Genomic DNA, 71,448 nt, shown 5'->3' on the forward strand with positions numbered 1-71,448 from the left:
CTACAAAAGGAGTGTTTCCAAACTGCTCTATCGAAGGGAATATTCAAGTCTGTGAGTTGAATGCACTCATCACACAGAAGTTTCTGAGAATGCTTCTCTCTTGCTTTTAGGTGAAGATATTTCATTTCCCAGCATAGGCCTCAAAGCGCTCCAAATATCTACTTGCAGATTCTACAAAAAGAGTGTTTGAAAACTGGTCTTTCAAAAGGAAGGTTGAAGTCTGTGAGTTGAATGCACTCATCACCAAGAAGTATCTCAGAATGCTTCTGTGTAGTTTGTATGTGAAGATATTTCCTTTTCCAGCATAGGCCTCAAAGCACTCCAAATAAACACTTGCAGATTCTACAAAAGGAGTGTTTCCAAACTGCTCTATCGAAAGGAATGTTCAAGTCTGTGAGTTGAATGCACTCATCACACAGAAGTTTCTGAGAATGCTTCTCTCCTGTTTTTAGGTGAAGATATTTCATTTGCCAGCATAGGCCTCAAAGCGCTCCAAATGTCTACTTGCAGATTCTACAAAAAGAGTGTTTCAAAACTGCTCTTTCCAAAGGAAGGTTCAAGTCTGTGAGTTGAATGCCCTCATCACAAAGAAGTTTCTGAGAATGCCTCTCTCTTGTTTTTAGGTGAAGATATTTCATTTCCCAGCATAGGCCTCAAAGCGCTCCAAATATCTACTTGCAGATTCTACAAAAAGAGTGTTTCAAAACTGCTCTTTCAAAAGGAAAGTTCAGGTCTGTGAGTTGAATGCACTCATCACCAAGAAGTATCTCAGAATGCTTCTGTGTAGTTTTAATGTGAAGATATTTCCTTTTCCAGCATAGGCCTCAAAGCACTCCAAATAAACACTTGCAGATTCTACAAAAAGAGTGTTTCAAAACTGCTCTTTCAAAAGGAAGGTTCAAGTCTGTGAGTTGAATGCACTCATCGCAAACAAGTTTCTGAGAATGCTTCTTTGTAGTTTTTATTTGAAGACATTTCCTTTTCCATCATTGGCCTCAAAGGGCTCGAAATAAACAGTTGCAGATTCTACTAAAGGAGTGTTTCAAAACTGTCCTATCAAAAGGAACGTTCAAGTCTGTGAGTTGAATGAACTCATCACACCGAAGTTTCTGAGAATGCTTCTGTCCAGTTTTTATGGGAAGATATTCCCTTTTCCAGCATAGGCCTCAGAGGGCTTCAAATAAACACTTGGAGATTCCACAAAAGGAGTGTTTTCAAACTGCTCTATCAAAAGGAAAGTTCAAGTCTGTGAGTTGAATGCACTCATCACACAGAAGTTTCTGAGAATGCTTCTCTCTTGTTTTTAGTTGAAGATATTTCATTTCCCAGCATAGGCCTCAAAGCGCTCCAAATATCTACTTGCAGATTCTACAAAAAGAGTGTTTCAAAACTGCTCTTTCAAAAGGAAGGTTGAAGTATGTGAGTTGAATGCACTCATCAAACAGAAGTTTCTGAGAATGCTTCTCTCTTGCTTTTAGGTGAAGATATTTCATTTCCCAGCATAGGCCTCAAAGCGCTCCAAATATCTACATGCAGAGTCTACAAAAAGAGTGTTTCAAAACTGCTCTTTCAAAAGGAAGGTTGAAGTCTGTGAGTTGAATGCACTCATCACCAAGAAGTATCTCAGAATGCTTCTGTGTAGTTTGTATGTGAAGATATTTCCTTTTCCAGCATAGGCCTCAAAGCACTCCAAATAAACACTTGCAGATTCAACAAAAGGAGTGTTTCCAAACTGCTCTATCGAAAGGAATGTTCAAGTCTGTGAGTTGAATGCACTTATCACACAGAAGTTTCTGAGAATGCTTCTCTCCTGTTTTTAGGTGAAGATATTTCGTTTGCCAGCATAGGCCTCAAAGCGCTCCAAATGTCTACTTGCAGATTCTACAAAAAGAGTGTTTCAAAACTGCTCTTTCCAAAGGAAGGTTCAAGTCTGTGAGTTGAATGCCCTCATCACAAAGAAGTTTCTGAGAATGCCTCTCTCTTGTTTTTAGGTGAAGATATTTCATTTCCCAGCGTAGGCCTCAAAGCGCTCCAAATATCTACTTGCAGATTCTACAAAAAGAGTGTTTCAAAACTGCTCTTTCAAAAGGAAAGTTCAGGTCTGTGAGTTGAATGCACTCATCACCAAGAAGTATCTCAGAATGCTTCTGTGTAGTTTTAATGTGAAGATATTTCCTTTTCCAGCATAGGCCTCAAAGCACTCCAAATAAACACTTGCAGATTCTACAAAAGGAGTGTTTCCAAACTGCTCTATCGAAAGGAATGTTCAAGTCTGTGAGTTGAATGCACCCATCATCCAGAAGTTTCTGAGAATGTTTCTCTCTTGTTTTTAGGTGAAGATATTTCATTTGCAAGCATAGGCCTCAAAGCGCTCCAAATGTCTACTTGCAGATTCAACAAAAAGGGTGTTTCAAAACTGCTCTTTCAAAAGGAAGGTTCAAGTCTGTGAGTTGAATGCACTCATCGCAAAGAAGTTTCTGAGAATGCTTCTTTGTAGTTTTTATTTGAAGACATTTCCTTTTCCATCATTGGCCTCAAAGGGCTCGAAATAAACAGTTGCAGATTCTACTAAAGGAGTGTTTCAAAACTGTCCTATCAAAAGGAACGTTCAAGTCTGTGAGTTGAATGAACTCATCACACCGAAGTTTCTGAGAATGCTTCTGTCTAGTTTTTATGGGAAGATATTTCCTTTTCCAGCATAGGCCTCAGAGGGCTCCAAATAAACACTTGGAGATTCCACAAAAGGAGTGTTTTCAAATTGCTCTATCAAAAGGAATGTTCAAGTCTGTGAGTTGAATGCACTCATCACACAGAAGTTTCTGAGAATGCTTCTCTCTTGTTTTTAGGTGAAGATATTTCATTTCCCAGCATAGGCCTCAAAGCGCTCCAAATATCTACTTGCAGATTCTACAAAAAGACTGTTTCAAAACTGGTCTTTCAAAAGGAAGGTTGAAGTCTGTGAGTTGAATGCACTCATCACACAGAAGTTTCTGAGAATGCTTCTCTCTTGTTTTTAGGTGAAGATATTTCATTTCCCAGCATAGGCCTCAAAGCGCTCCAAATATCTACTTGCAGAGTCTACAAAAAGAGTGTTTCAAAACTGCTCTTTCAAAAGGAAGGTTGAAGTCTGTGAGTTGAATGCACTCAACACCAAGAAGTATCTCAGAATGCTTCTGTGTAGTTTGTATGTGAAGATATTTCCTTTTCCAGCATAGGCCTCAAAGCACTCCAAATAAACACTTGCAGATTCTACAAAAGGAGTGTTTCCAAACTGCTCTATCGAAAGGAATGTTCAAGTCTGTGAGTTGAATGCACTCATCACACAGAAGTTTCTGAGAATGTTTCTCTCTTGTTTTTAGGTGAAGATATTTCATTTCCCAGCATAGGCCTCAAAGCGCTCGAAATGTCTACTTGCAGATTCTACAAAAAGAGTGTTTCAAAACTGCTCTTTCAAAAGGAAGGTTCAAGTCTCTGAGTTGAATGCACTCATCACAAAGAAGTTTCTGAGAATGCTTCTGTCTAGTTGTTATTTGAAGACATTTCCTTTTCAATCTTTGGCCTCAAAGGGCTCGAAATAAACACTTGCAGATTCTACTAAAGGAGTGTTTCAAAAGTGTCCTATAGAAAGGAACGTTCAACTTTGTGACTTGAATGAACTCATCAGGCAGAAGTTTCTGAGAATGCTTCTGTCTAATTTTTAGGTGAAGATATTTCCTTTTCCAGCATAGGCCTCAGAGCGCTCCAAATAAACACTTGCAGATTCTACAAAAGGAGTGTTTCCAAACTGCTCTATCAAAGGGAATATTCAAGTCTGTGAGTTGAATGCACTCATCACACAGAAGTTTCTGAGAATGCTTCTCTCTTGCTTTTAGGTGAAGATATTTCATTTCCCAGCATAGGCCTCAAAGCGCTCCAAATATCTACTTGCAGATTCTACAAAAAGAGTGTTTGAAAACTGGTCTTTCAAAAGGAAGGTTGAAGTCTGTGAGTTGAATGCACTCATCACCAAGAAGTATCTCAGAATGCTTCTGTGTAGTTTGTATGTGAAGATATTTCCTTTTCCAGCATAGGCCTCAAAGCACTCCAAATAAACACTTGCAGATTCTACAAAAGGAGTGTTTCCAAACTGCTCTATCGAAAGGAATGTTCAAGTCTGTGAGTTGAATGCACTCATCACACAGAAGTTTCTGAGAATGCTTCTCTCCTGTTTTTAGGTGAAGATATTTCATTTGCCAGCATAGGCCTCAAAGCGCTCCAAATGTCTACTTGCAGATTCTACAAAAAGAGTGTTTCAAAACTGCTCTTTCCAAAGGAAGGTTCAAGTCTGTGAGTTGAATGCCCTCATCACAAAGAAGTTTCTGAGAATGCCTCTCTCTTGTTTTTAGGTGAAGATATTTCATTTCCCAGCATAGGCCTCAAAGCGCTCCAAATATCTACTTGCAGATTCTACAAAAAGAGTGTTTCAAAACTGCTCTTCCAAAAGGAAAGTTCAGGTCTGTGAGTTGAATGCACTCATCACGAAGAAGTATCTCAGAATGCTTCTGTGTAGTTTTAATGTGAAGATATTTCCTTTTCCAGCATAGGCCTCAAAGCACTCCAAATAAACACTTGCAGATTCTACAAAAAGAGTGTTTCAAAACTGCTCTTTCAAAAGGAAGGTTCAAGTCTGTGAGTTGAATGCACTCATCGCAAAGAAGTTTCTGAGAATGCTTCTTTGTAGTTTTTATTTGAAGACATTTCCTTTTCCATCATTGGCCTCAAAGGGCTCGAAATAAACAGTTGCAGATTCTACTAAAGGAGTGTTTCAAAACTGTCCTATCAAAAGGAACGTTCAAGTCTGTGAGTTGAATGAACTCATCACACCGAAGTTTCTGAGAATGCTTCTGTCTAGTTTTTATGGGAAGATATTTCCTTTTCCAGCATAGGCCTCAGAGGGCTCCAAATAAACACTTGGAGATTCCACAAAAGGAGTGTTTTCAAACTGCTCTATCAAAAGGAATGTTCAAGTCTGTGAGTTGAATGCACTCATCACACAGAAGTTTCTGAGAATGCTTCTCTCTTGTTTGTAGTTGAAGATATTTCATTTCCCAGCATAGGCCTCAAAGCGCTCCAAATATCTACTTGCAGATTCTACAAAAAGAGTGTTTCAAAACTGGTCTTTCAAAAGGAAGGTTGAAGTATGTGAGTTGAATGCACTCATCACATAGAAGTTTCTGAGAATGCTTCCCTCTTGTTTTTAGGTGAAGATATTTCATTTCCCAGCATAGGCCTCAAAGCGCTCCAAATGTCTACTTGCAGATTCTACAAAAAGAGTGTTTCAAAACTGCTCTTTCAAAAGGAAGGTTCAAGTCTGTGAGTTGAATGCACTCATCACAAAGAAGTTTCTGAGAATGCTTCTGTCTAGTTGTTATTTGAAGACATTTCCTTTTCAATCTTTGGCCTCAAAGGGCTCGAAATAAACACTTGCAGATTCTACTAAAGGAGTGTTTCAAAAGTGTCCTATAGAAAGGAACGTTCAACTTTGTGAGTTGAATGAACTCATCATGCAGAAGTTTCTGAGAATGCTTCTGTCTAGTTTTTATGTGAAGATATTTCCTTTTCCAGCATAGGCCTCAGAGCGCTCCAAATAAACACTTGCAGATTCTACAAAAGGAGTGTTTCCAAACTGCTCTATCGAAGGGAATATTCAAGTCTGTGAGTTGAATGCACTCATCACACAGAAGTTTCTGAGAATGCTTCTCTCTTGTTTTTAGGTGAAGATATTTCATTTCCCAGCCTAGGCCTCAAAGCGCTCCAAATATCTACTTGCAGATTCTACAAAAAGAGTGTTTCAAAACTGCTCTTTCAAAAGGAAGGTTGAAGTCTGTGAGTTGAATGCACTCATCACCAAGAAGTATCTCAGAATGCTTCTGTGTAGTTTGTATGTGAAGATATTTCCTTTTCCAGCATAGGCCTCAAAGCACTCCAAATAAACACTTGCAGATTCTACAAAAGGAGTGTTTCCAAACTGCTCTATCGAAAGGAATGTTCAAGTCTGTGAGTTGAATGCACTCATCACACAGAAGTTTCTGAGAATGCTTCTCTCCTGTTTTTAGGTGAAGATATTTCGTTTGCCAGCATAGGCCTCAAAGCGCTCCAAATGTCTACATGCAGATTCTACAAAAAGAGTGTTTCAAAACTGCTCTTTCCAAAGGAACGTTCAAGTCTGTGAGTTGAATGCCCTCATCACAAAGAAGTTTCTGAGAATGCCTCTCTCTTGTTTTTAGGTGAAGATATTTCATTTCCCAGCATAGGCCTCAAAGCGCTCCAAATATCTACTTGCAGAGTCTACAAAAAGAGTGTTTCAAAACTGCTCTTTCAAAAGGAAGGTTGAAGTCTGTGAGTTGAATGCACTCAACACCAAGAAGTATCTCAGAATGCTTCTGTGTAGTTTGTATGTGAAGATATTTCCTTTTCCAGCATAGGCCTCAAAGCACTCCAAATAAACACTTGCAGATTCTACAAAAGGAGTGTTTCCAAACTGCTCTATTGAAAGGAATGTTCAAGTCTGTGAGTTGAATGCACTCATCACACAGAAGTTTCTGAGAATGTTTCTCTCTTGTTTTTAGGTGAAGATATTTCATTTCCCAGCATAGGCCTCAAAGCGCTCCAAATGTCTACTTGCAGATTCTACAAAAAGAGTGTTTCAAAACTGCTCTTTCAAAAGGAAGGTTCAAGTCTGTGAGTTGAATGCACTCATCACAAAGAAGTTTAGAGAATGCTTCTGTCTAGTTGTTATTTGAAGACATTTCCTTTTCTATCTTTGGCCTCAAAGGGCTCGAAATAAACACTTGCAGATTCTACTAAAGGAGTGTTTCAAATGTGTCCTATAGAAAGGAACGTTCAACTTTGTGAGTTGAATGAACTCATCATGCAGAAGTTTCTGAGAATGCTTCTGTCTAGTTTTTATGTGAAGATATTTCCTTTTCCAGCATAGGCCTCAGAGCGCTCCAAATAAACACTTGCAGATTCTACAAAAGGAGTGTTTCCAAACTGCTCTATCGAAGGGAATATTCAAGTCTGTGAGTTGAATGCACTCATCACACAGAAGTTTCTGAGAATGCTTCTCTCTTGCTTTTAGGTGAAGATATTTCATTTCCCAGCATAGGCCTCAAAGCGCTCCAAATATCTACTTGTAGATTCTACAAAAAGAGTGTTTGAAAACTGCTCTTTCAAAAGGAAGGTTGAAGTCTGTGAGTTGAATGCACTCATCACCAAGAAGTATCTCAGAATGCTTCTGTGTAGTTTGTATGTGAAGATATTTCCTTTTCCAGCATAGGCCTCAAAGCACTCCAAATAAACACTTGCAGATTCTACAAAAGGAGTGTTTCCAAACTGCTCTATCGAAAGGAATGTTCAAGTCTGTGAGTTGAATGCACTCATCACACAGAAGTTTCTGAGAATGCTTCTCTCCTGTTTTTAGGTGAAGATATTTCGTTTGCCAGCATAGGCCTCAAAGCGCTCCAAATGTCTACATGCAGATTCTACAAAAAGAGTGTTTCAAAACTGCTCTTTCCAAAGGAACGTTCAAGTCTGTGAGTTGAATGCCCTCATCACAAAGAAGTTTCTGAGAATGCCTCTCTCTTGTTTTTAGGTGAAGATATTTCATTTCCCAGCATAGGCCTCAAAGCGCTCCAAATATCTACTTGCAGAGTCTACAAAAAGAGTGTTTCAAAACTGCTCTTTCAAAAGGAAGGTTGAAGTCTGTGAGTTGAATGCACTCAACACCAAGAAGTATCTCAGAATGCTTCTGTGTAGTTTGTATGTGAAGATATTTCCTTTTCCAGCATAGGCCTCAAAGCACTCCAAATAAACACTTGCAGATTCTACAAAAGGAGTGTTTCCAAACTGCTCTATTGAAAGGAATGTTCAAGTCTGTGAGTTGAATGCACTCATCACACAGAAGTTTCTGAGAATGTTTCTCTCTTGTTTTTAGGTGAAGATATTTCATTTCCCAGCATAGGCCTCAAAGCGCTCCAAATGTCTACTTGCAGATTCTACAAAAAGAGTGTTTCAAAACTGCTCTTTCAAAAGGAAGGTTCAAGTCTGTGAGTTGAATGCACTCATCACAAAGAAGTTTAGAGAATGCTTCTGTCTAGTTGTTATTTGAAGACATTTCCTTTTCTATCTTTGGCCTCAAAGGGCTCGAAATAAACACTTGCAGATTCTACTAAAGGAGTGTTTCAAATGTGTCCTATAGAAAGGAACGTTCAACTTTGTGAGTTGAATGAACTCATCATGCAGAAGTTTCTGAGAATGCTTCTGTCTAGTTTTTATGTGAAGATATTTCCTTTTCCAGCATAGGCCTCAGAGCGCTCCAAATAAACACTTGCAGATTCTACAAAAGGAGTGTTTCCAAACTGCTCTATCGAAGGGAATATTCAAGTCTGTGAGTTGAATGCACTCATCACACAGAAGTTTCTGAGAATGCTTCTCTCTTGCTTTTAGGTGAAGATATTTCATTTCCCAGCATAGGCCTCAAAGCGCTCCAAATATCTACTTGTAGATTCTACAAAAAGAGTGTTTGAAAACTGCTCTTTCAAAAGGAAGGTTGAAGTCTGTGAGTTGAATGCACTCATCGCAAGAAGTATCTCAGAATGCTTCTGTGTAGTTTGTATGTGAAGATATTTCCTTTTCCAGCATAGGCCTCAAAGCACTCCAAATAAACACTTGCAGATTCTACAAAAGGAGTGTTTCCAAACTGCTCTATTGAAAGGAATGTTCAAGTCTGTGAGTTGAATGCACTCATCACACAGAAGTTTCTGAGAATGCTTCTCTCCTGTTTTTAGGTGAAGATATTTCGTTTGCCAGCATAGGCCTCAAAGCGCTCCAAATGTCTACTTGCAGATTCTACAAAAAGAGTGTTTCAGAACTGCTCTTTCCAAAGGAAGGTTCAAGTCTGTGAGTTGAATGCCCTCATCACAAAGAAGTTTCTGAGAATGCCTCTCTCTTGTTTTTAGGTGAAGATATTTCATTTCCCAGCATAGGCCTCAAAGCGCTCCAAATATCCACTTGCAGATTCTACAAAAAGAGTGTTTCAAAACTGCTCTTTCAAAAGGAAAGTTCAGGTCTGTGAGTTGAATGCACTCATCACCAAGAAGTATCTCAGAATGCTTCTGTGTAGTTTTAATGTGAAGATATTTCCTTTTCCAGCATAGGCCTCAAAGCACTCCAAATAAACACATGAAGATTCTACAAAAAGAGTGTTTCAAAACTGCTCTTTCAAAAGGAAGGTTCAAGTCTGTGAGTTGAATGCACTCATCGCAAAGAAGTTTCTGAGAATGCTTCTTTGTAGTTTTTATTTGAAGACATTTCCTTTTCCATCATTGGCCTCAAAGGGCTCGAAATAAACAGTTGCAGATTCTACTAAAGGAGTGTTTCAAAACTGTCCTATCAAAAGGAACGTTCAAGTCTGTGAGTTGAATGAACTCATCACACCGAAGTTTCTGAGAATGCTTCTGTCTAGTTTTTATGTGAAGATATTTCCTTTTCCAGCATAGGCCTCAGAGGGCTCCAAATAAACACTTGGAGATTCCACAAAAGGAGTGTTTTCAAACTGCTCTATCAAAAGGAATGTTCAAGTCTGTGAGTTGAATGCACTCATCACACAGAAGTTTCTGAGAATGCTTCTCTCTTGTTTTTAGGTGAAGATATTTCATTTCCCAGCATAGGCCTCAAAGCGCTCCAAATATCTACTTGCAGATTCCACAAAAAGAGTGTTTCAAAACTGGTCTTTCAAAAGGAAGGTTGAAGTGTGTGAGTTGAATGCACTCATCACACAGAAGTTTCTGAGAATGCTTCTCTCTTGTTTTTAGATGAAGATATTTCATTTCCCAGCATAGGCCTCAAAGCGCTCCAAATATCTACTTGCAGAGTCTACAAAAAGAGTGTTTCAAAACTGCTCTTTCAAAAGGAAGGTTGAAGTCTGTGAGTTGAATGCACTCATCACCAAGAAGTATCTCAGAATGCTTCTGTGTAGTTTGTATGTGAAGATATTTCCTTTTCCAGCATAGGCCTCAAAGCACTACAAATAAACACTTGCAGATTCTACAAAAGGAGTGTTTCCAAACTGCTCTATCGAAAGGAATGTTCAAGTCTGTGAGTTGAATGCACTCATCACACAGAAGTTTCTGAGAATGTTTCTCTCTTGTTTTTAGGTGAAGATATTTCATTTCCCAGCATAGGCCTCAAAGCGCTCCAAATGTCTACTTGCAGATTCTACAAAAAGAGTGTTTCAAAACTGCTCTTTCAAAAGGAAGGTTCAAGTCTGTGAGTTGAATGCACTCATCACAAAGAAGTTTCTGAGAATGCTTCTGTCTAGTTGTTATTTGAAGACATTTCCTTTTCAATCTTTGGCCTCAAAGGGCTCGAAATAAACACTTGCAGATTCTACTAAAGGAGTGTTTCAAAAGTGTCCTATAGAAAGGAACGTTCAACTTTGTGAGTTGAATGAACTCATCATGCAGAAGTTTCTGAGAATGCTTCTGTCTAATTTTTATGTGAAGATATTTCCTTTTCCATCATAGGCCTCAGAGCGCTCCAAATAAACACTTGCAGATTCTACAAAAGGAGTGTTTCCAAACTGCTCTATCGAAGGGAATATTCAAGTCTTTGAGTTGAATGCACTCATCACACAGAAGTTTCTGAGAATGCTTCTCTCTTGCTTTTAGGTGAAGATATTTCATTTCCCAGCATAGGCCTCAAAGAGCTCCAAATATCTACTTGCAGATTCTACAAAAAGAGTGTTTGAAAACTGGTCTTTCAAAAGGAAGGTTGAAGTCTGTGAGTTGAATGCACTCATCACCAAGAAGTATCTCAGAATGCTTCTGTGTAGTTTGTATGTGAAGATATTTCCTTTTCCAGCATAGGCCTCAAAGCACTCCAAATAAACACTTGCAGATTCTACAAAAGGAGTGTTTCCAAACTGCTCTATCGAAAGGAATGTTCAAGTCTGTGAGTTGAATGCACTCATCACACAGAAGTTTCTGAGAATGCTTCTCTCCTGTTTTTAGGTGAAGATATTTCATTTGCCAGCATAGGCCTCAAAGCGCTCCAAATGTCTACTTGCAGATTCTACAAAAAGAGTGTTTCAAAACTGCTCTTTCCAAAGGAAGGTTCAAGTCTGTGAGTTGAATGCCCTCATCACAAAGAAGTTTCTGAGAATGCCTCTCTCTTGTTTTTAGGTGAAGATATTTCATTTCCCAGCATAGGCCTCAAAGCGCTCCAAATATCTACTTGCAGATTCTACAAAAAGAGTGTTTCAAAACTGCTCTTTCAAAAGGAAAGTTCAGGTCTGTGAGTTGAATGCACTCATCACCAAGAAGTATCTCAGAATGCTTCTGTGTAGTTTTAATGTGAAGATATTTCCTTTTCCAGCATAGGCCTCAAAGCACTCCAAATAAACACTTGCAGATTCTACAAAAAGAGTGTTTCAAAACTGCTCTTTCAAAAGGAAGGTTCAAGTCTGTGAGTTGAATGCACTCATCGCAAACAAGTTTCTGAGAATGCTTCTTTGTAGTTTTTATTTGAAGACATTTCCTTTTCCATCATTGGCCTCAAAGGGCTCGAAATAAACAGTTGCAGATTCTACTAAAGGAGTGTTTCAAAACTGTCCTATCAAAAGGAACGTTCAAGTCTGTGAGTTGAATGAACTCATCACACCGAAGTTTCTGAGAATGCTTCTGTCCAGTTTTTATGGGAAGATATTTCCTTTTCCAGCATAGGCCTCAGAGGGCTTCAAATAAACACTTGGAGATTCCACAAAAGGAGTGTTTTCAAACTGCTCTATCAAAAGGAAAGTTCAAGTCTGTGTGTTGAATGCACTCATCACACAGAAGTTTCTGAGAATGCTTCTCTCTTGTTTTTAGTTGAAGATATTTCATTTCCCAGCATAGGCCTCAAAGCGCTCCAAATATCTACTTGCAGATTCTACAAAAAGAGTGTTTCAAAACTGCTCTTTCAAAAGGAAGGTTGAAGTATGTGAGTTGAATGCACTCATCAAACAGAAGTTTCTGAGAATGCTTCTCTCTTGCTTTTAGGTGAAGATATTTCATTTCCCAGCATAGGCCTCAAAGCGCTCCAAATATCTACATGCAGAGTCTACAAAAAGAGTGTTTCAAAACTGCTCTTTCAAAAGGAAGGTTGAAGTCTGTGAGTTGAATGCACTCATCACCAAGAAGTATCTCAGAATGCTTCTGTGTAGTTTGTATGTGAAGATATTTCCTTTTCCAGCATAGGCCTCAAAGCACTCCAAATAAACACTTGCAGATTCAACAAAAGGAGTGTTTCCAAACTGCTCTATCGAAAGGAATGTTCAAGTCTGTGAGTTGAATGCACTTATCACACAGAAGTTTCTGAGAATGCTTCTCTCCAGTTTTTAGGTGAAGATATTTCGTTTGCCAGCATAGGCCTCAAAGCGCTCCAAATGTCTACTTGCAGATTCTACAAAAAGAGTGTTTCAAAACTGCTCTTTCCAAAGGAAGGTTCAAGTCTGTGAGTTGAATGCCCTCATCACAAAGAAGTTTCTGAGAATGCCTCTCTCTTGTTTTTAGGTGAAGATATTTCATTTCCCAGCGTAGGCCTCAAAGCGCTCCAAATATCTACTTGCAGATTCTACAAAAAGAGTGTTTCAAAACTGCTCTTTCAAAAGGAAAGTTCAGGTCTGTGAGTTGAATGCACTCATCACCAAGAAGTATCTCAGAATGCTTCTGTGTAGTTTTAATGTGAAGATATTTCCTTTTCCAGCATAGGCCTCAAAGCACTCCAAATAAACACTTGCAGATTCTACAAAGAGTGTTTCAAAACTCCTCTTTCAAAAGGAAGGTTCAAGTCTCTGAGTTGAATGCCCTCATCACAAAGAAGTTTCTGAGAATGCCTCTCTCTTGTTTTTAGGTGAAGATATTTCATTTCCCAGCATAGGCCTCAAAGCGCTCGAAATATCTACTTGCAGATTCTACAAAAAGAGAGTTTCAAAACTGCTCTTTCAAAAGGAAAGTTCAGGTCTGTGAGTTGAATGCACTCATCACCAAGAAGTATCTCAGAATGCTTCTGTGTAGTTTGTATGTGAAGATATTTCCTTTCTAGCATAAGCCTCAAAGCACTCCAAATAAACACTTGCAGATTCTACAAAAGGAGTGTTTCCAAACTGCTCTATCGAAAGGAATGTTCAAGTCTGTGAGTTGAATGCACCCATCATCCAGAAGTTTCTGAGAATGTTTCTCTCTTGTTTTTAGGTGAAGATATTTCATTTGCCAGCATAGGCCTCAAAGCGCTCCAAATGTCTACTTGCAGATTCAACAAAAAGAGTGTTTCAAAACTGCTCTTTCAAAAGGAAGGTTCAAGTCTGTGAGTTGAATACACTCATCGCAAAGAAGTTTCTGAGAATGCTTCTTTGTAGTTTTTATTTGAAGACATTTCCTTTTCCATCATTGGCCTCAAAGGGCTCGAAATAAACAGTTGCAGATTCTACTAAAGGAGTGTTTCAAAACTGTCCTATCAAAAGGAACGTTCAAGTCTGTGAGTTGAATGAACTCATCACACCGAAGTTTCTGAGAATGCTTCTGTCTAGTTTTTATGGGAAGATATTTCCTTTTCCAGCATAGGCCTCAGAGGGCTCCAAATAAACACTTGGAGATTCCACAAAAGGAGGGTTTTCAAATCGCTCTATCAAAAGGAATGTTCAAGTCTGTGAGTTGAATGCACTCATCACACAGAAGTTTCTGAGAATGCTTCTCTCTTGTTTTTAGGTGAAGATATTTCATTTCCCAGCATAGGCCTCAAAGCGCTCCAAATATCTACTTGCAGATTCTACAAAAAGACTGTTTCAAAACTGGTCTTTCAAAAGGAAGGTTGAAGTCTGTGAGTTGAATGCACTCATCACACAGAAGTTTCTGAGAATGCTTCTCTCTTGTTTTTAGGTGAAGATATTTCATTTCCCAGCATAGGCCTCAAAGCGCTCCAAATATCTACTTGCAGAGTCTACAAAAAGAGTGTTTCAAAACTGCTCTTTCAAAAGGAAGGTTGAAGTCTGTGAGTTGAATGCACTCAACACCAAGAAGTATCTCAGAATTCTTCTGTGTAGTTTGTATGTGAAGATATTTCCTTTTCCAGCATAGGCCTCAAAGCACTCCAAATAAACACTTGCAGATTCTACAAAAGGAGTGTTTCCAAACTGCTCTATCGAAAGGAATGTTCAAGTCTGTGAGTTGAATGCACTCATCACACAGAAGTTTCTGAGAATGCTTCTCTCCTGTTTTTAGGTGAAGATATTTCATTTGCCAGCATAGGCCTCAAAGCGCTCCAAATGTCTACTTGCAGATTCTACAAAAAGAGTGTTTCAAAACTGCTCTTTCCAAAGGAAGGTTCAAGTCTGTGAGTTGAATGCCCTCATCACAAAGAAGTTTCTGAGAATGCCTCTCTCTTGTTTTTAGGTGAAGATATTTCATTTCCCAGCATAGGCCTCAAAGCGCTCCAAATATCTACTTGCAGATTCTACAAAAAGAGTGTTTCAAAACTGCTCTTTCAAAAGGAAAGTTCAGGTCTGTGAGTTGAATGCACTCATCACCAAGAAGTATCTCAGAATGCTTCTGTGTAGCTTTAATGTGAAGATATTTCCTTTTCCAGCATAGGCCTCAAAGCACTCCAAATAAACACTTGCAGATTCTACAAAAAGAGTGTTTCAAAACTGCTCTTTCAAAAGGAAGGTTCAAGTCTGTGAGTTGAATGCACTCATCGCAAACAAGTTTCTGAGAATGCTTCTTTGTAGTTTTTATTTGAAGACATTTCCTTTTCCATCATTGGCCTCAAAGGGCTCGAAATAAACAGTTGCAGATTCTACTAAAGGAGTGTTTCAAAACTGTCCTATCAAAAGGAACGTTCAAGTCTGTGAGTTGAATGAACTCATCACACCGAAGTTTCTGAGAATGCTTCTGTCCAGTTTTTATGGGAAGATATTTCCTTTTCCAGCATAGGCCTCAGAGGGCTTCAAATAAACACTTGGAGATTCCACAAAAGGAGTGTTTTCAAACTGCTCTATCAAAAGGAAAGTTCAAGTCTGTGAGTTGAATGCACTCATCACACAGAAGTTTCTGAGAATGCTTCTCTCTTGTTTTTAGTTGAAGATATTTCATTTCCCAGCATAGGCCTCAAAGCGCTCCAAATATCTACTTGCAGATTCTACAAAAAGAGTGTTTCAAAACTGCTCTTTCAAAAGGAAGGTTGAAGTATGTGAGTTGAATGCACTCATCAAACAGAAGTTTCTGAGAATGCTTCTCTCTTGCTTTTAGGTGAAGATATTTCATTTCCCAGCATAGGCCTCAAAGCGCTCCAAATATCTACATGCAGAGTCTACAAAAAGAGTGTTTCAAAACTGCTCTTTCAAAAGGAAGGTTGAAGTCTGTGAGTTGAATGCACTCATCACCAAGAAGTATCTCAGAATGCTTCTGTGTAGTTTGTATGTGAAGATATTTCCTTTTCCAACATAGGCCTCAAAGCACTCCAAATAAACACTTGCAGATTCAACAAAAGGAGTGTTTCCAAACTGCTCTATCGAAAGGAATGTTCAAGTCTGTGAGTTGAATGCACTTATCACACAGAAGTTTCTGAGAATGCTTCTCTCCTGTTTTTAGGTGAAGATATTTCGTTTGCCAGCATAGGCCTCAAAGCGCTCCAAATGTCTACTTGCAGATTCTACAAAAAGAGTGTTTCAAAACTGCTCTTTCCAAAGGAAGGTTCAAGTCTGTGAGTTGAATGCCCTCATCACAAAGAAGTTTCTGAGAATGCCTCTCTCTTGTTTTTAGGTGAAGATATTTCATTTCCCAGCGTAGGCCTCAAAGCGCTCCAAATATCTACTTGCAGATTCTACAAAAAGAGAGTTTCAAAACTGCTCTTTCAAAAGGAAAGTTCAGGTCTGTGAGTTGAATGCACTCATCACCAAGAAGTATCTCAGAATGCTTCTGTGTAGTTTTTATGTGAAGATATTTCCTTTCCAGCATAAGCCTCAAAGCACTCCAAATAAACACTTGCAGATTCTACAAAAGGAGTGTTTCCAAACTGCTCTATCGAAAGGAATGTTCAAGTCTGTGAGTTGAATGCACCCATCATCCAGAAGTTTCTGAGAATGTTTCTCTCTTGTTTTTAGGTGAAGATATTTCATTTGCCAGCATAGGCCTCAAAGCGCTCCAAATGTCTACTTGCAGATTCAACAAAAAGAGTGTTTCAAAACTGCTCTTTCAAAAGGAAGGTTCAAGTCTGTGAGTTGAATACACTCATCGCAAAGAAGTTTCTGAGAATGCTTCTTTGTAGTTTTTATTTGAAGACATTTCCTTTTCCATCATTGGCCTCAAAGGGCTCGAAATAAACAGTTGCAGATTCTACTAAAGGAGTGTTTCAAAACTGTCCTATCAAAAGGAACATTCAAGTCTGTGAGTTGAATGAACTCATCACACCGAAGTTTCTGAGAATGCTTCTGTCTAGTTTTTATGGGAAGATATTTCCTTTTCCAGCATAGGCCTCAGAGGGCTCCAAATAAACACTTGGAGATTCCACAAAAGGAGTGTTTTCAAATAGCTCTATCAAAAGGAATGTTCAAGTCTGTGAGTTGAATGCACTCATCACACAGAAGTTTCTGAGAATGCTTCTCTCTTGTTTTTAGGTGAAGATATTTCATTTCCCAGCATAGGCCTCAAAGCGCTCCAAATATCTACTTGCAGATTCTACAAAAAGACTGTTTCAAAACTGGTCTTTCAAAAGGAAGGTTGAGGTCTGTGAGTTGAATGCACTCATCACACAGAAGTTTCTGAGAATGCTTCTCTCTTGTTTTTAGGTGAAGATATTTCATTTCCCAGCATAGGCCTCAAAGCGCTCCAAATATCTACTTGCAGAGTCTACAAAAAGAGTGTTTCAAAACTGCTCTTTCAAAAGGAAGGTTGAAGTCTGTGAGTTGAATGCACTCAACACCAAGAAGTATCTCAGAATGCTTCTGTGTAGTTTGTATGTGAAGATATTTCCTTTTCCAGCATAGGCCTCAAAGCACTCCAAATAAACACTTGCAGATTCTACAAAAGGAGTGTTTCCAAACTGCTCTATCGAAAGGAATGTTCAAGTCTGTGAGTTGAATGCACTCATCACACAGAAGTTTCTGAGAATGCTTCTCTCCTGTTTTTAGGTGAAGATATTTCATTTGAAAGCATAGGCCTCAAAGCGCTCCAAATGTCTACTTGCAGATTCTACAAAAAGAGTGTTTCAAAACTGCTCTTTCCAAAGGAAGGTTCAAGTCTGTGAGTTGAATGCCCTCATCACAAAGAAGTTTCTGAGAATGCCTCTCTCTTGTTTTTAGGTGAAGATATTTCATTTCCCAGCATAGGCCTCAAAGCGCTCCAAATATCTACTTGCAGATTCTACAAAAAGAGTGTTTCAAAACTGCTCTTTCAAAAGGAAAGTTCAGGTCTGTGAGTTGAATGCACTCATCACCAAGAAGTATCTCAGAATGCTTCTGTGTAGTTTTAATGTGAAGATATTTCCTTTTCCAGCATAGGCCTCAAAGCACTCCAAATAAACACTTGCAGATTCTACAAAAAGAGTGTTTCAAAACTGCTCTTTCAAAAGGAAGGTTCAAGTCTGTGAGTTGAATGCACTCATCGCAAACAAGTTTCTGAGAATGCTTCTTTGTAGTTTTTATTTGAAGACATTTCCTTTTCCATCATTGGCCTCAAAGGGCTCGAAATAAACAGTTGCAGATTCTACTAAAGGAGTGTTTCAAAACTGTCCTATCAAAAGGAACGTTCAAGTCTGTGAGTTGAATGAACTCATCACACCGAAGTTTCTGAGAATGCTTCTGTCCAGTTTTTATGGGAAGATATTTCCTTTTCCAGCATAGGCCTCAGAGGGCTTCAAATAAACACTTGGAGATTCCACAAAAGGAGTGTTTTCAAACTGCTCTATCAAAAGGAAAGTTCAAGTCTGTGAGTTGAATGCACTCATCACACAGAAGTTTCTGAGAATGCTTCTCTCTTGTTTTTAGTTGAAGATATTTCATTTCCCAGCATAGGCCTCAAAGCGCTCCAAATATCTACTTGCAGATTCTACAAAAAGAGTGTTTCAAAACTGCTCTTTCAAAAGGAAGGTTGAAGTATGTGAGTTGAATGCACTCATCAAACAGAAGTTTCTGAGAATGCTTCTCTCTTGCTTTTAGGTGAAGATATTTCATTTCCCAGCATAGGCCTCAAAGCGCTCCAAATATCTACATGCAGAGTCTACAAAAAGAGTGTTTCAAAACTGCTCTTTCAAAAGGAAGGTTGAATTCTGTGAGTTGAATGCACTCATCACCAAGAAGTATCTCAGAATGCTTCTGTGTAGTTTGTATGTGAAGATATTTCCTTTTCCAGCATAGGCCTCAAAGCACTCCAAATAAACACTTGCAGATTCTACAAAAGGAGTGTTTCCAAACTGCTCTATCGAAAGGAATGTTCAATTCTCTGAGTTGAATGCACTTATCACACAGAAGTTTCTGAGAATGCTTCTCTCCTGTTTTTAGGTGAAGATATTTCGTTTGCCAGCATAGGCCTCAAAGCGCTCCAAATGTCTACTTGCAGATTCTACAAAAAGAGTGTTTCAAAACTGCTCTTTCCAAAGGAAGGTTCAAGTCTGTGAGTTCAATGCCCTCATCACAAAGAAGTTTCTGAGAATGCCTCTCTCTTGTTTTTAGGTGAAGATATTTCATTTCCCAGCGTAGGCCTCAAAGCGCTCCAAATATCTACTTGCAGATTCTACAAAAAGAGTGTTTCAAAACTGCTCTTTCAAAAGGAAAGTTCAGGTCTGTGAGTTGAATGCACTCATCACCAAGAAGTATCTCAGAATGCTTCTGTGTAGTTTTAATGTGAAGATATTTCCTTTTCCAGCATAGGCCTCAAAGCACTCCAAATAAACACTTGCAGATTCTACAAAGAGTGTTTCAAAACTCCTCTTTCAAAAGGAAGGTTCAAGTCTCTGAGTTGAATGCCCTCATCACAAAGAAGTTTCTGAGAATGCCTCTCTCTTGTTTTTAGGTGAAGATATTTCATTTCCCAGCATAGGCCTCAAAGCGCTCGAAATATCTACTTGCAGATTCTAGAAAAAGAGAGTTTCAAAACTGCTCTTTCAAAAGGAAAGTTCAGGTCTGTGAGTTGAATGCACTCATCACCAAGAAGTATCTCAGAATGCTTCTGTGTAGTTTTTATGTGAAGATATTTCCTTTCCAGCATAAGCCTCAAAGCACTCCAAATAAACACTTGCAGATTCTACAAAAGGAGTGTTTCCAAACTGCTCTATCGAAAGGAATGTTCAAGTCTGTGAGTTGAATGCACCCATCATCCAGAAGTTTCTGAGAATGTTTCTCTCTTGTTTTTAGGTGAAGATATTTCATTTGCCAGCATAGGCCTCAAAGCGCTCCAAATGTCTACTTGCAGATTCAACAAAAAGAGTGTTTCAAAACTGCTCTTTCAAAAGGAAGGTTCAAGTCTGTGAGTTGAATGCACTCATCACAAAGAAGTTTCTGAGAATGCTTCTTTGTAGTTTTTATTTGAAGACATTTCCTTTTCCATCATTGGCCTCAAAGGGCTCGAAATAAACAGTTGCAGATTCTACTAAAGGAGTGTTTCAAAACTGTCCTATCAAAAGGAACGTTCAAGTCTGTGAGTTGAATGAACTCATCACACCGAAGTTTCTGAGAATGCTTCTGTCTAGTTTTTATGGGAAGATATTTCCTTTTCCAGCATAGGCCTCAGAGGGCTCCAAATAAACACTTGGAGATTCCACAAAAGGAGTGTTTTCAAATTGCTCTATCAAAAGGAATGTTCAAGTCTGTGAGTTGAATGCACTCATCACACAGAAGTTTCTGAGAATGCTTCTCTCTTGTTTTTAGGTGAAGATATTTCATTTCCCAGCATAGGCCTCAAAGCGCTCCAAATATCTACTTGCAGATTCTACAAAAAGACTGTTTCAAAACTGGTCTTTCAAAAGGAAGGTTGAAGTCTGTGAGTTGAATGCACTCATCACACAGAAGTTTCTGAGAATGCTTCTCTCTTGTTTTTAGGTGAAGATATTTCATTTCCCAGCATAGGCCTCAAAGCGCTCCAAATATCTACTTGCAGAGTCTACAAAAAGAGTGTTTCAAAACTGCTCTTTCAAAAGGAAGGTTGAAGTCTGTGAGTTGAATGCACTCAACACCAAGAAGTATCTCAGAATGCTTCTGTGTAGTTTGTATGTGAAGATATTTCCTTTTCCAGCATAGGCCTCAAAGCACTCCAAATAAACACTTGCAGATTCTACAAAAGGAGTGTTTCGAAACTGCTCTATCGAAAGGAATGTTCAAGTCTGTGAGTTGAATGCACTCATCACACAGAAGTTTCTGAGAATGTTTCTCTCTTGTTTTTAGGTGAAGATATTTCATTTCCCAGCATAGGCCTCAAAGCGCTCCAAATGTCTACTTGCAGATTCTACAAAAAGAGTGTTTCAAAACTGCTCTTTCAAAAGGAAGGTTCAAGTCTGTGAGTTGAATGCACTCATCACAAAGAAGTTTAGAGAATGCTTCTGTCTAGTTGTTATTTGAAGACATTTCCTTTTCAAACTTTGGCCTCAAAGGGCTCGAAATAAACACTTGCAGATTCTACTAAAGGAGTGTTTCAAATGTGTCCTATAGAAAGGAACGTTCAACTTTGTGAGTTGAATGAACTCATAATGCAGAAGTTTCTGAGAATGCTTCTGTCTAGTTTTTATGTGAAGATATTTCCTTTTCCAGCATAGGCCTCAGAGCGCTCCAAATAAACACTTGCAGATTCTACAAAAGGAGTGTTTCCAAACTGCTCTATCGAAGGGAATATTCAAGTCTGTGAGTTGAATGCACTCATCACAAAGAAGTTTCTGAGAATGCTTCTGTCTAGTTGTTATTTGAAGACATTTCCTTTTCAATCTTTGGCCTCAAAGGGCTCGAAATAAACACTTGCAGATTCTACTAAAGGAGTGTTTCAAAAGTGTCCTATAGAAAGGAACGTTCAACTTTGTGAGTTGAATGAACTCATCTCGCAGAAGTTTCTGAGAATGCTTCTGTCTAGTTTTTATGTGAAGATATTTCCTTTTCCAGCATAGACCTCAGAGCGCTCCAAATAAACACTTGCATATTCTACAAAAGGAGTGTTTCCAAACTGCTCTATCGAAGGGAATATTCAAGTCTGTGAGTTGAATGTATTGATCACACAGAAGTTTCTGAGAATGCTTCTCTCTTGTTTTTAGGTGAAGATATTTCATTTCCCAGCATAGGCCTCAAAGCGCTCCAAATATCTACTTGCAGATTCTACAAAAAGAGTGTTTCAAAACTGCTCTTTCAAAAGGAAGGTTCAAGTCTGTGAGTTGAATGCACTCATCACCAAGAAGTATCTCAGAATGCTTCTGTGTAGTTTGTATGTGAAGATATTTCCTTTTCCAGCATAGGCCTCAAAGCACTCCAAATAAACACTTGCAGATTCTACAAAAGGAGTGTTTCCAAACTGCTCTATCGAAAGGAATGTTCAAGTCTGTGAGTTGAATGCACTCATCACACAGAAGTTTCTGAGAATGTTTCTCTCTTGTTTTTAGGTGAAAATATTACATTTCCCAGCATAGGCCTCAAATCGCTCCAAATGTCTACTTGCAGATTCTACAAAAAGAGTGTTTAAAACTGCTCTTTCAAAAGGAAGGTTCAAGTCTGTGAGTTGAATGCACTCATCACAAAGAAGTTTCTGAGAATGCTTCTGTCTAGTTGTTATTTGAAGACATCTCCTTTTCAAACTTTGGCCTCAAAGGGCTCGAAATAAACACTTGCAGATTCTACTAAAGGAGTGTTTCAAAAGTGTTCTATAGAAAGGAACGTTCAACTTTGTGAGTTGAATGAACTCATCATGCAGAAGTTTCTGAGAATGCTTCTGTCTAGTTTTTATGTGAAGATATTTCCTTTTCCAGCATAGGCCTCAGAGCGCTCCAAATAAACACTTGCAGACTCTACAAAAGGAGTGTTTCCAAACTGGTCTTTCAAAAGGAAGGTTCAAGTCTGTGAGTTGAATGCACTCATCGCACAGAAGTTTCTGAGAATGCTTCTCTCTTGTTTTTAGGTGAAGATATTTCGTTTCCCAGCGTAGGCCTCAAAGCGCTCCAAATATCTACTTGCAGAGTCTACAAAAAGAGTGTTTCAAAACTGCTCTTTCAAAAGGAAGGTTGAAGTCTGTGAGTTGAATGCACTCAACACCAAGAAGTATCTCAGAATGCTTCTGTGTAGTTTGTATGTGAAGATATTTCCTTTTCCAGCATAGGCCTCAAAGCACTCCATATAAACACTTGCAGATTCTACAAAAGGAGTGTTTCCAAACTGCTCTATCGAAAGGAATGTTCAAGTCTGTGAGTTGAATGCACTCATCACACAGAAGTTTCTGAGAATGTTTCTCTCTTGTTTTTAGGTGAAGATATTTCATTTCCTAGCATAGGCCTCAAAGCGCTCCAAATGTCTACTTGCAGATTCTACAAAAAGAGTGTTTCAAAACTGCTCTTTCAAAAGGAAGGTTCAAGTCTGTGACTTGAATGCACTCATCACAAAGAAGTTTCTGAGAATGCTTCTGTCTAGTTGTTATTTGAAGACATTTCCTTTTCAATCTTTGGCCTCAAAGGGCTCGAAATAAACACTTGCAGATTCTACTAAAGGAGTGTTTCAAAAGTTTCCTATAGAAAGGAACGTTCAACTTTGTGAGTTGAATGAACTCATCATGCAGAAGTTTCTGAGAATGCTTCTGTCTAATTTTTATGTGAAGATATTTCCTTTTCCAGCATAGGCCTCAGAGCGCTCCAAATAAACACTTGCAGATTCTACAAAAGGAGTGTTTCCAAACTGCTCTATCGAAGGGAATATTCAAGTCTGTGAGTTGAATGCACTCATCACACAGAAGTTTCTGAGAATGCTTCTCTCTTGCTTTTAGGTGAAGATATTTCATTTCCCAGCATAGGCCTCAAAGCGCTCCAAATATCTACTTGCAGATTCTACAAAAAGAGTGTTTGAAAACTGGTCTTTCAAAAGGAAGGTTGAAGTCTGTGAGTTGAATGCACTCATCACCAAGAAGTATCTCAGAATGCTTCTGTGCAGTTTGTATGTGAAGATATTTCCTTTTACAGCATAGGCCTCAAAGCACTCCAAATAAACACTTGCAGATTCTACAAAAGGAGTGTTTCCAAACTGCTCTATCGAAAGGAATGTTGAAGTCTGTGAGTTGAATGCACTCATCACACAGAAGTTTCTGAGAATGCATCTCTCCTGTTTTTAGGTGAAGATATTTCATTTGCCAGCATAGGCCTCAAAGCGCTCCAAATGTCTACTTGCAGATTCTACAAAAAGAGTGTTTCAAAACTGCTCTTTCCAAAGGAAGGTTCAAGTCTTTGGGTTGAATGCCCTCATCACAAAGATGTTTCTGAGAATGCCTCTCTCTTGTTTTTAGGTGAAGATATTTCATTTCCCAGCATAGGCCTCAAAGCGCTCCAAATATCTACTTGCAGATTCTACAAAAAGAGTGTTTCAAAACTGCTCTTTTAAAAGGAAAGTTCAGGTCTGTGAGTTGAATGCACTCATCACCAAGAAGTATCTCAGAATGCTTCTGTGTAGTTTTAATGTGAAGATATTTCCTTTTCCAGCATAGGCCACAAAGCACTCCAAATAAACACTTGCAGATACAACAAAAAGAGTGTTTCAAAACTGCTCTTTCAAAAGGAAGGTTCAAGTCTGTGAGTTGAATGCACTCATCGCAAAGAAGTTTCTGAGAATTCTTCTTCGTAGTTTTTATTTGAAGACATTTCCTTTTCCATCATTGGCGTCAAAGGGCTCGAAATAAACAGTTGCAGATTCTACTAAAGGAGTGTTTCAAAACTGTCCTATCAAAAGGAACGTTCAAGTCTGTGAGTTGAATGAACTCATCACACCGAAGTTTCTGAGAATGCTTCTGTCTAGTTTTTATGTGAAGATATTTCCTTTTCCAGCATAGGCCTCAGAGGGCTCCAAATAAACACTTGGAGATTCCACAAAAGGAGTGTTTTCAAACTGCTCTATCAAAAGGAATGTTCAATTCTGTGAGTTGAATGCACTCATCACACAGAAGTTTCTGAGAATGCTTCTCTCTTGTTTTTAGTTGAAGATATTTCATTTCCCAGCATAGGCCTCAAAGCGCTCCAAATATCTACTTGCAGATTCTACAAAAAGAGTGTTTCAAAACTGGTCTTTCAAAAGGAAGGTTGAAGTATGTGAGTTGAATGCACTCATCACACAGAAGTTTCTGAGAATGCTTCTCTCTTGTTTTTAGGTGAAGATATTTCATTTCCCAGCATAGGCCTCAAAGCGCTCCAAATATCTACTTGCAGAGTCTACAAAAAGAGTGTTTCAAAACTGCTCTTTCAAAAGGAAGGTTGAAGTCTGTGAGTTGAATGCACTCATCACCAAGAAGTATCTCAGAATGCTTCTGTGTAGTTTGTATGTGAAGATATTTCCTTTTCCAGCATAGGCCTCAAAGCACTCCAAATAAACACTTGCAGATTCTACAAAAGCAGTGTTTCCAAACTGCTCTATCGAAAGGAATGTTCAAGTCTGTGAGTTGAATGCACTTATCACACAGAAGTTTCTGAGAATCCTTCTCTCCTGTTTTTAGGTGAAGATATTTCGTTTGCCAGCATAGGCCTCAAAGCGCTCCAAATGTCTACTTGCAGATTCTACAAAAAGAGTGTTTCAAAACTGCTCTTTCCAAAGGAAGGTTCAAGTCTGTGAGGTGAATGCCCTCATCACAAAGAAGTTTCTGAGAATGCCTCTCTCTTGTTTTTAGGTGAAGATATTTCATTTCGCAGCATAGGCCTCAAAGCGCTCCAAATATCCACTTGCAGATTCTACAAAAAGAGTGTTTCAAAACTGCTCTTTCAAAACGAAAGTTCAGGTCTGTGAGTTGAATGCACTCATCACCAAGAAGTATCTCAGAATGCTTCTGTGTAGTTTTAATGTGAAGATATTTCCTTTTCCAGCATAGGCCTCAAAGCACTCCAAATAAACACTTGCAGATTCTACAAAAAGAGTGTTTCAAAACTCCTCTTTCAAAAGGAAGGTTCAAGTCTCTGAGTTGAATGCCCTCATCACAAAGAAGTTTCTGAGAATGCCGCTCTCTTGTTTTTAGGTGAAGATATTTCATTTCCCAGCATAGGCCTCAAAGCGCTCGAAATATCTACTTGCAGATTCTACAAAAAGAGAGTTTCAAAACTGCTCTTTCAAAAGGAAAGTTCAGGTCTGTGAGTTGAATGCACTCATCACCAAGAAGTATCTCAGAATGCTTCTGTGTAGTTTTTATGTGAAGATATTTCCTTTCCAGCATAAGCCTCAAAGCACTCCAAATAAACACATGCAGATTCTACAAAAGGAGTGTTTCAAAACTGCTCTATCGAAAGGAATGTTCAAGTCTGTGAGTTGAATGCACCCATCATCCAGAAGTTTCTGAGAATGTTTCTCTCTTGTTTTTAGGTGAAGATATTTCATTTGCCAGCATAGGCCTCAAAGCGCTCCAAATGTCTACTTGCAGATTCAACAAAAAGAGTGTTTCAAAACTGCTCTTTCAAAAGGAAGGTTCAAGTCTGTGAGTGGAATGCACTCATCGCAAAGAAGTTTCTGAGAATGCTTCTTTGTAGTTTTTATTTGAAGACCTTTCCTTTTCCATCATTGGCCTCAAAGGGCTCGAAATAAACAGTTGCAGATTCTACTAAAGGAGTGTTTCAAAACTGTCCTATCAAAAGGAACGTTCAAGTCTGTGAGTTGAATGAACTCATCACACCGAAGTTTCTGAGAATGCTTCTGTCTAGTTTTTATGGGAAGATATTTCCTTTTCCAGCATAGGCCTCAGAGGGCTCCAAATAAACACTTGGAGATTCCACAAAAGGAGTGTTTTCAAATTGCTCTATCAAAAGGAATGTTCAAGTCTGTGAGTTGAATGCACTCATCACACAGAAGTTTCTGAGAATGCTTCTCTCTTGTTTTTAGGTGAAGATATTTCATTTCCCAGCATAGGCCTCAAAGCGCTCCAAATATCTACTTGCAGATTCTACAAAAAGAGTGTTTCAAAGCTGGTCTTTCAAAAGGAAGGTTGAAGTCTGTGAGTTGAATGCACTCATCACACAGAAGTTTCTGAGAATGCTTCTCTCTTGTTTTTAGGTGAAGATATTTCATTTCCCCAGCATAGGCCTCAAAGCGCTCCAAATATCTACTTGCAGAGTCTACAAAAAGAGTGTTTCAAAACTGCTCTTTCAAAAGGAAGGTTGAAGTCTGTGAGTTGAATGCACTCAACACCAAGAAGTATCTCAGAATGCTTCTGTGTAGTTTGTATGTGAAGATATTTCCTTTTCCAGCATAGGCCTCAAAGCACTCCAAATAAACACTTGCAGATTCTACAAAAGGAGTGTTTCCAAACTGCTCTATCGAAAGGAATGTTCAAGTCTGTGAGTTGAATGCACTCATCACACAGAAGTTTCTGAGAATGTTTCTCTCTTGTTTTTAGGTGAAGATATTTCATTTCCCAGCATAGGCCTCAAAGCGCTCCAAATGTCTACTTGCAGATTCTACAAAAAGAGTGTTTCAAAACTGCTCTTTCAAAAGGAAGGTTCAAGTCTGTGAGTTGAATGCACTCATCACAAAGAAGTTTAGAGAATGCTTCTGTCTAGTTGTTATTTGAAGACATTTCCTTTTCTATCTTTGGCCTCAAAGGGCTCGAAATAAACACTTGCAGATTCTACTAAAGGAGTGTTTCAAATGTGTCCTATAGAAAGGAACGTTCAACTTTGTGAGTTGAATGAACTCATCATGCAGAAGTTTCTGAGAATGCTTCTGTCTAGTTTTTATGTGAAGATATTTCCTTTTCCAGCATAGGCCTCAGAGCGCTCCAAATAAACACTTGCAGATTCTACAAAAGGAGTGTTTCCAAACTGCTCTATCGAAGGGAATATTCAAGTCTGTGAGTTGAATGCACTCATCACACAGAAGTTTCTGAGAATGCTTCTCTCTTGCTTTTAGGTGAAGATATTTCATTTCCCAGCATAGGCCTCAAAGCGCTCCAAATATCTACTTGCAGATTCTACAAAAAGAGTGTTTGAAAACTGCTCTTTCAAAAGGAAGGTTGAAGTCTGTGAGTTGAATGCACTCATCACCAAGAAGTATCTCAGAATGCTTCTGTGTAGTTTGTATGTGAAGATATTTCCTTTTCCAGCATATGCCTCAAAGCACTCCAAATAAACACTTGCAGATTCTACAAAAGGAGTGTTTCCAAACTGCTCTATCGAAAGGAATGTTCAAGTCTGTGAGTTGAATGCACTCATCACACAGAAGTTTCTGAGAATGCTTCTCTCCTGTTTTTAGGTGAAGATATTTCGTTTGCCAGCATAGGCCTCAAAGCGCTCCAAATGTCTACTTGCAGATTCTACAAAAAGAGTGTTTCAAAACTGCTCTTTCCAAAGGAAGGTTCAAGTCTGTGAGGTGAATGCCCTCATCACAAAGAAGTTTCTGAGAATGCCTCTCTCTTGTTTTTAGGTGAAGATATTTCATTTCCCAGCATAGGCCTCAAAGCGCTCCAAATATCCACTTGCAGATTCTACAAAAGGAGTGTTTCAAAACTGCTCTTTCAAAAGGAAAGTTCAGGTCTGTGAGTTGAATGCACTCATCACCAAGAAGTATCTCAGAATGCTTCTGTGTAGTTTTAATGTGAAGATATTTCCTTTTCCAGCATAGGCCTCAAAGCACTCCAAATAAACACTTGCAGATTCTACAAAAAGAGTGTTTCAAAACTGCTCTTTCAAAAGGAAGGTTCAAGTCTGTGAGTTGAATGCACTCATCGCAAACAAGTTTCTGAGAATGCTTCTTTGTAGTTTTTATTTGAAGACATTTCCTTTTCCATCATTGGCCTCAAAGGGCTCGAAATAAACAGTTGCAGATTCTACTAAAGGAGTGTTTCAAAACTGTCCTATCAAAAGGAACGTTCAAGTCTGTGAGTTGAATGAACTCATCACACCGAAGTTTCTGAGAATGCTTCTGTCTAGTTTTTATGTGAAGATATTTCCTTTTCCAGCATAGGCCTCAGAGGGCTCCAAATAAACACTTGGAGATTCCACAAAAGGAGTGTTTTCAAACTGCTCTATCAAAAGGAATGTTCAAGTCTGTGAGTTGAATGCACTCATCACACAGAAGTTTCTGAGAATGCTTCTCTCTTGTTTTTAGTTGAAGATATTTCATTTCCCAGCATAGGCCTCAAAGCGCTCCAAATATCTACTTGCAGATTCTACAAAAAGAGTGTTTCAAAACTGGTCTTTCAAAAGGAAGGTTGAAGTATGTGAGTTGAATGCACTCATCAAACAGAAGTTTCTGAGAATGCTTCTCTCTTGCTTTTAGCTGAAGATATTTCATTTCCCAGCATAGGCCTCAAAGCGCTCCAAATATCTACTTGCAGAGTCTACAAAAAGAGTGTTTCAAAACTGCTCTTTCAAAAGGAAGGTTGAAGTCTGTGAGTTGAATGCACTCATCACCAAGAAGTATCTCAGAATGCTTCTGTGTAGTTTGTATGTGAAGATATTTCCTTTTCCAGCATAGGCCTCAAAGCACTCCAAATAAACACTTGCAGATTCAACAAAAGGAGTGTTTCCAAACTGCTCTATCGAAAGGAATGTTCAAGTCTGTGAGTTGAATGCACTTATCACACAGAAGTTTCTGAGAATGCTTCTCTCCTGTTTTTAGGTGAAGATATTTCGTTTGCCAGCATAGGCCTCAAAGCGCTCCAAATGTCTACTTGCAGATTCTACAAAAAGAGTGTTTCAAAACTGCTCTTTCCAAAGGAAGGTTCAAGTCTGTGAGTTGAATGCCCTCATCACAAAGAAGTTTCTGAGAATGCCTCTCTCTTGTTTTTAGGTGAAGATATTTCATTTCCCAGCATAGGCCTGAAAGCGCTCCAAATATCTACTTGCAGATTCTACAAAAAGAGTGTTTCAAAACTGCTCTTTCAAAAGGAAAGTTGAGGTCTGTGAGTTGAATGCACTCATCACCAAGAAGTATCTCAGAATGCTTCTGTGTAGTTTTAATGTGAAGATACTTCCTTTTCCAGCATAGGCCTCAAAGCACTCCAAATAAACACTTGCAGATTCTACAAAAAGAGTGTTTCAAAACTCCTCTTTCAAAAGGAAGGTTCAAGTCTCTGAGTTGAATGCCCTCATCACAAAGAAGTTTCTGAGAATGCCGCTCTCTTGTTTTTAGGTGAAGATATTTCATTTCCCAGCATAGGCCTCAAAGCGCTCGAAATATCTACTTGCAGATTCTACAAAAAGAGAGTTTCAAAACTGCTCTTTCAAAAGGAAAGTTCAGGTCTGTGAGTTGAATGCACTCATCACCAAGAAGTATCTCAGAATGCTTCTGTGTAGTTTTTATGTGAAGATATTTCCTTTCCAGCATAAGCCTCAAAGCACTCCAAATAAACACTTGCAGATTCTACAAAAGGAGTGTTTCCAAACTGCTCTATCGAAAGGAATGTTCAAGTCTGTGAGTTGAATGCACCCATCATCCAGAAGTTTCTGAGAATGTTTCTGTCTTGTTTTTAGGTGAAGATATTTCATTTGCCAGCATAGGCCTCAAAGCGCTCCAAATGTCTACTTGCAGATTCAACAAAAAGAGTGTTTCAAAACTGCTCTTTCAAAAGGAAGGTTCAAGTCTGTGAGTGGAATGCACTCATCGCAAAGAAGTTTCTGAGAATGCTTCTTTGTAGTTTTTATTTGAAGACATTTCCTTTTCCATCATTGGCCTCAAAGGGCTCGAAATAAACAGTTGCAGATTCTACTAAAGGAGTGTTTCAAAACTGTCCTATCAAAAGGAACGTTCAAGTCTGTGAGTTGAATGAACTCATCACACCGAAGTTTCTGAGAATGCTTCTGTCTAGTTTTTATGGGAAGATATTTCCATTTCCAGCATAGGCCTCAGAGGGCTCCAAATAAACACTTGGAGATTCCACAAAAGGAGTGTTTTCAAATTGCTCTATCAAAAGGAATGTTCAAGTCTGTGAGTTGAATGCACTCATCACACAGAAGTTTCTGAGAATGCTTCTCTCTTGTTTTTAAGTGAAGATATTTCATTTCCCAGCATAGGCCTCAAAGCGCTCCAAATATCTACTTGCAGATTCTACAAAAAGAGTGTTTCAAAACTGGTCTTTCAAAAGGAAGGTTGAAGTCTGTGAGTTGACTGCACTCATCACACAGAAGTTTCTGAGAATGCTTCTCTCTTGTTTTTAGGTGAAGATATTTCATTTCCCAGCATAGGCCTCAAAGCGCTCCAAATATCTACATGCAGAGTCTACAAAAAGAGTGTTTCAAAACTGCTCTTTCAAAAGGAAGGTTGAAGTCTGTGAGTTGAATGCACTCATCACCAAGAAGTATCTCAGAATGCTTCTGTGTAGTTTGTATGTGAAGATATTTCCTTTTCCAGCATAGGCCTCAAAGCACTCCAAATAAACACTTGCAGATTCTACAAAAGGAGTGTTTCCAAACTGCTCTATCGAAAGGAATGTTCAAGTCTGTGAGTTGAATGCACTCATCACACAGAAGTTTCTGAGAATGCTTCTCTCCTGTTTTTAGGTGAAGATATTTCGTTTGCCAGCATAGGCCTCAAAGCGCTCCAAATGTCTACTTGCAGATTCTACAAAAAGAGTGTTTCAAAACTGCTCTTTCCAAAGGAAGGTTCAAGTCTGTGAGTTGAATGCCCTCATCACAAAGAAGTTTCTGAGAATGCCTCTCTCTTGTTTTTAGGTGAAGATATTTCATTTCCCAGCATAGGCCTCAAAGCGCCCCAAATATCCACTTGCAGATTCTACAAAAAGAGTGTTTCAAAACTGCTCTTTCAAAAGGAAAGTTCAGGTCCGTGAGTTGAATGCACTCATCACCAAGAAGTATCTCAGAATGCTTCTGTGTAGTTTTAATGTGAAGATATTTCCTTTTCCAGCATAGGCCTCAAAGCACTCCAAATAAACACTTGCAGATTCTACAAAAAGAGTGTTTCAAAACTCCTCTTTCAAAAGGAAGGTTCAAGTCTGTGAGTTGAATGCACTCATCGCAAACAAGTTTCTGAGAATGCTTCTTTGTAGTTTTTATTTGAAGACATTTCCTTTTCCATCATTGGCCTCAAAGCGCTCGAAATAAACAGTTGCAGATTCTACTAAAGGAGTGTTTCAAAACTGTCCTATCAAAAGGAACGTTCAAGTCTGTTAGTTGAATGAACTCATCACACCGAAGTTTCTGAGAATGCTTCTGTCTAGTTTTTATGGGAAGATATTTCCTTTTCCAGCATAGGCCTCAGAGGGCTCCAAATAAACACTTGGAGATTCCACAAAAGGAGTGTTTTCAAACTGCTCTATCAAAAGGAATGTTCAAGTCGGTGAGTTGAATGCACTCATCACACAGAAGTTTCTGAGAATGCTTCTCTCTTGTTTTTAGGTGAAGATATTTCATTTCCCAGCATAGGCCTCGAAGCGCTCCAAATATCTACTTGCAGATTCTACAAAAAGAGTGTTTCAAAACTGGTCTTTCAAAAGGAAGGTTGAAGTCTGTGAGTTGAATGCACTCATCACACAGAAGTTTCTGAGAATGCTTCTCTCTTGTTTTTTGGGGAAGATATTTCATTTCCCAGCATAGGCCTCAAAGCGCTCCAAATATCTACTTGCAGATTCTACAAAAAGAGTGTTTCAAAACTGCTCTTTCAAAAGGAAGGTTGAAGTCTGTGAGTTGAATGCACTCAACACCAAGAAGTATCTCAGAATGCTTCTGTGTAGTTTGTATGTGAAGATATTTCCTTTTCCAGCATAGGCCTCAAAGCACTCCAAATAAACACTTGCAGATTCTACAAAAGGAGTGTTTCCAAACTGCTCTATCGAAAGGAATGTTCAAGTCTGTGAGTTGAATGCACTCATCACACAGAAGTTTCTGAGAATGTTTCTCTCTTGTTTTTAGGTGAAGATATTTCATTTCCCAGCATAGGCCTCAAAGCGCTCCAAATGTCTTCTTGCAGATTCTACAAAAAGAGTGTTTCAAAACTGCTCTTTCAAAAGGAAGGTTCAAGTCTGTGAGTTGAATGCACTCATCACAAAGAAGTTTAGAGAATGCTTCTGTCTAGTTGTTATTTGAAGACATTTCCTTTTCAATCTTTGGCCTCTAAGGGCTCGAAATAAACACTTGCAGATTCTACTAAAGGAGTGTTTCAAATGTGTCCTATAGAAAGGAACGTTCAACTTTGTGAGTTGAATGAACTCATCATGCAGAAGTTTCTGAGAATGCTTCTGTCTAGTTTTTATGTGAAGATATTTCCTTTTCCAGCATAGGCCTCAGAGCGCTCCAAATAAACACTTGCAGATTCTACAAAAGGAGTGTTTCCAAACTGCTCTATCGAAGGGAATATTCAAGTCTGTGAGTTGAATGCACTCATCACACAGAAGTTTCTGAGAATGCTTCTCTCTTGCTTTTAGGTGAAGATATTTCATTTCCCAGCATAGGCTTCAAAGCGCTACAAATATCTACTTGCAGATTCTACAAAAAGAGTGTTTGAAAACTGCTCTTTCAAAAGGAAGGTTGAAGTCTGTGAGTTGAATGCACTCATCACCAAGAAGTATCTCAGAATGCTTCTGTGTAGTTTGTATGTGAAGATATTTCCTTTTCCAGCATAGGCCTCAAAGCACTCCAAATAAACACTTGCAGATTCTACAAAAGGAGTGTTTCCAAACTGCTCTATCGCAAGGAATGTTCAAGTCTGTGAGTTGAATGCACTCATCACACAGAAGTTTCTGAGAATGCTTCTCTCCTGTTTTTAGGTGAAGATATTTCGTTTGCCAGCATAGGCCTCAAAGCGCTCCAAATGTCTACTTGCAGATTCTACAAAAAGAGTGTTTCAAAACTGCTCTTTCCAAGGGAAGGTTCAAGTCTGTGAGGTGAATGCCCTCATCACAAAGAAGTTTCTGAGAATGCCTCTCTCTTGTTTTTAGGTGAAGATATTTCATTTCCCAGCATAGGCCTCAAAGCGCTCCAAATATCTACTTGCAGATTCTACAAAAAGAGTGTTTCAAAACTGCTCTTTCAAAAGGAAAGTTCAGGTCTGTGAGTTGAATGCACTCATCACCAAGAAGTATCTCAGAATGCTTCTGTGTAGTTTTAATGTGAAGATATTTCCTTTTCCAGCATAGGCCTCAAAGCACTCCAAATAAACACTTGCAGATTCTACAAAAAGAGTGTTTCAAAACTCCTCTTTCGAAAGGAAGGTTCAAGTCTCTGAGTTGAATGCCCTCATCACAAAGAAGTTTCTGAGAATGCCGCTCTCTTGTTTTTAGGTGAAGATATTTCATTTCCCAGCATAGGCCTCAAAGCGCTCGAAATATCTACTTGCAGATTCTACAAAAAGAGAGTTTCAAAACTGCTCTTTCAAAAGGAAAGTTCAGGTCTGTGAGTTGAATGCACTCATCACCAAGAAGTATCTCAGAATGCTTCTGTGTAGTTTTTATGTGAAGATATTTCCTTTCCAGCATAAGCCTCAAAGCACTCCAAATAAACACTTGCAGATTCTACAAAAGGAGTGTTTCCAAACTGCTCTATCGAAAGGAATGTTCAAGTCTGTGAGTTGAATGCACCCATCATCCAGAAGTTTCTGAGAATGTTTCTCTCTTGTTTTTAGGTGAAGATATTTCATTTGCCATCATAGGCCTCAAAGCGCTCCAAATGTCTACTTGCAGATTCAACAAAAAGAGTGTTTCAAAACTGCTCTTTCCAAAGGAAGGTTCAAGTCTGTGAGTGGAATGCACTCATCGCAAAGAAGTTTCTGAGAATGCTTCTTTGTAGTTTTTATTTGAAGACATTTCCTTTTCCATCATTGGCCTCAAAGGGCTCGAAATAAACAGTTGCAGATTCTACTAAAGGAGTGTTTCAAAACTGTCCTATCAAAAGGAACGTTCAAGTCTGTGAGTTGAATGAACTCATCACACCGAAGTTTCTGAGAATGCTTCTGTCTAGTTTTTATGGGAAGATATTTCCTTTTCCAGCATAGGCCTCAGAGGGCTCCAAATAAACACTTGGAGATTCCACAAAAGGAGTGTTTTCAAATTGCTCTATCAAAAGGAATGTTCAAGTCTGTGAGTTGAATGCACTCATCACACAGAAGTTTCTGAGAATGCTTCTCTCTTGTTTTTAGGTGAAGATATTTCATTTCCCAGCATAGGCCTCAAAGCGCTCCAAATATCTACTTGCAGATTCTACAAAAAGAGTGTTTCAAAGCTGGTCTTTCAAAAGGAAGGTTGAAGTCTGTGAGTTGACTGCACTCATCACACAGAAGTTTCTGAGAATGCTTCTCTCTTGTTTTTAGGTGAAGATATTTCATTTCCCAGCATAGGCCTCAAAGCGCTCCAAATATCTACTTGCAGAGTCTACAAAAAGAGTGTTTCAAAACTGCTCTTTCAAAAGGAAGGTTGAAGTCCGTGAGTTGAATGCACTCAACACCAAGAAGTATCTCAGAATGCTTCTGTGTAGTTTGTATGTGAAGATATTTCCTTTTCCAGCATAGGCCTCAAAGCACTCCAAATAAACACTTGCAGATTCTACAAAAGGAGTGTTTCCAAACTGCTCTATCGAAAGGAATGTTCAAGTCTGTGAGTTGAATGCACTCATCACACAGAAGTTTCTGAGAATGTTTCTGTCTTGTTTTTAGGTGAAGATATTTCATTTCCCAGCATAGGCCTCAAAGCGCTCCAAATGTCTACTTGCAGATTCTACAAAAAGAGTGTTTCAAAACTGCTCTTTCAAAAGGAAGGTTCATGTCTGTGAGTTGAATGCACTCATCACAAAGAAGTTTAGAGAATGCTTCTGTCTAGTTGTTATTTGAAGACATTTCCTTTTCAATCTTTGGCCTCAAAGGGCTCGAAATAAACACTTGCAGATTCTACTAAAGGAGTGTTTCAAATGTGTCCTATAGAAAGGAACGTTCAACTTTGTGAGTTGAATGAACTCATCATGCAGAAGTTTCTGAGAATGCTTCTGTCTAGTTTTTATGTGAAGATATTTCCTTTTCCAGCATAGGCCTCAGAGCGCTCCAAATAAACACTTGCAGATTCTACAAAAGGAGTGTTTCCAAACTGCTCTATCGAAGGGAATATTCAAGTCTGTGAGTTGAATGCACTCATCACACAGAAGTTTCTGAGAATGCTTCTCTCTTGCTTTTAGGTGAAGATATTTCATTTCCCAGCATAGGCCTCAAAGCGCTGCAAATATCTACTTGCAGATTCTACAAAAAGAGTGTTTGAAAACTGCTCTTTCATAAGGAAGGTTGAAGTCTGTGAGTTGAATGCACTCATCACCAAGAAGTATCTCAGAATGCTTCTGTGTAGTTTGTATGTGAAGATATTTCCTTTTCCAGCATAGGCCTCAAAGCACTCCAAATAAACACTTGCAGATTCTACAAAAGGAGTGTTTCCAAACTGCTCTATCGAAAGGAATGTTCAAGTCTGTGAGTTGAATGCACTCATCACACAGAAGTTTCTGAGAATGCTTCTCTCCTGTTTTTAGGTGAAGATATTTCGTTTGCCAGCATAGGCCTCAAAGCGCTCCAAATGTCTACTTGCAGATTCTACAAAAAGAGTGTTTCAAAACTGCTCTTTCCAAAGGAAGGTTCAGGTCTGTGAGTTGAATGCCCTCATCACAAAGAAGTTTCTGAGAATGCCTCTCTCTTGTTTTTAGGTGAAGATATTTCATTTCCCAGCATAGGCCTCAAAGCGCTCCAAATATCCACTTGCAGATTCTACAAAAAGAGTGTTTCAAAACTGCTCTTTCAAAAGGAAAGTTCAGGTCTGTGAGTTGAATGCACTCATCACCAAGAAGTATCTCAGAATGCTTCTGTGTAGTTTTAATGTGAAGATATTTCCTTTTCCAGCATAGGCCTCAAAGCACTCCAAATAAACACTTGCAGATTCTACAAAAAGTGTGTTTCAAAACTCCTCTTTCAAAAGGAAGGTTCAAGTCTGTGAGTTGAATGCACTCATCGCAAACAAGTTTCTGAGAATGCTTCTTTGTAGTTTTTATTTGAAGACATTTCCTTTTCCATCATTGGCCTCAAAGGGCTTGAAATAAACAGTTGCAGATTCTACTAAAGGAGTGTTTCAAAACTGTCCTATCAAAAGGAACGTTCAAGTCTGTTAGTTGAATGAACTCATCACACCGTAGTTTCTGAGAATGCTTCTGTCTAGTTTTTATGGGAAGATATTTCCTTTTCCAGCATAGGCCTCAGAGGGCTCCAAATAAACACTTGGAGATTCCACAAAAGGAGTGTTTTCAAACTGCTCTATCAAAAGGAATGTTCAAGTCGGTGAGTTGAATGCACTCATCACACAGAAGTTTCTGAGAATGCTTCTCTCTTGTTTTTAGGTGAAGATATTTCATTTCCCAGCATAGGCCTCGAAGCGCTCCAAATATCTACTTGCAGATTCTACAAAAAGAGTGTTTCAAAACTGGTCTTTCAAAAGGAAGGTTGAAGTCTGTGAGTTGAATGCACTCATCACACAGAAGTTTCTGAGAATGCTTCTCTCTTGTTTTTAGGGGAAGATATTTCATTTCCCAGCATAGGCCTCAAAGCGCTCCAAATATCTACTTGCAGATTCTACAAAAAGAGCGTTTCAAAAGAGCTCTTTCAAAAGGAAGGTTGAAGTCTGTGAGTTGAATGCACTCATCACACAGAAGTTTCTGAGAATGTTTCTCTCTTGTTTTTAGGTGAAGATATTTCATTTCACAGCATAGGCCTCAAAGCGCTCCAAATGTCTACTTGCAGATTCTACAAAAAGAGTGTTTCAAAACTGCTCTTTCAAAAGGAAGGTTCAAGTCTGTGAGTTGAATGCACTCATCACAAAGAAGTTTCTGAGAATGCTTCTGTCTAGTTGTTATTTGAAGACATTTCCTTTTCAATCTTTGGCCTCTAAGGGCTCGAAATATCTACTTGCAGATTCTACAAAAAGAGAGTTTCAAAACTGCTCTTTCAAAAGGAAAGTTCAGGTCTGTGAGTTGAATGCACTCATCACCAAGAAGTATCTCAGAATGCTTCTGTGTAGTTTTTATGTGAAGATATTTCCTTTCCAGCATAAGCCTCAAAGCACTCCAAATAAACACTTGCAGATTCTACAAAAGGAGTGTTTCCAAACTGCTCTATCGAAAGGAATGTTCAAGTCTGTGAGTTGAATGCACCCATCATCCAGAAGTTTCTGAGAATGTTTCTCTCTTGTTTTTAGGTGAAGATATTTCATTTGCCATCATAGGCCTCAAAGCGCTCCAAATGTCTACTTGCAGATTCAACAAAAAGAGTGTTTCAAAACTGCTCTTTCCAAAGGAAGGTTCAAGTCTGTGAGTGGAATGCACTCATCGCAAAGAAGTTTCTGAGAATGCTTCTTTGTAGTTTTTATTTGAAGACATTTCCTTTTCCATCATTGGCCTCAAAGGGCTCGAAATAAACAGTTGCAGATTCTACTAAAGGAGTGTTTCAAAACTGTCCTATCAAAAGGAACGTTCAAGTCTGTGAGTTGAATGAACTCATCACACCGAAGTTTCTGAGAATGCTTCTGTCTAGTTTTTATGGGAAGATATTTCCTTTTCCAGCATAGGCCTCAGAGGGCTCCAAATAAACACTTGGAGATTCCACAAAAGGAGTGTTTTCAAATTGCTCTATCAAAAGGAATGTTCAAGTCTGTGAGTTGAATGCACTCATCACACAGAAGTTTCTGAGAATGCTTCTCTCTTGTTTTTAGGTGAAGATATTTCATTTCCCAGCATAGGCCTCAAAGCGCTCCAAATATCTACTTGCAGATTCTACAAAAAGAGTGTTTCAAAACTGGTCTTTCAAAAGGAAGGTTGAAGTCTGTGAGTTGACTGCACTCATCACACAGAAGTTTCTGAGAATGCTTCTCTCTTGTTTTTAGGTGAAGATATTTCATTTCCCAGCATAGGCCTCAAAGCGCTCCAAATATCTACTTGCAGAGTCTACAAAAAGAGTGTTTCAAAACTGCTCTTTCAAAAGGAAGGTTGAAGTCCGTGAGTTGAATGCACTCAACACCAAGAAGTATCTCAGAATGCTTCTGTGTAGTTTGTATGTGAAGATATTTCCTTTTCCAGCATAGGCCTCAAAGCACTCCAAATAAACACTTGCAGATTCTACAAAAGGAGTGTTTCCAAACTGCTCTATCGAAAGGAATGTTCAAGTCTGTGAGTTGAATGCACTCATCACACAGAAGTTTCTGAGAATGTTTCTGTCTTGTTTTTAGGTGAAGATATTTCATTTCCCAGCATAGGCCTCAAAGCGCTCCAAATGTCTACTTGCAGATTCTACAAAAAGAGTGTTTCAAAACTGCTCTTTCAAAAGGAAGGTTCATGTCTGTGAGTTGAATGCACTCATCACAAAGAAGTTTAGAGAATGCTTCTGTCTAGTTGTTATTTGAAGACATTTCCTTTTCAATCTTTGGCCTCAAAGGGCTCGAAATAAACACTTGCAGATTCTACTAAAGGAGTGTTTCAAATGTGTCGTATAGAAAGGAACGTTCAACTTTGTGAGTTGAATGAACTCATCATGCAGAAGTTTCTGAGAATGCTTCTGTCTAGTTTTTATGTGAAGATATTTCCTTTTCCAGCATAGGCCTCAGAGCGCTCCAAATAAACACTTGCAGATTCTACAAAAGGAGTGTTTCCAAACTGCTCTATCGAAGGGAATATTCAAGTCTGTGAGTTGAATGCACTCATCACACAGAAGTTTCTGAGAATGCTTCTCTCTTGCTTTTAGGTGAAGATATTTCATTTCCCAGCATAGGCCTCAAAGCGCTGCAAATATCTACTTGCAGATTCTACAAAAAGAGTGTTTGAAAACTGCTCTTTCATAAGGAAGGTTGAAGTCTGTGAGTTGAATGCACTCATCACCAAGAAGTATCTCAGAATGCTTCTGTGTAGTTTGTATGTGAAGATATTTCCTTTTCCAGCATAGGCCTCAAAGCACTCCAAATAAACACTTGCAGATTCTACAAAAGGAGTGTTTCCAAACTGCTCTATCGAAAGGAATGTTCAAGTCTGTGAGTTGAATGCACTCATCACACAGAAGTTTCTGAGAATGCTTCTCTCCTGTTTTTAGGTGAAGATATTTCGTTTGCCAGCATAGGCCTCAAAGCGCTCCAAATGTCTACTTGCAGATTCTACAAAAAGAGTGTTTCAAAACTGCTCTTTCCAAAGGAAGGTTCAGGTCTGTGAGTTGAATGCCCTCATCACAAAGAAGTTTCTGAGAATGCCTCTCTCTTGTTTTTAGGTGAAGATATTTCATTTCCCAGCATAGGCCTCAAAGCGCTCCAAATATCCACTTGCAGATTCTACAAAAAGAGTGTTTCAAAACTGCTCTTTCAAAAGGAAAGTTCAGGTCTGTGAGTTGAATGCACTCATCACCAAGAAGTATCTCAGAATGCTTCTGTGTAGTTTTAATGTGAAGATATTTCCTTTTCCAGCATAGGCCTCAAAGCACTCCAAATAAACACTTGCAGATTCTACAAAAAGTGTGTTTCAAAACTCCTCTTTCAAAAGGAAGGTTCAAGTCTGTGAGTTGAATGCACTCATCGCAAACAAGTTTCTGAGAATGCTTCTTTGTAGTTTTTATTTGAAGACATTTCCTTTTCCATCATTGGCCTCAAAGGGCTTGAAATAAACAGTTGCAGATTCTACTAAAGGAGTGTTTCAAAACTGTCCTATCAAAAGGAACGTTCAAGTCTGTTAGTTGAATGAACTCATCACACCTTAGTTTCTGAGAATGCTTCTGTCTAGTTTTTATGGGAAGATATTTCCTTTTCCAGCATAGGCCTCAGAGGGCTCCAAATAAACACTTGGAGATTCCACAAAAGGAGTGTTTTCAAACTGCTCTATCAAAAGGAATGTTCAAGTCGGTGAGTTGAATGCACTCATCACACAGAAGTTTCTGAGAATGCTTCTCTCTTGTTTTTAGGTGAAGATATTTCATTTCCCAGCATAGGCCTCGAAGCGCTCCAAATATCTACTTGCAGATTCTACAAAAAGAGTGTTTCAAAACTGGTCTTTCAAAAGGAAGGTTGAAGTCTGTGAGTTGAATGCACTCATCACACAGAAGTTTCTGAGAATGCTTCTCTCTTGTTTTTAGGGGAAGATATTTCATTTCCCAGCATAGGCCTCAAAGCGCTCCAAATATCTACTTGCAGATTCTACAAAAAGAGCGTTTCAAAAGAGCTCTTTCAAAAGGAAGGTTGAAGTCTGTGAGTTGAATGCACTCATCACACAGAAGTTTCTGAGAATGTTTCTCTCTTGTTTTTAGGTGAAGATATTTCATTTCCCAGCATAGGCCTCAAAGCGCTCCAAATGTCTACTTGCAGATTCTACAAAAAGAGTGTTTCAAAACTGCTCTTTCAAAAGGAAGGTTCAAGTCTGTGAGTTGAATGCACTCATCACAAAGAAGTTTCTGAGAATGCTTCTGTCTAGTTGTTATTTGAAGACATTTCCTTTTCAATCTTTGGCCTCTAAGGGCTCGAAATATCTACTTGCAGATTCTACAAAAAGAGAGTTTCAAAACTGCTCTTTCAAAAGGAAAGTTCAGGTCTGTGAGTTGAATGCACTCATCACCAAGAAGTATCTCAGAATGCTTCTGTGTAGTTTTTATGTGAAGATATTTCCTTTCCAGCATAAGCCTCAAAGCACTCCAAGTAAACACTTGCAGATTCTACAAAAGGAGTGTTTCAAAACTGCTCTATCGAAAGGAATGTTCAAGTCTGTGAGTTGAATGCACTCATCACACAGAAGTTTCTGAGAATGCTTCTCTCTTGTTTTTAGGTGAAGATATTTCATTTCCCAGCATAGGCCTCAAAGCGCTCCAAATATCTACTTGCAGAGTCTACAAAAAGAGTGTTTCAAAACGGCTCTTTCAAAAGGAAGGTTGAAGTCTGTGAGTTGAATGCACTCATCACCAAGAAGTATCTCAGAATGCTTCTGTGTAGTTTGTATGTGAAGATATTTCCTTTTCCAGCATAGGCCTCAAAGCACTCCAAATAAACACTTGCAGATTCTACAAAAGGAGTGTTTCCAAACTGCTCTATCGAAAGGAATGTTCAAGTCTGTGAGTTGAATGCACTCATCACACAGAAGTTTCTGAGAATGCTTCTCTCCTGTTTTTAGGTGAAGATATTTCATTTGCCAGCATAGGCCTCAAAGCGCTCCAAATGTCTACTTGCAGATTCTACAAAAAGAGTGTTTCAAAACTGCTCTTTCAAAAGCAAGGTTCAAGTCTGTGAGTTGAATGCACTCATCACAAAGAAGTTTCTGAGAATGCTTCTGTCTAGTTGTTATTTGAAGACATTTCCTTTTCAATCTTTGGCCTCAAAGGGCTCGAAATAAACACTTGCAGATTCTACTAAAGGAGTGTTTCAAAAGTGTCCTATAGAAAGGAACGTTCAACTTTGTGAGTTGAATGAACTCATCATGCAGAAGTTTCTGAGAATGCTTCTGTCTAATTTTTATGTGAAGATATTTCCTTTTCCAGCATAGGCCTCAGAGCGCTCCAAATAAACACTTGCAGATTCTACAAAAGGAGTGTTTCCAAACTGCTCTATCGAAAGGAATGTTGAAGTCTGTGAGTTGAATGCACTCATCACACAGAAGTTTCTGAGAATGCTTCTCTCCTGTTTTTAGGTGAAGATATTTCATTTGCCAGCATAGGCCTCAAAGCGCTCCAAATGTCTACTTACAGATTCTACAAAAAGAGTGTTTCAAAACTGCTCTTTCCAAAGGAAGGTTCAAGTCTTTGAGTTGAATGCCCTCATCACAAAGTTGTTTCTGAGAATGCCTCTCTCTTGTTTTTAGGTGAAGATATTTCATTTCCCAGCATAGGCCTCAAAGCGCTCCAAATATCTACTTGCAGATTCTACAAAAAGAGTGTTTCAAAACTGCTCTTTTAAAAGGAAAGTTCAGCTCTGTGAGTTGAATGCACTCATCACCAAGAAGTATCTCAGAATGCTTCTGTGTAGTTTTAATGTGAAGATATTTCCTTTTCCAGCATAGGCCACAAAGCACTCCAAATAAACACTTGCAGATTCAACAAAAAGAGTGTTTCAAAACTGCTCTTTCAAAAGGAAGGTTCAAGTCTGTGAGTTGAATGCACTCATCGCAAAGAAGTTTCTGAGAATGCTTCTTTGTAGTTTTTATTTGAAGACATTTCCTTTTCCATCATTGGCCTCAAAGGGCTCGAAATAAACAGTTGCAGATTCTACTAAAGGAGTGTTTCAAAACTGTCCTATCAAAAGGAACGTTCAAGTCTGTGAGTTGAATGAACTCATCACACCGAAGTTTCTGAGAATGCTTCTGTCTAGTTTTTATGGGAAGATATTTCCTTTTCCAGCATAGGCCTCAGAGGGCTCCAAATAAACACTTGGAGATTCCACAAAAGGAGTGTTTTCAAATTGCTCTATCAAAAGGAATGTTCAAGTCTGTGAGTTGAATGCACTCATCACACAGAAGTTTCTGAGAATGCTTCTCTCTTGTTTTTAGGTGAAGATATTTCATTTCCCAGCATAGGCCTCAAAGCGCTCCAAATATCTACTTGCAGATTCTACAAAAAGAGTGTTTCAAAACTGGTCTTTCAAAAGGAAGGTTGAAGTCTGTGAGTTGAATGCACTCATCACACAGAAGTTTCTGAGAATGCTTCTCTCTTGTTTTTAGGTGAAGATATTTCATATCCCCAGCATAGGCCTCAAAGCGCTCCAAATATCTACTTGCAGAGTCTACAAAAAGAGTGTTTCAAAACTGCTCTTTCAAAAGGAAGGTTGAAGTCTGTGAGTTGAATGCACTCAACACCAAGAAGTATCTCAGAATGCTTCTGTGTAGTTTGTATGTGAAGATATTTCCTTTTCCAGCATAGGCCTCAAAGCACTCCAAATAAACACTTGCAGATTCTACAAAAGGAGTGTTTCCAAACTGCTCTATCGAAAGGAATGTTCAAGTCTGTGAGTTGAATGCACTCATCACACAGAAGTTTCTGAGAATGTTTCTCTCTTGTTTTTAGGTGAAGATATTTCATTTCCCAGCATAGGCCTCAAAGCGCTCCAAATGTCTACTTGCAGATTCTACAAAAAGAGTGTTTCAAAACTGCTCTTTCAAAAGGAAGGTTCAAGTCTGTGAGTTGAATGCACTCATCACAAAGAAGTTTAGAGAATGCTTCTGTCTAGTTGTTATTTGAAGACATTTCTTTTTCTATCTTTGGCCTCTAAGGGCTCGAAATAAACACTTGCAGATTCTACTAAAGGAGTGTTTCAAATGTGTCCTATAGAAAGGAACGTTCAACTTTGTGAGTTGAATGAACTCATCATGCAGAAGTTTCTGAGAATGCTTCTGTCTAGTTTTTATGTGAAGATATTTCCTTTTCCAGCATAGGCCTCAGAGCGCTCCAAATAAACACTTGCAGATTCTACAAAAGGAGTGTTTCCAAACTGCTCTATCGAAGGGAATATTCAAGTCTGTGAGTTGAATGCACTCATCACACAGAAGTTTCTGAGAATGCTTCTCTCTTGCTTTTAGGTGAAGATATTTCATTTCCCAGCATAGGCCTCAAAGCGCTCCAAATATCTACTTGCAGATTCTACAAAAAGAGTGTTTGAAAACTGCTCTTTCAAAAAGAAGGTTGAAGTCTGTGAGTTGAATGCACTCATCACCAAGAAGTATCTCAGAATGCTTCTGTGTAGTTTGTATGTGAAGATATTTCCTTTTCCAGCATAGGCCTCAAAGCACCCCAAATAAACACTTGCAGATTCTACAAAAGGAGTGTTTCCAAACTGCTCTATCGAAAGGAATGTTCAAGTCTGTGAGTTGAATGCACTCATCACACAGAAGTTTCTGAGAATGCTTCTCTCCTGTTTTTAGGTGAAGATATTTCGTTTGCCAGCATAGGCCTCAAAGCGCTCCAAATGTCTACTTGCAGATTCTACAAAAAGAGTGTTACAAAACTGCTCTTTCCAAGGGAAGGTTCAAGTCTGTGAGGTGAATGCCCTCATCACAAAGAAGTTTCTGAGAATGCCTCTCTCTTGTTTTTAGGTGAAGATATTTCATTTCCCAGCATAGGCCTCAAAGCGCTCCAAATATCCACTTGCAGATTCTACAAAAAGAGTGTTTCAAAACTGCTCTTTCAAAAGGAAAGTTCAGGTCTGTGAGTTGAATGCACTCATCACCAAGAAGTATCTCAGAATGCTTCTGTGTAGTTTTAATGTGAAGATATTTCCTTTTCCAGCATAGGCCACAAAGCACTCCAAATAAACACTTGCAGATTCAACAAAAAGAGTGTTTCAAAACTGCTCTTTCAAAAGGAAGGTTCAAGTCTGTGAGTTGAATGCACTCATCGCAAAGAAGTTTCTGAGAATTCTTCTTCGTAGGTTTTATTTGAAGACATTTCCTTTTCCATCATTGGCGTCAAAGGGCTCGAAATAAACAGTTGCAGATTCTACTAAAGGAGTGTTTCAAAACTGTCCTATCAAAAGGAACGTTCAAGTCTGTGAGTTGAATGAACTCATCACACCGAAGTTTCTGAGAATGCTTCTGTCTAGTTTTTATGGGAAGATATTTCCTTTTCCAGCATAGGCCTCAGAGGGCTCCAAATAAACACTTGGAGATTCCACAAAAGGAGTGTTTTCAAACTGCTCTATCAAAAGGAATGTTCAAGTCTGTGAGTTGAATGAACTCATCACACAGAAGTTTCTGAGAATGCTTCTCTCTTGTTTTTAGGTGAAGATATTTCATTTCCCAGCATAGGCCTCAAAGCGCTCCAAATATCTACTTGCAGATTCTACAAAAAGAGTGTTTCAAAACTGGTCTTTCAAAAGGAAGGTTCAAGTCTGTGAGTTGAATGCACTCATCACACAGAAGTTTCTGAGAATGCTTCTCTCTTGTTTTTAGGTGAAGATATTTCATTTCCCAGCATAGGCCTCAAAGCGCTCCAAATATCTACTTGCAGAGTCTACAAAAAGAGTGTTTCAAAACTGCTCTTTCAAAAGGAAGGTTGAAGTCTGTGAGTTGAATGCACTCAACACAAAGAAGTATCTCAGAATGCTTCTTTGTAGTTTGTATGTGAAGATATTTCCTTTTCCAGCATAGGCCTCAAAGCACTCCATATAAACACTTGCAGATTCTACAAAAGGAGTGTTTCCAAACTGCTCTATCGAAAGGAATGTTCAAGTCTGTGAGTTGAATGCACTCATCACACAGAAGTTTCTGAGAATGTTTCTCTCTTGTTTTTAGGTGAAGATATTTCATTTCCCAGCATAGGCCTCAAAGCGCTCCAAATGTCTACTTGCAGATTCTACAAAAAGAGTGTTTCAAAACTGCTCTTTCAAAAGGAAGGTTCAAGTCTGTGACTTGAATGCACTCATCACAAAGAAGTTTCTGAGAATGCTTCTGTCTAGTTGTTATTTGAAGACATTTCCTTTTCAATCTTTGGCCTCAAAGGGCTCGAAATAAACACTTGCAGATTCTACTAAAGGAGTGTTTCAAAAGTGTCCTATAGAAAGGAACGTTCAACTTTGTGAGTTGAATGAACTCATCATGCAGAAGTTTCTGAGAATGCTTCTGTCTAGTTTTTATGTGAAGATATTTCCTTTTCCAGCATAGGCCTCAAAGCGCTCCAAATAAACACTTGCAGATTCTACAAAAGGAGTGTTTCCAAACTGCTCTATCTAAGGGAATATTCAAGTCTGTGAGTTGAATGCACTCATCACACAGAAGTTTCTGAGAATGCTTCTCTCTTGCTTTTAGGTGAAGATATTTCATTTCCCAGCATAGGCCTCAAAGCGCTCCAAATATCTACTTGCAGAGTCTACAAAAAGAGTGTTTCAAAACTGCTCTTTCAAAAGGAAGGTTGAAGTCTGTGAGTTGAATGCACTCATCACCAAGAAGTATCTCAGAATGCTTCTGTGTAGTTTGTATGTGAAGATATTTCCTTTTCCAGCATAGGCCTCAAAGCACTCCAAATAAACACTTGCAGATTCTACAAAAGGAGTGTTTCCAAACTGCTCTATCGAAAGGAATGTTCAAGTCTGTGAGTTGAATTCACTTATCACACAGAAGTTTCTGAGAATGCTTCTCTCCTGTTTTTAGGTGAAGATATTTCGTTTGCCAGCATAGGCCTCAAAGCGCTCCAAATGTCTACTTGCAGATTCTACAAAAAGAGTGTTTCAAAACTGCTCTTTCCAAAGGAAGGTTCAAGTCTGTGAGTTGAATGCCCTCATCGCAAAGAAGTTTCTGAGAATGCTTCTTTGTAGTTTTTATTTGAAGACATTTCCTTTTCCATCATTGGCCTCAAAGGGCTCGAAATAAACAGTTGCAGATTCTACTAAAGGAGTGTTTCAAAACTGTCCTATCAAAAGGAACGTTCAAGTCTGTGAGTTGAATGAACTCATCACACCGAAGTTTCTGAGAATGCTTCTGTCTAGTTTTTATGGGAAGATATTTCCTTTTCCAGCATAGGCCTCAGAGGGCTCCAAATAAACACTTGGAGATTCCACAAAAGGAGTGTTTTCAAATTGCTCTATCAAAAGGAATGTTCAAGTCTGTGAGTTGAATGCACTCATCACACAGAAGTTTCTGAGAATGCTTCTCTCTTGTTTTTAGGTGAAGATATTTCATTTCCCAGCATAGGCCTCAAAGCGCTCCAAATATCTACTTGCAGATTCTACAAAAAGAGTGTTTCAAAACTGGTCTTTCCAAAGGAAGGTTGAAGTCTGTGAGTTGAATGCACTCATCACACAGAAGTTTCTGAGAATGCTTCTCTCTTGTTTTTAGGTGAAGATATTTCATTTCCCAGCATAGGCCTCAAAGCGCTCCAAATATCTACTTGCAGAGTCTACAAAAAGAGTGTTTCAAAACTGCTCTTTCAAAAGGAAGGTTGAAGTCTGTGAGTTGAATGCACTCAACACCAAGAAGTATCTCAGAATGCTTCTGTGTAGTTTGTATGTGAAGATATTTCCTTTTCCAGCATAGGCCTCAAAGCACTCCAAATAAACACTTGCAGATTCTACAAAAGGAGTGTTTCCAAACTGCTCTATCGAAAGGAATGTTCAAGTCTGTGAGTTGAATGCACTCATCACACAGAAGTTTCTGAGAATGTTTCTCTCTTGTTTTTAGGTGAAGATATTTCATTTCCCAGCATAGGCCTCAAAGCGCTCCAAATGTCTACTTGCAGATTCTACAAAAAGAGTGTTTCAAAACTGCTCTTTCCAAAGGAAGGTTCAAGTCGGTGAGTTGAATGCCCTCATCACAAAGAAGTTTCTGAGAATGCCTCTCTCTTGTTTTTAGGTGAAGATATTTCATTTCCCAGCATAGGCCTCAAAGCGCTCCAAATATCCACTTGCAGATTCTACAAAAAGAGTGTTTCAAAACTGCTCTTTCAAAAGGAAAGTTCAGGTCTGTGTGTTGAATGCACTCATCACCAAGAAGTATCTCAGAATGCTTCTGTGTAGTTTTAATGTGAAGATATTTCCTTTTCCAGCATAGGCCTCAAAGCACTCCAAATAAACACTTGCAGATTCTACAAAAAGAGTGTTTCAAAACTCCTCTTTCAAAAGGAAGGTTCAAGTCTGTGAGTTGAATGCACTCATCGCAAAGAAGTTTCTGAGAATGCTTCTTTGTAGTTTTTATTTGAAGACATTTCCTTTTCCATCATTGGCCTCAAAGGGCTCGAAATAAACAGTTGCAGATTCTACTAAAGGAGTGTTTCAAAACTGTCCTATCAAAAGGAACGTTCAAGTCTGTTAGTTGAATGAACTCATCACACCGAAGTTTCTGAGAATGCTTCTGTCTAGTTTTTATGGGAAGATATTTCCTTTTCCAGCATAGGCCTCAGAGGGCTCAAAATAAACACTTGGAGATTCCACAAAAGGAGTGTTTTCAAACTGCTCTATCAAAAGGAATGTTCAAGTCGGTGAGTTGAATGCACTCATCACAAAGAAGTTTCTGAGAATGCCTCTCTCTTGTTTTTAGGTGAAGATATTTCATTTCCCAGCATAGGCCTCAAAGCGCTCCAAATATCTACTTGCAGATTCTACAAAAAGAGTGTTTCAAAACTGGTCTTTCAAAAGGAAAGTTCAGGTCTGTGAGTTGAATGCACTCATCACCAAGAAGTATCTCAGAATGCTTCTGTGTAGTTTTAATGTGAAGATATTTCCTTTTCCAGCATAGGCCTCAAAGCACTCCAAATAAACACTTGCAGATTCTACAAAAAGAGTGTTTCAAAACTCCTCTTTCAAAAGGAAGGTTCAAGTCTCTGAGTTGAATGCCCTCATCACAAAGAAGTTTCTGAGAATGCCACTCTCTTGTTTTTAGGTGAAGATATTTCATTTCCCAGCATAGGCCTCAAAGCGCTCGAAATATCTACTTGCAGATTCTACAAAAAGAGAGTTTCAAAACTGCTCTTTCAAAAGGAAAGTTCAGGTCTGTGAGTTGAATGCACTCATCACCAAGAAGTATCTCAGAATGCTTCTGTGTAGTTTTTATGTGAAGATATTTCCTTTCCAGCATAAGCCTCAAAGCACTCCAAATAAACACTTGCAGATTCTACAAAAGGAGTGTTTCCAAACTGCTCTATCGAAAGGAATGTTCAAGTCTGTGAGTTGAATGCACCCATCATCCAGAAGTTTCTGAGAATGTTTCTCTCTTGTTTTTAGTTGAAGATATTTCATTTGCCAGCATAGGCCTCAAAGCGCTCCAAATGTCTACTTGTAGATTCAACAAAAAGAGTGTTTCAAAACTGCTCTTTCAAAAGGAAGGTTCAAGTCCGTGAGTTGAATGCACTCATCGCAAAGAAGTTTCTGAGAATGCTTCTTTGTAGTTTTTATTTGAAGACATTTCCTTTTCCATCATTGGCCTCAAAGGGCTCGAAATAAACAGTTGCAGATTCTACTAAAGGAGTGTTTCAAAACTGTCCTATCAAAAGGAACGTTCAAGTCTGTGAGTTGAATGAACTCATCACACCGAAGTTTCTGAGAATGCTTCTGTCTAGTTTTTATGGGAAGATATTTCCTTTTCCAGCATAGGCCTCAGAGGGCTCCAAATAAACACTTGGAGATTCCACAAAAGGAGTGTTTTCAAAGTGCTCTATCAAAAGGAATGTTCAAGTCTGTGAGTTGAATGCACTCATCACACAGAAGTTTCTGAGAATGCTTCTCTCTTGTTTTTAGGTGAAGATATTTCATTTCCCAGCATAGGCCTCAAAGCGCTCCAAATATCTACTTGCAGATTCTACAAAAAGAGTGTTTCAAAACTGGTCTTTCAAAAGGAAGGTTGAAGTCTGTGAGTTGAATGCACTCATCACACAGAAGTTTCTGAGAATGCTTCTCTCTTGTTTTTAGGTGAAGATATTTCATTTCCCCAGCATAGGCCTCAAAGCGCTCCAAATATCTACTTGCAGAGTCTACAAAAAGAGTGTTTCAAAACTCCTCTTTCAAAAGGAAGGTTGAAGTCTGTGAGTTGAATGCACTCAACACCAAGAAGTATCTCAGAATGCTTCTGTGTAGTTTGTATGTGAAGATATTTCCTTTTCCAGCATAGGCCTCAAAGCACTCCAAATAAACACTTGCAGATTCTACAAAAGGAGTGTTTCTAAACTGCTCTATCGAAAGGAATGTTCAAGTCTGTGAGTTGAATGCACTCATCACACAGAAGTTTCTGAGAATGTTTCTCTCTTGTTTTTAGGTGAAGATATTTCATTTCCCAGCATAGGCCTCAAAGCGCTCCAAATGTCTACTTGCAGATTCTACAAAAAGAGTGTTTCAAAACTGCTCTTTCAAAAGGAAGGTTCAAGTCTGTGAGTTGAATGCACTCATCACAAAGAAGTTTAGAGAATGCTTCTGTCTAGTTGTTATTTGAAGACATTTCCTTTTCAATCTTTGGCCTCAAAGGGCTCGAAATAAACACTTGCAGATTCTACTAAAGGAGTGTTTCAAATGTGTCCTATAGAAAGGAACGTTCAACTTTGTGAGTTGAATGAACTCATCATGCAGAAGTTTCTGAGAATGTTTCTGTCTAGTTTTTATGTGAAGATATTTCCTTTTCCAGCATAGGCCTCAGAGCGCTCCAAATAAACACTTGCAGATTCTACAAAAGGAGTGTTTCCAAACTGCTCTATCGAAGGGAATATTCAAGTCTGTGAGTTGAATGCACTCATCACACAGAAGTTTCTGAGAATGCTTCTCTCTTGCTTTTAGGTGAAGATATTTCATTTCCCAGCATAGGCCTCAAAGCGCTCCAAATATCTACTTGCAGATTCTACAAAAAGAGTGTTTGAAAACTGCTCTTTCAAAAGGAAGGTTGAAGTCTGTGAGTTGAATGCACTCATCACCAAGAAGTATCTCAGAATGCTTCTGTGTAGTTTGTATGTGAAGATATTTCCTTTTCCAGCATAGGCCTCAAAGCACTCCAAATAAACACTTGCAGATTCTACAAAAGGAGTGTTTCCAAACTGCTCTATCGAAAGGAATGTTCAAGTCTGTGAGTTGAATGCACTCATCACACAGAAGTTTCTGAGAATGCTTCTCTCCTGTTTTTAGGTGAAGATATTTCGTTTGCCAGCATAGGCCTCAAAGCGCTCCAAATGTCTACTTGCAGATTCTACAAAAAGAGTGTTTCAAAACTGCTCTTTCAAAAGGAAGGTTCAAGTCCGTGAGTTGAATGCACTCATCGCACAGAAGTTTCTGAGAATGCTTCTTTGTAGTTTTTATTTGAAGACATTTCCTTTTCCATCATTGGCCTCAAAGGGCTCGAAATAAACAGTTGCAGATTCTACTAAAGGAGTGTTTCAAAACTGTCCTATCAAAAGGAACGTTCAAGTCTGTGAGTTGAATGAACTCATCACACCGAAGTTTCTGAGAATGCTTCTGTCTAGTTTTTATGGGAAGATATTTCCTTTTCCAGCATAGGCCTCAGAGGGCTCCAAATAAACACTTGGAGATTCCACAAAAGGAGTGTTTTCAAACTGCTCTATCAAAAGGAATGTTCAAGTCTGTGAGTTGAATGCACTCATCACACAGAAGTTTCTGAGAATGCTTCTCTCTTGTTTTTAGGTGAAGATATTTCATTTCCCAGCATAGGCCTCAAAGCGCTCCAAATATCTACTTGCAGATTCTACAAAAAGAGTGTTTCAAAACTGGTCTTTCAAAAGGAAGGTTGAAGTCTGTGAGTTGAATGCACTCATCACACAGAAGTTTCGGAGAATGCTTCTCTCTTGTTTTTAGGTGAAGATATTTCATTTCCCCAGCATAGGCCTCAAAGCGCTCCAAATATCTACTTGCAGAGTCTACAAAAAGAGTGTTTCAAAACTGCTCTTTCAAAAGGAAGGTTGAAGTCTGTGAGTTGAATGCACTCAACACCAAGAAGTATCTCAGAATGCTTCTGTGTAGTTTGTATGTGAAGATATTTCCTTTTCCAGCATAGGCCTCAAAGCACTCCAAATAAACACTTGCAGATTCTACAAAAGGAGTGTTTCCAAACTGCTCTATCGAAAGGAATGTTCAAGTCTGTGAGTTGAATGCACTCATCACACAGAAGTTTCTGAGAATGTTTCTCTCTTGTTCTTAGGTGAAGATATTTCATTTCCCAGCATAGGCCTCAAAGCGCTCCAAAAGTCTACTTGCAGATTCTACAAAAAGAGTGTTTCAAAACTGCTCTTTCAATAGGAAGGTTCAAGTCTGTGAGTTGAATGCACTCATCACAAAGAAGTTTAGAGAATGCTTCTGTCTAGTTGTTATTTGAAGACATTTCCTTTTCTATCTTTGGCCTCAAAGGGCTCGAAATAAACACTTGCAGATTCTACTAAAGGAGTGTTTCAAATGTGTCCTATAGAAAGGAACGTTCAACTTTGTGAGTTGAATGAACTCATCACGCAGAAGTTTCTGAGAATGCTTCTGTCTAGTTTTTATGTGAAGATATTTCCTTTTCCAGCATAGGCCTCAGAGCGCTCCAAATAAACACTTGCAGATTCTACAAAAGGAGTGTTTCCAAACTGCTCTATCGAAGGGAATATTCAAGTCTGTGAGTTGAATGCACTCATCACACAGAAGTTTCTGAGAATGCTTCTCTCTTGTTTTTAGGTGAAGATATTTCATTTCCCAGCCTAGGCCTCAAAGCGCTCCAAATATCTACTTGCAGATTCTACAAAAAGAGTGTTTCAAAACTGCTCTTTCAAAAGGAAGGTTGAAGTCTGTGAGTTGAATGCACTCATCACCAAGAAGTATCTCAGAATGCTTCTGTGTAGTTTGTATGTGAAGATATTTCCTTTTCCAGCATAGGCCTCAAAGCACTCCAAATAAACACTTGCAGATTCTACAAAAGGAGTGTTTCCAAACTGCTCTATCGAAAGGAATGTTCAAGTCTGTGAGTTGAATGCACTTATCACACAGAAGTTTCTGAGAATGCTTCTCTCCTGTTTTTAGGTGAAGATATTTCGTTTGCCAGCATAGGCCTCAAAGCGCTCCAAATGTCTACTTGCAGATTCTACAAAAAGAGTGTTTCAAAACTGCTCTTTCCAAAGGAAGGTTCAAGTCTGTGAGTTGAATGCCCTCATCACAAAGAAGTTTCTGAGAATGCCTCTCTCTTGTTTTTAGGTGAAGATATTTCATTTCCCAGCATAGGCCTCAAAGCGCTCCAAATATCTACTTGCAGATTCTACAAAAAGAGTGTTTCAAAACTGCTCTTTCAAAAGGAATGTTCAGGTCTGTGAGTTGAATGCACTCATCACCAAGAAGTATCTCAGAATGCTTCTGTGTAGTTTTAATGTGAAGATATTTCCTTTTCCAGCATATGCCTCAAAGCACTCCAAGTAAACACTTGCAGATTCTACAAAAAGAGTGTTTCAAAACTCCTCTTTCAAAAGGAAGGTTCAAGTCTCTGAGTTGAATGCCCTCATCACAAAGAAGTTTCTGAGAATGCCGCTCTCTTGTTTTTAGGTGAAGATATTTCATTTCCCAGCATAGGCCTCAAAGCGCTCGAAATATCTACTTGCAGATTCTACAAAAAGAGAGTTTCAAAACTGCTCTTTCAAAAGGAAAGTTCAGGTCTGTGAGTTGAATGCACTCATCACCAAGAAGTATCTCAGAATGCTTCTGTGTAGTTTTTATGTGAAGATATTTCCTTTCCAGCATAAGCCTCAAAGCACTCCAAATAAACACTTGCAGATTCTACAAAAGGAGTGTTTCCAAACTGCTCTATCGAAAGGAATGTTCAAGTCTGTGAGTTGAATGCACCCATCATCCGGAAGTTTCTGAGAATGTTTCTCTCTTGTTTTTAGGTGAAGATATTTCATTTGCCAGCATAGGCCTCAAAGCGCTCCAAATGTCTACTTGCAGATTCAACAAAAAGGGTGTTTCAAAACTGCTCTTTCAAAAGGAAGGTTCAAGTGTGTGAGTTGAATGCACTCATCGCAAAGAAGTTTCTGAGAATGCTTCTTTGTAGTTTTTATTTGAAGACATTTCCTTTTCCATCATTGGCCTCAAAGGGCTCAAAATAAACAGTTGCAGATTCTACTAAAGGAGTGTTTCAAAACTGTCCTATCAAAAGGAACGTTCAAGTCTGTGAGTTGAATGAACTCATCACACCGAAGTTTCTGAGAATGCTTCTGTCTAGTTTTTATGTGAAGATATTTCCTTTTCCAGCATAGGCCTCAGAGGGCTCCAAATAAACACTTGGAGATTCCACAAAAGGAGTGTTTTCAAACTGCTCTATCAAAAGGAATGTTCAAGTCTGTGAGTTGAATGCACTCATCACACAGAAGTTTCTGAGAATGCTTCTCTCTTGTTTTTAGGTGAAGATATTTCATTTCCCAGCATAGGCCTCAAAGCGCTCCAAATATCTACTTGCAGATTCTACAAAAAGAGTGTTTCAAAACTGCTCTTTCAAAAGGAAGGTTGAAGTCTGTGAGTTGAATGCACTCATCACAAAGAAGTTTCTGAGAACGCTTCTGTCTAGTTGTTATTTGAAGACATTTCCTTTTCAATCTTTGGCCTCAAAGGGCTCGAAATAAACACTTAAGATTCTACTAAAGGAGTGTTTCAAATGTGTCCTATAGAAAGGAACGTTCAACTTTGTGAGTTGAATGAACTCATCATGCAGAAGTTTCTGAGAATGCTTCTGTCTAGTTTTTATGTGAAGATATTTCCTTTTCCAGCATAGGCCTCAGAGCGCTCCAAATAAACACTTGCAGATTCTACAAAAGGAGTGTTTCCAAACTGCTCTATCGAAGGGAATATTCAAGTCTGTGAGTTGAATGCACTCATCACACAGAAGTTTCTGAGAATGCTTCTCTCTTGCTTTTAGGTGAAGATATTTCATTTCCCAGCGTAGGCCTCAGAGCGCTCCAAATATCTACTTGCAGATTCTACAAAAAGAGTGTTTGAAAACTGCTCTTTCAAAAGGAAGGTTGAAGTCTGTGAGTTGAATGCACTCATCACCAAGAAGTATCTCAGAATGCTTCTGTGTAGTTTGTATGTGAAGATATTTCCTTTTCCAGCATAGGCCTCAAAGCACTCCAAATAAACAGTTGCAGATTCTACAAAAGGAGTATTTCCAAACTGCTCTATCGAAAGGAATGTTCAAGTCTGTGAGTTGAATGCACTCATCACACAGAAGTTTCTGAGAATGCTTCTCTCCTGTTTTTAGGTGAAGATATTTCGTTTGCCAGCATAGTCCTCAAAGCGCTCCAAATGTCTACTTGCAGATTCTACAAAAAGAGTGTTCCAAAACTGCTCTTTCCAAAGGAAGGTTCAAGTCTGTGAGTTGAATGCCCTCATCACTAAGAAGTTTCTGAGAATGCCTCTCTCTTGTTTTTAGGTGAAGATATTTCATTTCCCAGCATAGGCCTCAAAGCGCTCCAAATATCCACTTGCAGATTCGACAAAAAGAGTGTTTCAAAACTGCTCTTTCAAAAGGAAAGTTCAGGTCTGTGAGTTGAATGCACTCATCACCAAGAAGTATCTCAGAATGCTTCTGTGTAGTTTTAATGTGAAGATATTTCCTTTTCCAGCATAGGCCTCAAAGCACTCCAAATAAACACTTGCAGATTCTACAAAAAGAGTGTTTCAAAACTGCTCTTTCAAAAGGAAGGTTCAAGTCTGTGAGTTGAATGCACTCATCGCAAAGAAGTTTCTGAGAATGCTTCTTTGTAGTTTTTATTTGAAGACATTTCCTTTTCCATCATTGGCCTCAAAGGGCTCGAAATAAACAGTTGCAGATTCTACTAAAGGAGTGTTTCAAAACTGTCCTATCAAAACGAACGTTCAAGTCTGTGAGTTGAATGAACTCATCACACCGAAGTTTCTGAGAATACTTCTGTCTAGTTTTTATGTGAAGATATTTCCTTTTCCAGCATAGGCCTCAGAGGGCTCCAAATAAACACTTGGAGATTCCACAAAAGGAGTGTTTTCAAACTGCTCTATCAAAAGGAATGTTCAAGTCTGTGAGTTGAATGCACTCATCACACAGAAGTTTCTGAGAATGCTTCTCTCTTGTTTTTAGTTGAAGATATTTCATTTCCCAGCATAGGCCTCAAAGCGCTCCAAATATCTACTTGCAGATTCTACAAAAAGAGTGTTTCAAAACTGGTCTTTCAAAAGGAAGGTTGAAGTATGTGAGTTGAATGCACTCATCACACAGAAGTTTCTGAGAATGCTTCTCTCTTGTTTTTAGGTGAAGATATTTCATTTCCCAGCATAGGCCTCAAAGCGCTCCAAATATCTACTTGCAGACTCTACAAAAAGAGTGTTTCAAAACTGCTCTTTCAAAAGGAAGGTTCAAGTCTGTGAGTTGAATGCACTCATCACAAAGAAGTTTCTGAGAATGCTTCTGTCTAGTTGTTATTTGAAGACATTTCCTTTTCAATCTTTGGCCTCAAAGGGCTCGAAATAAACACTTGCAGATTCTACTAAAGGAGTGTTTCAAAAGTGTCCTATAGAAAGGAACGTTCAACTTTGTGAGTTGAATGAACTCATCACGCAGAAGTTTCTGAGAATGCTTCTGTCTAGTTTTTATGTGAAGATATTTCCTTTTCCAGCATAGGCCTCAGAGCGCTCCAAATAAACACTTGCAGATTCTACAAAAGGAGTGTTTCCAAACTGCTCTATCGAAGGGAATATTCAAGTCTGTGAGTTGAATGCACTCATCACACAGAAGTTTCTGAGAATGCTTCTCTCTTGTTTTTAGGTGAAGATATTTCATTTCCCAGCATAGGCCTCAAAGCGCTCCAAATATCTACTTGCAGATTCTACAAAAAGAGTGTTTGAAAACTGCTCTTTCAAAAGGAAGGTTGAAGTCTGTGAGTTGAATGCACTCAACACCAAGAAGAATCTCAGAATGCTTCTGTGTAGTTTGTATGTGAAGATATTTCCTTTTCCAGCATGGGCCTCAAAGCACTCCAAATAATCACTTGCAGATTCTACAAAAGGAGTGTTTCCAAACTGCTCTATCGAACGGAATGTTCAAGTCTGTGAGTTGAATGCACTCATCACACAGAAGTTTCTGAGAATGTTTCTCTCTTGTTTTTAGGTGAAGATATTTCATTTCCCAGCATAGGCCTCAAAGCGCTCCAAATGTCTAATTGCAGATTCTACAAAAAGAGTGTTTCAAAACTGCTCTTTCAAAAGGAAGGTTGAAGTCTGTGAGTTGAATGCACTCATCACCAAGAAGTATCTCAGAATGCTTCTGTGTAGTTTGTATGTGAAGATATTTCCTTTTCCAGCATAGGCCTCAAAGCACTCCAAATAAACACTTGCAGATTCTACAAAAGGAGTGTTTCCAAACTGCTCTATCGAAAGGAATGTTCAAGTCTGTGAGTTGAATGCACTTATCACACAGAAGTTTCTGAGAATGCTTCTCTCCTGTTTTTAGGTGAAGATATTTCGTTTGCCAGCATAGGCCTCAAAGCGCTCCAAATGTCTACTTGCAGATTCTACAAAAAGAGTGTTTCAAAACTGCTCTTTCCAAAGGAAGGTTCAAGTCTGTGAGTTGAATGCCCTCATCACAAAGACGTTTCTGAGAATGCCTCTCTCTTGTTTTTAGGTGAAGATATTTCATTTCCCAACATAGGCCTCAAAGCGCTCCAAATATCTACTTGCAGATTCTACAAAAAGAGTGTTTCAAAACTGCTCTTTCAAAAGGAAAGTTCAGGTCTGTGAGTTGAATGCACTCATCACCAAGAAGTATCTCAGAATGCTTCTGTGTAGTTTTAATGTGAAGATATTTCCTTTTCCAGCATAGGCCTCAAAGCACTCCAAATAAACACTTGCAGATTCTACAAAAAGAGTGTTTCAAAACTCCTCTTTCAAAAGGAAGGTTCAAGTCTCTGAGTTGAATGCCCTCATCACAAAGAAGTTTCTGAGAATGCCGCTTTCTTGTTTTTAGGTGAAGATATTTCATTTCCCAGCATAGGCCTCAAAGCGCTCGAAATATCTACTTGCAGATTCTACAAAAAGAGAGTTTCAAAACTGCTCTTTCAAAAGGAAAGTTCAGATCTGTGAGTTGAATGCACTCATCACCAAGAAGTATCTCAGAATGCTTCTTTGTAGTTTTTATGTGAAGATATTTCCTTTCCAGCATAAGCCTCAAAGCACTCCAAATAAACACTTGCAGATTCTACAAAAGGAGTGTTTCCAAACTGCTCTATCGAAAGGAATGTTCAAGTCTGTGAGTTGAATGCACCCATCATCGAGAAGTTTCTGAGAATGTTTCTCTCTTGTTTTTAGGTGAAGATATTTCATTTGCCAGCATAGGCCTCAAAGCGCTCCAAATGTCTACTTTCAGATTCAACAAAAAGAGTGTTTCAAAACTGCTCTTTCAAAAGGAAGGTTCAAGTCTGTGAGTTGAATGCACTCATCGCAAAGAAGTTTCTGAGAATGCTTCTTTGTAGTTTTTATTTGAAGACATTTCCTTTTCCATCATTGGCCTCAAAGGGCTCGAAATAAACAGTTGCAGATTCTACTAAAGGAGTGTTTCAAAACTGTCCTATCAAAAGGAACGTTCAAGTCTGTGAGTTGAATGAACTCATCACACCGAAGTTTCTGAGAATGCTTCTGTCTAGTTTTTATGGGAAGATATTTCCTTTTCCAGCATAGGCCTCAGAGGGCTCCAAATAAACACTTGGAGATTCCACAAAAGGAGTGTTTTCAAACTGCTCTATCAAAAGGAATGTTCAAGTCTGTGAGTTGAATGCACTCATCACACAGAAGTTTCTGAGAATGCTTCTCTCTTGTTTTTAGGTGAAGATATTTCATTTCCAAGCATAGGCCTCAAAGCGCTCCAAATATCTACTTGCAGATTCTACAAAAAGAGTGTTTCAAAACTGGTCTTTCAAAAGGAAGGTTGAAGTCTGTGAGTTGAATGCACTCATCGCACAGAAGTTTCTGAGAATGCTTCTGTCTAGTTTTTATGTGAAGATATTTCCTTTTCCAGCATAGGCCTCAAAGCACTCCAAATAAACACTTGCAGATTCTACAAAAGGAGTGTTTCCAAACTGCTCTATCGAAAGGAATGTTCAAGTCTGTGAGTTGAATGCACTCATCACACAGAAGTTTCTGAGAATGCTTCTCTCCTGTTTTTAGGTGAAGATATTTCATTTGCCAGCATAGGCCTCAAAGCGCTCCAAATGTCTACTTGCAGATTCTACAAAAAGAGTGTTTCAAAACTGCTCTTTCCAAAGGAAGGTTCAAGTCTGTGAGTTGAATGCCCTCATCACAAAGAAGTTTCTGAGAATGCCTCTCTCTTGTTTTTAGGTGAAGATATTTCATTTCCCAGCATAGGCCTCAAAGCGCTCCAAATATCTACTTGCAGATTCTACAAAAAGAGTGTTTCAAAACTGCTCTTTCAAAAGGAAAGTTCAGGTTTGTGAGTTGAATGCACTCATCACCAAGAAGTATCTCAGAATGCTTCTGTGTAGTTTTAATGTGAAGATATTTCCTTTTCCAGCATAGGCCTCAGAGCGCTCCAAATAAACACTTGCAGATTCTACAAAAAGAGTGTTTCAAAACTCCTCTTTCAAAAGGAAGGTTCAAGTCTCTGAGTTGAATGCCCTCATCACAAAGAAGTTTCTGAGAATGCCTCTCTCTTGTTTTTAGGTGAAGATATTTCATTTCCCAGCATAGGCCTCAAAGCGCTCGAAATATGTACTTGCAGATTCTACAAAAAGAGAGTTTCAAAACTGCTCTTTCAAAAGGAAAGTTTAGGTCTGTGAGTTGAATGAACTCATCACCAAGAAGTATCTCAGAATGCTTCTGTGTAGTTTTTATGTGAAGATATTTCCTTTCCAGCATAAGCCTCAAAGCACTCCAAATAAACACTTGCAGATTCTACAAAAGGAGTGTTTCCAAACTGCTCTATCGAAAGGAATGTTCAAGTCTGTGAGTTGAATGCACCCATCATCCAGAAGTTTCTGAGAATTTTTCTCTCTTGCTTTTAGGTGAAGATATTTCATTTCAAAGCATAGGCCTCAAAGCGCTCCAAATATCTACTTGAAGATTCTACAAAAAGAGTGTTTCTAAACTGCTGTTTCAAAAGGAAGGTTCAAGTCTGTGAGTTGAATGCACTCATCGCAAACAGGTTTCTGAGAATGCTTCTTTGTAGTTTTTATTTGAAGACATTTCCTTTTCCATCATTGGCCTCAAAGGGCTCGAAATAAACAGTTGCAGATTCTACTAAAGGAGTGTTTCAAAACTGTCCTATCAAAAGGAACGTTCAAGTCTGTGAGTTGAATGAACTCATCACACTGAAGTTTCTGAGAATGCTTCTGTCTAGTTTTTATGTGAAGATATTTCCTTTTCCAGCATAGGCCTCAGAGGGCTCCAAATAAACACTTGGAGATTCCACAAAAGGAGTGTTTTCAAACTGCTCTATCAAAAGGAATGTTCAAGTCTGTGAGTTGAATGCACTCATCACACAGAAGTTTCTGAGAATGCTCCTCTCTTGTTTTTAGTTGAAGATATTTCATTTCCCAGCATAGGCCTCAAAGCGCTCCAAATATCTACTTGCAGATTCTACAAAAAGAGTGTTTCAAAACTGGTCTTTCAAAAGGAAGGTTGAAGTCTGTGAGTTGAATGCACTCATCACGAAGAAGTATCTCAGAATGCTTCTGTGTAGTTTGTATGTGAAGATATTTCCTTTTCCAGCATAGGCCTCAAAGCACTCCAAATAAACACTTGCAGATTCTACAAAAGGAGTGTTTCCAAACTGCTCTATCGAAAGGAATGTTCAAGTCTGTGAGTTGAATGCACTCATCACACAGAAGTTTCTGAGAATGCTTCTCTCCTGTTTTTAGGTGAAGATATTTCATTTGCCAGCATAGGCCTCAAAGCGCTCCAAATGTCTACTTGCAGATTCTACAAAAAGAGTGTTTCAAAACTGCTCTTTCCAAAGGAAGGTTCAAGTCTGTGAGGTGAATGCCCTCATCACAAAGAAGTTTCTGAGAATGCCTCTCTCTTGTTTTTAGGTGAAGGTATTTCATTTCCCAGCATAGGCCTCAAAGCGCTCCAAATATCAACTTGCAGATTCTACAAAAAGAGTGTTTCAAAACTGCTCTTTCAAAAGGAAAGTTCAGGTCTGTGAGTTGAATGCACTCATCACCAAGAAGTATCTCAGAATGCTTCTGTGTAGTTTTAATGTGAAGATATTTCCTTTTCCAGCATAGGCCTCAAAGCACTCCAAATAAACACTTGCAGATTCTACAAAAAGAGTGTTTCAAAACTCCTCTTTCAAAAGGAAGGTTCAAGTCTCTGAGTTGAATGCCCTCATCACAAAGAAGTTTCTGAGAATGCCTCTCTCTTGTTTTTAGGTGAAGATATTTCATTTCCCAGAATAGGCCTCAAAGGGCTCGAAATATCTACTTGCAGATTCTACAAAAAGAGAGTTTCAAAACTGCTCTTTCAAAAGGAAAGTTCAGGTCTGTGAGTTGAATGCACTCATCACCAAGAAGTATCTCAGAATGCTTCTGTGTAGTTTGTATGTGAAGATATTTCCTTTCCAGCATAAGCCTCAAAGCACTCCAAATAAACACTTGCAGATTCTACAAAAGGAGTGTTTCCAAACTGCTCTATCGAAAGGAATGTTCAAGTCTGTGAGTTGAATGCACCCATCATCCAGAAGTTTCTGAGAATGTTTCTCTCTTGTTTTTAGGTGATGATATTTCATTTCAAAGCATAGGCCTCAAAGCGCTCCAAATGTCTACTTGCAGATTCAACAAAAAGAGTGTTTGAAAACTGCTCTTTCAAAAGGATGGTTCAAGTCTGTGAGTTGAATGCACTCATCGCAAACAAGTTTCTGAGAATGCTTCTTTGTAGTTTTTATTTGAAGACATTTCCTTTTCCATCATTGGCCTCAAAGGGCTCGAAATAAACAGTTGCAGATTCTACTAAAGGAGTGTTTCAAAACTGTCCTATCAAAAGGAACGTTCAAGTCTGTGAGTTGAATGAACTCATCACACTGAAGTTTCTGAGAATGCTTCTGTCTAGTTTTTATGTGAAGATATTTCCTTTTCCAGCATAGGCCTCAGAGGGCTCCAAATAAACACTTGGAGATTCCACAAAAGGAGTGTTTTCAAACTGCTCTATCAAAAGGAATGTTCAAGTCTGTGAGTTGAATGCACTCATCACACAGAAGTTTCTGAGAATGCTTCTGTCTAGTTGTGATTTGAAGACATTTCCTTTTCAATCTTTGGCCTCAAAGGGCTCGAAATAAACACTTGCAGATTCTACTAAAGGAGTGTTTCAAAAGTGTCCTATAGAAAGGAACGTTCAACTTTGTGAGTTGAATGAACTCATCATGCAGAAGTTTCTGAGAATGCTTCTGTCTAGTTTTTATGTGAAGATATTTCCTTTTCCAGCATAGGCCTCAGAGCGCTCCAAATAAACACTTGCAGATTCTACAAAAGGAGTGTTTCCAAACTGCTCTATCGAAGGGAATATTCAATCTGTGAGTTGAATGCACTCAACACACAGAAGTTTCTGAGAATGCTTCTTTCTTGCTTTTAGGTGAAGATATTTCATTTCCCAGCATAGGCCTCAAAGCGCTCCAAATATCTACTTGCAGATTCTACAAAAAGAGTGTTTGAAAACTGCTCTTTCTAAAGGAAGGTTGAAGTCTGTGAGTTGAATGCACTCATCACCAAGAAGTATCTCAGAATGCTTCTGTGTAGTTTGTATGTGAAGATATTTCCTTTTCCAGCATAGGCCTCAAAGCACTCCAAATAAACACTTGCAGATTCTACAAAAGGAGTGTTTCCAAACTGCTCTATCGAAAGGAATGTTCAAGTCTGTGAGTTGAATGCACTCATCACACAGAAGTTTCTGAGAATGCTTCTCTCCTGTTTTTAGGTGAAGATATTTCATTTGCCATCATAGGCCTCAAAGCGCTCCAATTGTCTACTTGCAGATTCTACAAAAAGAGTGTTTCAAAACTGCTCTTTCCAAAGGAAGGTTCAAGTCTGTGAGTTGAATGCCCTCATCACAAAGAAGTTTCTGAGAATGCCTCTCTCTTGTTTTTAGGTGAAGATATTTCATTTCCCAGCATAGGCCTCAAAGCGCTCCAAATATCTACTTGCAGATTCTACAAAAAGAGTGTTTCAAAACTGCTCTTTTAAAAGGAAAGTTCAGGTCTGTGAGTTGAATGCACTCATCACCAAGAAGTATCTCAGAATGCCTCTGTGTAGTTTTAATGTGAAGATATTTCCTTTTCCAGCATTGGCCTCAAAGCACTCCAAATAAACACTTGCAGATTCTACAAAAAGAGAGTTTCAAAACTGCTCTTTCAAAAGGAAGGTTCAAGTCTGTGAGTTGAATGCACTCATCGCAAAGAAGTTTCTGAGAATTCTTCTTCGTAGTTTTTATTTGAAGACATTTCCTTTTCCATCATTGGCGTCAAAGGGCTCGAAATAAACAGTTGCAGATTCCACTAAAGGAGTGTTTCAAAACTGTCCTATCAAAAGGAACGTTCAAGTCTGTGAGTTGAATGAACTCATCACACCGAAGTTTCTGAGAATGCTTCTGTCTAGTTTTTATGTGAAGATATTTCCTTTTCCAGCATAGGCCTCAGAGGGCTCCAAATAAACACTTGGAGATTCCACAAAAGGAGTGTTTTCAAACTGCTCTATCAAAAGGAATGTTCAAGTCTGTGAGTTGAATGCACTCATCACACAGAAGTTTCTGAGAATGCTTCTCTCTTGTTTTTAGTTGAAGATATTTCATTTCCCAGCATAGGCCTCAAAGCGCTCCAAATATCTACTTGCAGATTCTACAAAAAGAGTGTTTCAAAACTGGTCTTTGAAAAGGAAGGTTGAAGTATGTGAGTTGAATGCACTCATCACACAGAAGTTTCTGAGAATGCTTCTCTCTTGTTTTTAGGTGAAGATATTTCATTTCCCAGCATAGGCCTCAAAGCGCTCCAAATATCAACTTGCAGATTCTACAAAAAGAGTGTTTCAAAACTGCTCTTTCAAAAGGAAAGTTCAGGTCTGTGAGTTGAATGCACTCATCACCAAGAAGTATCTCAGAATGCTTCTGTATAGTTTTAATGTGAAGATATTTCCTTTTCCAGCATAGGCCTCAGAGCGCTCCAAATAAACACTTGGAGATTCTACAAAAAGAGTGTTTCAAAACTCCTCTTTCAAAAGGAAGGTTCAAGTCTCTGAGTTGAATGCCCTCATCACAAAGAAGTTTCTGAGAATGCCTCTCTCTTGTTTTTAGGTGAAGATATTTCATTTCCCAGCATAGGCCTCAAAGCGCTCGAAATATCTACTTGCAGATTCTACAAAAAGAGAGTTTCAAAACTGCTCTTTCAAAAGGAAAGTTTAGGTCTGTGAGTTGAATGAACTCATCACCAAGAAGTATCTCAGAATGCTTCTGTGTAGTTTTTATGTGAAGATATTTCCTTTCCAGCATAAGCCTCAAAGCACTCCAAATAAACACTTGCAGATTCTACAAACGGAGTGTTTCCAAACTGCTCTATCGAAAGGAATGTTCAAGTCTGTGAGTTGAATGCACCCATCATCCAGAAGTTTCTGAGAATGTTTCTCTCTTGCCTTTAGGTGAAGATATTTCATTTCAAAGCATAGGCCTCAAAGCGCTCCAAATATCTACTTGAAGATTCTACAAAAAGAGTGTTTCTAAACTGCTGTTTCAAAAGGAAGGTTCAAGTCTGTGAGTTGAATGCACTCATCGCAAACAAGTTTCTGAGAATGCTTCTTTGTAGTTTTTATTTGAAGACATTTCCTTTTCCATCATTGGCCTCAAAGGGCTCGAAATAAACAGTTGCAGATTCTACTAAAGGAGTGTTTCAAAACTGTCCTATCAAAAGGAACGTTCAAGTCTGTGAGTTGAATGAACTCATCACACTGAAGTTTCTGAGAATGCTTCTGTCTAGTTTTTATGTGAAGATATTTCCTTTTCCAGCATAGGCCTCAGAGGGCTCAAAATAAACACTTGGAGATTCCACAAAAGGAGTGTTTTCAAACTGCTCTATCAAAAGGAATGTTCAAGTCTGTGAGTTGAATGCACTCATCACACAGAAGTTTCTGAGAATGCTCCTCTCTTGTTTTTAGTTGAAGATATTTCATTTCCCAGCATAGGCCTCAAAGCGCTCCAAATATCTACTTGCAGATTCTACAAAAAGAGGGTTTCAAAACTGGTCTTTCAAAAGGAAGGTTGAAGTATGTGAGTTGAATGCACTCATCACACAGAAGTTTCTGAGAATGCTTCTCTCTTGTTTTTAGGTGAAGATATTTCATTTCCCAGCATAGGCCTCAAAGCGCTCCAAATGTCTACTTGCAGATTCTACAAAAAGAGTGTTTCAAAACTGCTCTTTCAAAAGGAAGGTTCAAGTCTGTGAGTTGAATGCACTCATCACAAAGAAGTTTCTGAGAATGCTTCTGTCTAGTTGTTATTTGAAGACATTTCCTTTTCAATCTTTGGCCTCAAAGGGCTCGAAATAAACACTTGCAGATTCTACTAAAGGAGTGTTTCAAAAGTGACCTATAGAAAGGAATGTTCAACTTTGTGAGTTGAATGAACTCATCACGCAGAAGTTTCTGAGAATGCTTCTGTCTAGTTTTTATGTGAAGATATTTCCTTTTCCAGCATGGGCCTCAGAGCGCTCCAAATAAACACTTGCAGATTCTACAAAAGGAGTGTTTCCAAACTGCTCTATCGAAGGGAATATTCAAGTCTGTGAGTTGAATGCACTCATCACACAGAAGTTTCTGAGAATGCTTCTCTCTTGTTTTTAGGTGAAGATATTTCATTTCCCAGCCTAGGCCTCAAAGCGCTCCAAATATCTACTTGCAGATTCTACAAAAAGAGTGTTTCAAAACTGCTCTTTCAAAAGGAAGGTTGAAGTCTGTGAGTTGAATGCACTCATCACCAAGAAGTATCTCAGAATGCTTCTGTGTAGTTTGTATGTGAAGATATTTCCTTTTCCAGCATAGGCCTCAAAGCACTCCAAATAAACACTTGCAGATTCTACAAAAGGAGTGTTTCCAAACTGCTCTATCGAAAGGAATGTTCAAGTCTGTGAGTTGAATGCACTTATCACACAGAAGTTTCTGAGAATGCTTCTCTCCTGTTTTTAGGTGAAGATATTTCGTTTGCCAGCATAGGCCTCAAAGCGCTCCAAATGTCTACTTGCAGATTCTACAAAAAGAGTGTTTCAAAACTGCTCTTTCCAAAGGAAGGTTCAAGTCTGTGAGTTGAATGCCCTCATCACAAAGAAGTTTCTGAGAATGCCTCTCTCTTGTTTTTAGGTGAAGATATTTCATTTCCCAGCATAGGCCTCAAAGCGCTCCAAATATCTACTTGCAGATTCTACAAAAAGAGTGTTTCAAAACTGCTCTTTCAAAAGGAAAGTTCAGGTCTGTGAGTTGAATGCACTCATCACCAAGAAGTATCTCAGAATGCTTCTGTGTAGTTTTAATGTGAAGATATTTCCTTTTCCAGCATAGGCCTCAAAGCACTCCAAATAAACACTTGCAGATTCTACAAAAAGAGTGTTTCAAAACTGCTCTTTCAAAAGGAAGGTTCAAGTCTGTGAGTTGAATGCACTCATCGCAAAGAAGTTTCTGAGAATGCTTCTTTGTAGTTTTTATTTGAAGACATTTCCTTTTCCATCATTGGCCTCAAAGGGCTCGAAATAAACAGTTGCAGATTCTACTAAAGGAGTGTTTCAAAACTGTCCTATCAAGAGGAACGTTCAAGTCTGTGAGTTGAATGAACTCATCACACCGAAGTTTCTGAGAATGCTTCTGTCTAGTTTTTATGTGAAGATATTTCCTTTTCCAGCATAGGCCTCAGAGGGCTCCAAATAAACACTTGGAGATTCCACAAAAGGAGTGTTTTCAAACTGCTCTCTCAAAAGGAATGTTCAAGTCTGTGAGTTGAATGCACTCATCACACAGAAGTTTCTGAGAATGCTTCTCTCTTGTTTTTAGTTGAAGATATTTCATTTCCCAGCATAGGCCTCAAAGCGCTCCAAATATCTACTTGCAGATTCTACAAAAAGAGTGTTTCAAAACTGGTCTTTCAAAAGGAAGGTTGAAGTATGTGAGTTGAATGCACTCATCACACAGAAGTTTCTGAGAATGCTTCTCTCTTGTTTTTAGGTGAAGATATTTCATTTCCCAGCATAGGCCTCAAAGCGCTCCAAATATCTACTTGCAGAGTCTACAAAAAGAGTGTTTCAAAACTGCTCTTTCAAAAGGAAGGTTGAAGTCTGTGAGTTGAATGCACTCATCACCAAGAAGTATCTCAGAATGCTTCTGTGTGGTTTGTATGTGAAGATATTTCCTTTTCCAGCATAGGCCTCAAAGCACTCCAAATAAACACTTGCAGATTCTACAAAAGGAGTGTTTCCAAACTGCTCTATCGAAAGGAATGTTCAAGTCTGTGAGTTGAATGCACTCATCACACAGAAGTTTCTGAGAATGTTTCTCTCTTGTTTTTAGGTGAAGATATTTCATTTCCCAGCATAGGCCTCAAAGCGCTCCAAATGTCTACTTGCAGATTTTACAAAAAGAGTGTTTCAAAACTGCTCTTTCAAAAGGAAGGTTCAAGTCTGTGAGTTGAATGCACTCATCACAAAGAAGTTTCTGAGAATGCTTCTGTCTAGTTGTTATTTGAAGACATTTCCTTTTCAATCTTTGGCCTCAAAGGGCTCGAAATAAACACTTGCAGATTCTACTAAAGGAGTGTTTCAAAAGTGTCCTATAGAAAGGAACGTTCAACTTTGTGAGTTGAATGAACTCATCACGCAGAAGTTTCTGAGAATGCTTCTGTCTAGTTTTTATGTGAAGATATTTCCTTTTCCAGCATAGGCCTCAGAGCGCTCCAAATAAACACTTGCAGATTCTACAAAAGGAGTGTTTCCAAACTGCTCTATCGAAGGGAATATTCAAGTCTGTGAGTTGAATGCACTCATCACACAGAAGTTTCTGAGAATGCTTCTCTCTTGTTTTTAGGTGAAGATATTTCATTTCCCAGCCTAGGCCTCCAAGCGCTCCAAATATCTACTTGCAGAGTCTACAAAAAGAGTGTTTCAAAACTGCTCTTTCAAAAGGAAGGTTGAAGTCTGTGAGTTGAATGCACTCATCACCAAGAAGTATCTCAGAATGCTTCTGTGTAGTTTGTATGTGAAGATATTACCTTTTCCAGCATAGGCCTCAAAGCACTCCAAATAAACACTTGCAGATTCTACAAAAGGAGTGTTTCCAAACTGCTCTATCGAAAGGAATGTTCAAGTCTGTGAGTTGGATGCACTTATCACACAGAAGTTTCTGAGAATGCTTCTCTCCTGTTTTTAGGTGAAGATATTTCGTTTGCCAGCATAGGCCTCAAAGCGCTCCAAATGTCTACTTGCAGATTCTACAAAAAGAGTGTTTCAAAACTGCTCTTTCCAAAGGAAGGTTCAAGTCTGTGAGTTGAATGCCCTCATCACAAAGAAGTTTCTGAGAATGCCTCTCTCTTGTTTTTAGGTGAAGATATTTCATTTCCCAGCATAGGCCTCAAAGCGCTCCAAATATCAACTTGCAGATTCTACAAAAAGAGTGTTTCAAAACTGCTCTTTCAAAAGGAAAGTTCAGGTCTGTGAGTTGAATGCACTCATCACCAAGAAGTATCTCAGAATGCTTCTGTGTAGTTTTAATGTGAAGATATTTCCTTTTCCAGCATAGGCCTCAAAGCACTCCAAATAAACACTTGCAGATTCTACAAAAAGAGTGTTTCAAAACTGCTCTTTCAAAAGGAAGGTTCAAGTCTGTGAGTTGAATGCACTCATCGCAAAGAAGTTTCTGAGAATGCTTCTTTGTAGTTTTTATTTGAAGACATTTCCTTTTCCATCATTGGCCTCAAAGGGCTCGAAATAAACAGTTGCAGATTCTACTAAAGGAGTGTTTCAAAACTGTCCTATCAAGAGGAACGTTCAAGTCTGTGAGTTGAATGAACTCATCACACCGAAGTTTCTGAGAATGCTTCTGTCTAGTTTTTATGTGAAGATATTTCGTTTTCCAGCATAGGCCTCAGAGGGCTCCAAATAAACACTTGGAGATTCCACAAAAGGAGTGTTTTCAAACTGCTCTCTCAAAAGGAATGTTCAAGTCTGTGAGTTGAATGCACTCATCACACAGAAGTTTCTGAGAATGCTTCTCTCTTGTTTTTAGTTGAAGATATTTCATTTCCCAGCATAGGCCTCAAAGCGCTCCAAATATCTACTTGCAGATTCTACAAAAAGAGTGTTTCAAAACTGGTCTTTCAAAAGGAAGGTTGAAGTATGTGAGTTGAATGCACTCATCACACAGAAGTTTCTGAGAATGCTTCTCTCTTGTTTTTAGGTGAAGATATTTCATTTCCCAGCATAGGCCTCAAAGCGCTCCAAATATCTACTTGCAGAGTCTACAAAAAGAGTGTTTCAAAACTGCTCTTTCAAAAGGAAGGTTGAAGTCTGTGAGTTGAATGCACTCATCACCAAGAAGTATCTCAGAATGCTTCTGTGTAGTTTGTATGTGAAGATATTTCCTTTTCCAGCATAGGCCTCAAAGCACTCCAAATAAACACTTGCAGATTCTACAAAAGGAGTGTTTCCAAACTGCTCTATCGAAAGGAATGTTCAAGTCTGTGAGTTGAATGCACTCATCACACAGAAGTTTCTGAGAATGTTTCTCTCTTGTTTTTAGGTGAAGATATTTCATTTCCCAGCATAGGCCTCAAAGCGCTCCAAATGTCTACTTGCAGATTTTACAAAAAGAGTGTTTCAAAACTGCTCTTTCAAAAGGAAGGTTCAAGTCTGTGAGTTGAATGCACTCATCACAAAGAAGTTTCTGAGAATGCTTCTGTCTAGTTGTTATTTGAAGACATTTCCTTTTCAATCTTTGGCCTCAAAGGGCTCGAAATAAACACTTGCAGATTCTACTAAAGGAGTGTTTCAAAAGTGTCCTATAGAAAGGAACGTTCAACTTTGTGAGTTGAATGAACTCATCACGCAGAAGTTTCTGAGAATGCTTCTGTCTAGTTTTTATGTGAAGATATTTCCTTTTCCAGCATAGGCCTCAGAGCGCTCCAAATAAACACTTGCAGATTCTACAAAAGGAGTGTTTCCAAACTGCTCTATCGAAGGGAATATTCAAGTCTGTGAGTTGAATGCACTCATCACACAGAAGTTTCTGAGAATGCTTCTCTCTTGTTTTTAGGTGAAGATATTTCATTTCCCAGCCTAGGCCTCAAAGCGCTCCAAATATCTACTTGCAGATTCTACAAAAAGAGTGTTTCAAAACTGCTCTTTCAAAAGGAAGGTTGAAGTCTGTGAGTTGAATGCACTCATCACCAAGAAGTATCTCAGAATGCTTCTGTGTAGTTTGTATGTGAAGATATTTCCTTTTCCAGCATAGGCCTCAAAGCACTCCAAATAAACACTTGCAGATTCTACAAAAGGAGTGTTTCCAAACTGCTCTATCGAAAGGAATGTTCAAGTCTGTGAGTTGAATGCACTTATCACACAGAAGTTTCTGAGAATGCTTCTCTCCTGTTTTTAGGTGAAGATATTTCGTTTGCCAGCATAGGCCTCAAAGCGCTCCAAATGTCTACTTGCAGATTCTACAAAAAGAGTGTTTCAAAACTGCTCTTTCCAAAGGAAGGTTCAAGTCTGTGAGTTGAATGCCCTCATCACAAAGAAGTTTCTGAGAATGCCTCTCTCTTGTTTTTAGGTGAAGATATTTCATTTCCCAGCATAGGCCTCAAAGCGCTCCAAATATCTACTTGCAGATTCTACAAAAAGAGTGTTTCAAAACTGCTCCTTCAAAAGGAAAGTTCAGGTCTGTGACTTGAATGCACTCATCACCAAGAAGTATCTCAGAATGCTTCTGTGTAGTTTTAATGTGAAGATATTTCCTTTTCCAGCATAGGCCTCAAAGCACTCCAAATAAACACTTGCAGATTCTACAAAAAGAGTGTTTCAAAACTCCTCTTTCAAAAGGAAGGTTCAAGTCTCTGAGTTGAATGCCCTCATCACAAAGAAGTTTCTGAGAATGCCGCTCTCTTGTTTTTAGGTGAAGATATTTCATTTCCCAGCATAGGCCTCAAAGCGCTCGAAATATCTACTTGCAGATTCTACAAAAAGAGAGTTTCAAAACTGCTCTTTCAAAAGGAAAGTTCAGGTCTGTGAGTTGAATGCACTCATCACCAAGAAGTATCTCAGAATGCTTCTGTGTAGTTTTTATGTGAAGATATTTCCTTTCCAGCATAAGCCTCAAAGCACTCCAAATAAACACTTGCAGATTATACAAAAGGAGTGTTTCCAAACTGCTCTATTGAAAGGAATGTTCAAGTCTGTGAGTTGAATGCACCCATCATCCAGAAGTTTCTGAGAATGTTTCTCTCTTGTTTTTAGGTGAAGATATTTCATTTGCCAGCATAGGCCTCAAAGCGCTCCAAATGTCTACTTGCAGATTCAACAAAAAGGGTGTTTCAAAACTGCTCTTTCAAAAGGAAGGTTCAAGTCTGTGAGTTGAATGCACTCATCACAAAGAAGTTTCTGAGAATGCTTCTGACTAGTTGTTATTTGAAGACATTTCCTTTTCAAACTTTGGCCTCAAAGGGCTCGAAATAAACACTTGCAGATTCTACTAAAGGAGTGTTTCAAAAGTGTCCTATAGAAAGGAACGTTCAACTTTGTGAGTTGAATGAACTCATCACGCAGAAGTTTCTGAGAATGCTTCTGTCTAGTTTTTATGTGAAGATATTTCCTTTTCCAGCATAGGCCTCAGAGCGCTCCAAATAAACACTTGCAGAT

This window comes from Pongo abelii, chromosome 1 (genome assembly GCF_028885655.2).
Source record: "Pongo abelii isolate AG06213 chromosome 1, NHGRI_mPonAbe1-v2.0_pri, whole genome shotgun sequence".
NCBI lineage: Eukaryota > Metazoa > Chordata > Mammalia > Primates > Hominidae > Pongo > Pongo abelii.